Raw genomic sequence first — 72,089 nt, 5'->3', positions numbered from 1 at the left:
CATCGCTACATTCCCCGGTACCTAAAGCATCACAGGCACTGGCTAAGTATCTGTGGGACTTAGTTTAACTGAAGGAGGTCAAGCGAGATTTATTATTACCATTTGAGAAGTGACAGAAATAATATCAGAGAATTGAAGTGATTTATCCAAGGTACATAGCTAAGTACGGCCCCAAGCTGGGTTACTAGCAGCCTCTGCTCCGTCCTGTGTCACCTGCTGCTTTTAATACCTGGCGACACCGTGCTTCATAGAGGCATTGGATATCACAACAACCCCCAGTGTTTCTGTCACTGTGCCCCTGGGTTTGATCTCAGCACCCCGCCCCCAGCAGCATGGACAAGCGTAGGAGTCAACGATCCTACATGTTTCAGAAGCGGGTCCCAGCTGCATTCCCAGCAAGCAATGCCGCGCATGATGAAGAGCCCACGCCATGGCCTTTCTCTCCAGGGCAGGGTCTCTCCAGAAATGAGTGCTCTTGAAAGTTTAGAGAAAATGCGTTTCCATTCTCCTTTTCAAGCTAAAAAGCATTCTCCTCCTTCACAGGGAAGCCAGTGAACCAGTTATAATTACAGCCCGTACACTGAGGAGCGTGAAAGTGACATTTAGCAACACTTAAGCCTTGGATGTGTGGTGGCTGCAGTCAACATTATATAATTGCTGCAGCATCGATCCTGACAATTAGCACAGGGAAGCAGAGATGGCATGGAAGATCTCCAAGAAAATGCCACAAACTCAGAGGAAAACAGAGCTTAAAGTCTCTCTTGGAAACAGCTTCCCCTCCTCCAAATCTTAAGACGACTTCCTTTTTCCTGCCCCCAAAGCTTTGGCTAGAATTGCCCAGGGATACAGAAGGCCTAGAAGCAGAGCCTTGGGTGGAGAGGGAAATGTTGGAAGTTCTCTGATAGGCTGTCTACTCCCCAAGTTTTAGTCCAGGTGGTAGGTAAACGTAGGCCCTGGCAAAGCTAGTACAGCTGGACCAAAGGAGGCGAGACCAAGAGGGTATAGCTGGGAGGACTGGAGCCATTCTTGCTGCCAGCAATGCAGTCACTGGAAGCGGTCGTGATGATAGAGAGCCCAGCCACTTGTGTTTTGGAAAGAATTAGGGACAGAGAGAGAGAATGCAGTGGCTGAACTAGAATGAGCAGACATATGTGGAAAAGGGGGATTTTTGAGAAGCAAAATTGGCAGGACCTGATGAGTGACGGGCTGTAAGAGTGACAGGGTCATTCCCAAGCGTCTGGCTTTGTGTCTGGAAGGTGGAGGTATGGTTGGTAATAATTGTCATCTAGGTATAATTTATGCTTCTGGGTGTGTCTGTAAGAATGATCCCAGGGGACAGGAGAGATGGCTCAGAGGTTAAGAGCCCTGGCTGCTCTTCCAGGGGTCCTGAGTTCAATTCCCAGCACCCACATCATGGCTCACAACCATCTGTAATGGAATCTGATTCCCTCTTCTGGAGAGAATCTGAAGGAATTCTGCATGGAGGCAGAATGTTGGATATGTAATAAATAAATAAATCATATATATATATATACATATATATATATGTATATATATATATGAATGGTCCCAGGGAACAGGATTTATCCTTAGTACCTGAACTGGCTTTATGGAGGGATTTGAGGGAGAGGGCCTGGGTCCTGCCTCAAAGTGATGTGCTAGTCTTTATTGACTCCCCATGGGAAGCCTTACCCTCTCTGAGGAGTGAATAGAGATGGGGTGGGGAGAAGGTGGGGAGAGCTGGAAACTGGGAGGGAGTGGGGACTGGGATTGGTATGTAAAATGAGAAAAAAAATGTTTTTTTTAAAAAGAATAAATAAATAATTTTAAAAAAAGAAAGAATGAAAAAAAAGTATGGTTAACAGAGGTGAGAAGACTCCTCCCAAAGTGGACAGTAGCTTCCCATATTCTGACAACTGTTCTCGAACCTGAGTTCTGTGGTGAAACAACCTGAACCTGAAGAAAGGCTTGAATGAAGCCCCACCTGGACTTTTTATTCCTGTCTCCCCAAAGGAACAGAAATCTCCAGGCAGTAGGCAGAGCCTCTCCTGTTCCTCTGGGACCCCAGGCAAAGCTCCAGTACAGCTAGGGAATGATGTAATAGCCCACCAGAGTTGCTATAGCAACACTCCACAGCCTGGATGGCTAGATTACTTAAACAATGCTTACTTTCCCACAGTTCGGGAGTCTAGAAGTCGAAGGTCAACCTGGTAACAAATTTGGTCTGAGGTCTCTCCTTAACTTGTAGGTCATGGGTTCTTCCTGTGACACAGGGTGTGTGTGTGTGTGTGTGTGTGTGTGTGTGTGTGTGTGTGTGTTCTCACATCAGTGAAGACTGGCAGTGAGAGCAGCAATAATAAGATCGACTCAGGCGCGCTCACCTGCAGGAAGCAGAGGCAGGCATACAGCCCCGCTATTTCTTTGGACCTTTATACAACGTGGCTGCCAGTGGTAGGTGCCACCCACTCTGGGAGAAGGTCTTCTCTCAAGAGATCCTTCCTGAAAATTCTCTCATTTTTGTGCCTGTCAGCACATCTTGCTTGGCAGGTCTGTATTATAATATGGATGGGTCCAATGCTGGGTTAGACACTGATGTCTCTTCTCCAGCAGCATCCTACATAGCGCTATGAAAGCTAAACATCGGGGGAGTTTCCTGGTTGGATCAAGATTCATCTCTCTGTGTCCTATTTTTAAAGTCAACAAAAGAGTGGAGTAGACAATTTGCAAGGCAAGAAGAACAAAATAAACAAAAAAGATAGCCAACATCATAAGCCACCAAGGGGGTACAAATTCAGATCATAATAAGATATTACTTCCCAGCTAGCGCAATGGCTAAAACGGGGTTTAGTTCATTCCTCCAAGTGCAGGTGAGACTGGAGAGAGCCGCATGGCATACATGTGTCTGGTTCCAGCTCAAAATGACACAGTTTGGTGGTTTCTCACAAGGAAAAACATGACCCTGACCCTATCAAACAGCTCAGCCATCCCACCCCAGGCATTTATTCAAACAGGATAAATTTACACTTAAAGAAAACCTGTGTGAATCTGTGGCTAGGTCTTGGGCAGGCACTGAGTAAGAAATCTTAGCTGTAATGTCAAGACCACACTATGCCCATAAACTAGCACCACATCGCTCTGCCCCATTATTCAGCTCTTACATTCCTTCAATGCCCTCTTCCACAAAGTTCCCTGAGCCTTGGAGTAGGATGGACAGGGAACACTCAACAGTTACTTATTCTCAGCACCTAGACCAGTCATGAGACTCTGTCTTAACCACCAGTCTCTGGAAACAGCAGCTTCTTGGATCGGGATTTAGGGAAGCACTTGTCTGCGGGACTAAGCATAGACATTTAAGAGGGAGTTTGACAACATGTCATTTAGCAAAGCACACGTGTTGGCCTCACCTAGTGCCTGTGACCTCCCCAGACATGGGTCTTTGGCCAGGTTCCCATCTCCTTCCAGTCTCAGAACTCTTTTCTGAGACTACTAATGGATGTACATAATACATGCATGCAAACACACATGCACACACACACACACACACACACACACACAGAAGACAGATAAGAGGGGAGGGCAGAATGAAAGAGAAGGGAGGAGAGGGAAAGTCAGGAGATAGGAGGGGAGGGGAGAGGAAGGGAGAGGTGAGAAGAGCCAGGTGTGGGAGTGTACAGTTGTAGTCCCAGTGGTGGGGAGGAAGAGACAGGTGTGTCCCAGGGGCTCACTGACCAGCTAGCCTAATCTACTCAACAAGCTCCAGGCCAGGGAGAGAGATGTGACCAGCACTTGAAGAACAACACCCAAGGTTGGCCTCTGGCCTCCACGTTAGCACACACATACGTGCATATGCACCTGTATACATACACGCAATCGCACGTGCACACGTACAAAGAAAAAAGAAGAAAGGAAAACTCATTCTATACAACGATTTCTACCTCACTGGATTGTCACAAAAGTGAAATTGAAAAAGACTATGCACACAGAGGGAAAATTCCACATAATCCTTGGACTAGATCGGAGCAGCGAATGTGGCTCCTGGCAGTATAAAATGTTTCCAGTAGTAATTCTCGACAATAAGGACGTGGCTAATAAGTTAAGCTGTATATGCCATGATTTATTTATAGAATGCTGTATAATACAGCCATTAAAATAATGCTCTGAAGAATATTTAATGGCACAGAAAAATGATCACAATATAATTTTAAGAGAAAAAAATGAGGCTATAAAACTGGGGTCTTAATTCTGTTCTTTAAAGAAAAGAGTGGGGTGGGGTGTGTGTGTGTGTGTGTGTGTGTGTGTGTGTGTGTGTGTGCTGTGTATTCATCTAGAAAAAGGCACTAAGGGAAAATACAGTGAAGTGTTGACTGGCAGTTCTTTCTTTTATACTTCTCTTATTCTTCTGCACTTACAAATTTTCTCCAATACATCTGTATTCTTCTCATAACAATACATGTGCTTTTAAAAACTCAGATACCAATTTTCTTATTCAACAAAATTGGTTTACTTATTTATTTTTTTAGCATGCAGTGTGAGTCAAGCAATATTTCAGACACAGGTGTACTGTGCTGAGAAACTTAACAGGCAGTTTTCTCAAAATAGCCTCTAGCTGGCACTGAACTTCTCTTAATCATTTTTTGCACAACTTTCTTCTGTAACCTTAATTCATTCACTCCCCATGGGAAGGAACCATGTGGTCCTCTTCTATGGTGCCCTGTAACATTACACCCCTTACATTTGGCAGAAATTCAACTGTGGATTTTATCTTAACAATCTGATTCCCTTTGACCATGGTCAGTTTCCTACCAGTTAATACAGGAAGAGCAGATGAGAACAGCAGTTAGCTCCTGTATAGCCACCTTCCTCCATTGACATGGAAGTGAGGGAGTTAAGTATTCATTCAAAGTCACAACCTGTGCTGGTGTCCTAGTTTAGGGGTCAAATCCTTTCACACATGACACCCTACTCCAAAACTCCGGTGTGGAAGTCTCCTGTTGGTGGCACTACTGACAAAAGACCAGATCATAGGCACCCTCCCTTCATCAACAGATTCATTACTGGAGCCACGGAATGTGAGGGAACCACCGGAAGGTGCTAGAGATGTAGGAGAAGGCAGCTCCCTGGAACTGCATCTTGAAGAGGTATCTTGTCCCTGATCCCTCCCCACATCCCCTCTCAGCATCCCCCTTTTCTCTCCCCTGCACCCTTCCCTTTCCCTCTCTGCTTTCCTGTCTGCTTAGAGGTGAGCAGTTCTTTCTTTCCACCATGGTCCTTTCCCCAGCCACAGTGGAACCAGCTCAACCCAGGACCAACACAAACCTTCCTCTTGTAGTGTTGTGTCATTGCTAACTGTCACAGGAAGCTGCCTTCAGCAGCTGAGGTTTCCTGGAGGCACATCCTCTATGAAGAAGAGATTGTCTTTACCCAAACTCCACAAAATAGACAAGGAATCTGGGTTTTCCCAACTCGGGCAGCTTGAGGACACAACAGGTATTCTCCACTGTTTTCATAGCCTACATACCTGGGCAAAAGGCAAAGCCTGTAGACCTGTCTTAGAATAATATTTTAATGTATAAAACAAATACATAGGATCCCAAGGAAAACTACTTATACTGAAGTACATCTCTTGTAATATTATGTCTCAAACATATGTATTATACAGGAATAGATTTGCTTCTTTGAACCACATTTAAAAAAAAATAACACTACCCTTGAAAAACAAGCAATTAAGTTTTATTTTTAAAAGACATAAGGGCTGTTTTGCCCAGCTTGAACATGAACAAGAAACGGTGGGAGGTAATGCATTTGCTGTTTGGTACAAGCCAATTGATTTTGACTTTGTGTGAGTTCCCGAACCACGCTAAGGATTCAGTCCTTAAAGATACATTACTGCAAACGGAATTAAGGCTTTCATGATTTTTACAAATTAAATAGAGATTTCTTTTATGGAGCACAAAAATTCTCCCAAGATTTTTAGTTAAACTCTAGTCAAATCTGTTTATTATTACTGTATTGTGTGTTATTATTACTGTATGGGGTGGTGGGGGAGCATGCTCACATAAGGGTCAAAGGACTGCTTGGTAGAGTTGATTCTCCTTTTCCATCTTTGCATTGGTACCAGGGAATGAACTCAGGTTCTCAGGCTTGAGAGGCAAGCCTGAGTTGCCCGCCTCACCAGCCGTCAGGTTGATTTTCATGTGCCGCTCAAAGAGCTAATGTTTGGCAAGATAAGCACCTTTAAGAGATTGTATCAGTAAGAAAATGTGACTCTGTGGTTGAGGTTCAATGCTATTAGGAGACAAACATTTCTTGGAAGAGTTTTGGTTTGCAGGTGTTTGCAGGCCTTTGCTTTGAAACAATTGGACAGAACTTGTAACTCAGCTGTGATGACCAGAGCTCTTCCTCTAGCCTTCCCAAGCCTTCCAGGATGAGGGCCTCAGCCTCTTCATGCTAACAGCTTAGCCAGGAAGTCTAGAGATGCTTCCAGTATTCTCCATAACAACTACATCAGAGCCTGGGATTGAGATTCATCTCAATCAAACAATCAAAACTGTCTGCATGTCAGCCAACCAGTAGACACACTTCTGCCACTCAAACTGCCCTAGCCCTTGGTTTTCTTCCATCATTAAAAAAAAAAAAGTAAAACTTCCCCCTTTGAAGACAATGAGCTACCTCTCTGTGAAGAAATTGTAGCAATTGTAAAGGGGTTTCTATGCCCAGGTTCTGGTCCCAGGTTTCAAAATCTTCTGTGAGTCCAATTCCAGAGGATCCAAGGCCTTCTTCTGCCTCTATGGGCACAGTACACAAATATACACGCAGGGGAAACATACATGTGCAGAGAATAGAAAAACCTGGAAAGGTGTCCCCTGCACTTCATTTTCTGCTAGTTTGCCCTGACAAAACCCTCAAACACTATTACTCAAAACAAACTTTTAAGAAAATTAGGGACTATACGTAGGAAGTGGTCTCCTGTGCCCATGTGTTGTAGAGTACTTCCCACTTTCTCTTCTATCAGGTTCAGTGTGTTCAGATTGATATTGATGTCTTTAATCCATTTGGACTTGAGTTTTGTGCATGGTGATAGACATGGATCTATTTTCATTCTTCTACAGATTGACATCCAGTTTTGCCAGCACAATTTATTGAAGATGCTCTCTTTTTTCCATTGTATACTTTTAGCTCCTTTATCGAAAGTCAGGTGTTCATAGGTTTGTGGGTTAAAGTCAGGGTCTTCTATTCGATTCCATTGGTCGACTTCTCTGTTTTTATGCCAATACCAAGCTGTTTTCAATACTGTAGCTCTGTAATAGAGTTTGAAGTCAGGGATGGTAATGCCTCCAGACGATCCTTTATTGTATAAGATAGCCATAAATAAAGGACATTGAGCCTATAATTAGTGATCCTAGAGAAGCTAAATAAGAAGGTGAACCCAAAGAAAAACATATAGGCATCCTCCTGAATATTAACCTTCATCAGGCGATGAAAGGAGACAGAGACTTACATTGGAGCACCGGACAGAAATCTCAAGGTCCAAATCAGGAGCAGAAGGAGAGAGAGCACGAGCAAGGAACTCAGGACCGCGAGGGGTGCACCCACACACTGAGACAATGGGGATGTTCTATCGGGAACTCACCAAGGCCAGCTGGCCTGTGTCTGAAAAAGCCTGGGATAAAACCGGACTTGCTGAACATAGAGGACAATGAGGACTACTGAGAACTCAAGAACAATGGCAATGGGTTTTTGATCCTACTGCACGTACCAGCTTTGTGGGAGCCTAGACAGTTTGGATGTTCACTACCTGGATGGAGATGGGTGGTCCTTGGACTTCCCACAGGGCAGGGAACCCTGATTGCTCTTTGGGCTGACAAAAGAGGGGGACTTGATTGGGGGAGGGGGAGGGAAATAGGAGGCGGTGGCGGGAAGAGACAGAAATCTTAAATAAATAAATACATAAATAAATAAATAGAAAATTAGTGACTTTTTTTAAACAAAACTTCCCTTGGGATTTTGGGAAGCAAATAGCAACTGTTCATTCAAAACTATCCCCAATAATCCATCCTAGGGCATCCCAGGAGACTCCAACTTGGCCCCATCTCCTAAAAGTTCTACCACCGCCCAACAGGATGGAGATCAATAAACACAAGTCTTTGTGGTCACTTAAGCGAACCATAGCTTGCTTCAGGTACACCAGCCGTTCTTCATAAAGCACAACCTTTGACTGGGAAACTACTTCCAGTTTTTCCTCTTGTTTAGGCTGACAAGTCCACTCACTACTTCCAGTGTGTATAGACCAGGCTGGCCTCAAACTCACAGAGATCCACCTGCCTCTGCCTCCTGAGTGCTGGGATTAAAGGCGTGCGCCACCACTGCCCAGTGTGATCAAATTTCTTTAGTGGTATGAGCCCCTTTTTGTTTAGCATCTGATAGGAAATTTCAAGAATCTGCCCAAAACATTTGTCATGAAATTGCAACGACATGTTGGAATCACGTCTTTTTTTTTTCTTCATACACACATGCTTCTAACCTGTCCTCTTATATGGATGTATTTTTCTAAACAGGCAAAAGACCTATAGTCTCTGTGTCTTTTCTCTTTCAAAAGTCCATTCTCAAGATTTTTCCACGAAGGACGAAAAATCTTTTTGTTCCCATCACTTCATTAACGTAAACAAAACTAGACATATTTTCCAGAAGACCTTCCTTTTTTTTTTTTGCCCACACAAGATAAATTGGGTCTGTAAAAAAAATAAATAAATAATAACTAAGGCTAAGACAAAATATTTCATTCCACTGACATTCTTTGGAGCTTAATACTTTGTTTGTGGTTCATAAAGTAATTTGTTTGATAAATTTACATAGGAGGGAATAATTTATATGTTCAGCAAAGTGTGAAATATTCATTAAATTCTGTAACAAGTGAGTAAAGCGAGGCAGATTTTACAAGTCAGGAGGTCAGCACTGTTAGCATAGTTTAGCGTTGGTATCGATGGAACCCGGCTTTTGTGGCAGGTGACCAGCTGCCTTTCGAGAAATCACGATTGTCATTTGTGATATTGTCAGCATCTCTCCCAAAGGTGTTTTGTAAATGTGTAGCATCCTCACCACATCATAGCATAAGAACATCAATAGCGCGCTGTGTCTGGAAGACTAAACAACAGAACGCAGATGCTGTACAAAGAGCAAAAGGGAGAAACAAAGCCGAGAAAGGACTTCTACTTCAATCGGGGCTTATTACATTGTGTGTGTCCCCGATCACTGCGCCATCTGTCAGCAGTCGCCAAGTGTTACTTTAAATGTCATACTGACAGCCCAGCGGTCAGACAGTTGCTCCAGTCCACTCGAGGCTGCACTGCCCGCCAAGAGTGGAAAATTCACGTGAGGATGGATATGGTTTGCAGAACTTTAGAGAACTTTGAAAATTATTCTACCCGCCCCACGTGTTGAACTAAAAACAACTTCAGAGAAGGAGCGTTGGAAGATCTGGCTCACTGCTGTCTTAGTCAGGGTTTCTATTGCTGCTACGAAACACCATGACCGAAAGGCAAGGGGTGGGGGTTAGTTGGCTTACACTTCAGCATTGCTGTTCTTCACTGAAGGAAGTCAGGACAGAAACTTAAACAGAACAGGAACCTGGGAGAACCTGAAGGCAGGAACTGATGCAGAGACCATGGGAGGGGGGCTGCTTACTGGCTTGTTTCCAATGGATTGTTCAGTCCACCTTCTTATAGAACCCAAGACCAAGAACTCAGGAATGGCACCACCCACCATGGGCTGGGCCCTCCCCCGTTGATCACTAAAAGAGAAAATGCCTTAGAGCTGGATCTCAAGGAGACATTTTCTCAGCGGAGGCTCCTTCCTCTGATGACTCTAGCGTACGTCAAGCTGACACACAAAACCACCTAATGCGTCTGCCCCCTGGCTGCCCCACTGGTGCACAAAACTGCCAGGTAAGGGCCGGTCAGCCATGCCACGCAGTGGGAGAGTCTAAGAGGAAGAGTGATCTCCAGCTGCCTCCCAGCCAGACTCTTAGCTGTTGCAATTTCAAAATACCGGTGGGTGTAAATAACATTCCAGATATCTACACCGACTGTAATGTGATATGAAAATATTTGTGCTGTCTATTGGTAACGGGATCACAGGCCATGCTGATCTTCCTGGTTTGTTTCCACACTTGTAAATTGAAGGAAACACCGCTTTTCCCAGAGAGGCTGGTGAAAAGGAAGGTGGAGACGGCTAGAGAGGAAACTGCCCTCACAGAGGACCTGGCTTTGGTTCCCAGGCCCCACATCAAGCAGCTCATAAGCACCTATAACTCCTGCTCCAGGGGATCAGAGGTCCCTGGCCCCAGAAGCACCTGCATTCACAGGTGCATACCCAACCAGATACATGAAAACTCATAAGAAAAAATAGCATAACTTGCCGAGTGATGGGGGCACACATCTTCAATCAGAGCACTTGGGAGGCAAGAGGCAGGTGGATCTCTGTGAGTCCGAGACCAGCCTGGTTTACAGAGTGAGCTCCAGGACAGCCAGGGCTACACAGAGAAACCCTGGCTCAAAAATAAAATAAAATAATTCTTTATTTTAAAAAGTCTCTCTCTTTCTATCTCAAGATGCAAGCTCTCAGTTACTGCTGGAGCACTATGCCTCTCTCTCCGCACGCTGCCATTCTCCCCGCCTCGATGGCCGTGGACTGCCTTAGTCACTGTTCTACTGCTGTGAAGAGACACCATGGCCATGGCATTTCTTATAAAAGAAAGCGTTTAATTCCAGGCTTGCTTACAGTTTCAGAATTGAGTCCCCGCATCATGGTGGGGAAGGTGGTAGCATGGTAGCCCACATAGTGCTGGAGAAGAAGCTGGGAGCTTTCCGTCCTGATCTTCAGGAAGAGGGAAAGAAGAGGAATAGACCTGGATAGCACTTTTGAAACCTCAAAACCTACCCCCAGGGACACACTTCCTCCAGCAAGGCCACACCTCCTAATCCTTCTAAGCCTTACAAAGAGTTTCCACTCCTGGTGACTAAGCATTCAAGCATATGAGTCTATAGGGGACAAACTAATTCCAACCTCCCCACGGACTCATACTCTGAAACTGTAAGCCAAGTTAAGTGCTGCCTTTTATTAAGGAAGGGGGGGGAGACAAAACAAGCAAACTAAAAATTTCCCTCTGAAGTTTCGTGGACTCTCTGACTCCTAGTCCACTAGCCCATTCGAGGCGGGGTCCAGGGACCCCAGTTAAGAGCCACTGTGTTATGTGCTTCTTCATGGTTTATAGAATCAGTTTCACGTTTCAGGTAAAAGAAAGAGGGAAATGGTAAGTTTTTATAATGTTAAACTTGGATTTTTTTTCTTTGATTTTAAAATGTTCTTTTGAAAAAATGATGGTAGATAAATTTTTAAATGACTTTTCTGGATAAACATGAGAAGTCAACAATCCAGACAGTTCCTCAATACACGTTTTTCCCCTTTGGGTGCTGTGAGTGGAACTCAGGTCTCACACATGCTGAGAAAACATTCTACCCCTGAGCCATGCTCAGAACTCATCTAGAAAACCGGTATTACCCCTGGACAACATGATGAACCCACCAAACCCCGTTGTCTACTCCCTAATGAGTGCATGTCCCCACTCTTCTGAGAAAGTGGCTCCTCCCTAGAACAGAGTGAAGTCCTGGGAGAGCTAAGCCATTTGGGGCAACCATTTTCTTGCCAGAGATGGGTGTGTAAGGTGAGAATTCAATCTATCCAGCTGAACCTGCAAAGGAAGGGCTTTTGTCTAGTGTCTGGAAATGCTGAGATCATCGGCTATCACCGGGGAAGCTGACACCCAGATAAGGGTGGCACAGTAAAGACCGAGGGACCGAGTGATCCTACCAGGAGCCATGCCACCACTGGACTTCTTGCCCTGTAAGATGATGGCCAATTGTATGTGACTATTGACTTTTTTGATTGGCACATAATTACATGTATTTAAGGTGTACAATGTCATGTGTCAATTCATGTACACTCTGTGAAATTTCCAAATTAGAGTAATGAGCGTAACCATTACTCTAAATATTTACTGTTTCTTTCTGGGGAAATATTAGAATTTTCAGGCTCATTCCAAGTATTCATTGTTATTGTTAACTGTGTTCACCCTACTGTGCCGTAGAATAAAACCTTACTCTTCCTGCTGTCTAATTAAAGTTAGGCCCATGTCCTCTACCCTCAACAGTTTGTGACAATTTTCATTTTACTCTCAACTTCTATGAGACAAATCTTTATGGATTCCTCATATGCTGTGAGACAATATGATATTTGTTTCCTGGTGCCTGCCTTGTTTTTCTGTACTTTAATATTCTTGAGGTCTGCCTATGTCACAAATGATAGGAGTTCAAACTTCACATGTGCACCACATTTTCTTCATCCACTTGGCAGATAATAGACACTTAGGTTTTCATTCCCTATCTTGGCTATTGTGGGTTCACTGCAGTGAACATAGGAGTGAAGGCATCTTCAATGTATTGATCTCTTTTCCTTTGGGTATATGCCCAATAGCAGGACTCCTGAATGAGATGGTGTGGTGGTTTGAAAGGAATGGTCCCCCCATATGTTTGAAAGCTTGGTCCCCAATTAGTAAAACTGTTGGAGAGGATTATAAAGTGTTTGAGGGAGTGTGTCACTGAGAGTGGGCTTCAAGGTTTCAAAGGACCCCATTTCCTCCAGTGTCCTCTCAATTCCTCAAACTGGTGAATAAAGATGTGAGTTCCCAGCTGTTCTGCCTCCATGCCTTTACTCCGCCATCGTGGACTCTAATCCTCTGAAACCGTAAGCCCAAGTAAATGTTTCTTTTAGTAAGTTGCCTTGGCCAGGGTGTTTGCCAAAGCAATAGGAAAGTAACGAAGACCGATGGTAATTCTGGTGTCAGTTGTTTGAAGAACCTCTGTACTTTGAGGGAGTTCTTTAAGGTACAGGTGATGACATCATACCTGACACAGATGGGCACCTTGGGAAACATTAAGAAGGGGCCCCTGCCTTTTCAAATGCTTTCTACATCTAGTTCTTAATGTGTTAGACTATCTCAGTCCATACAGATCACCTCTTCTATAACTCCAACTCAACCCACACACCTCACCATGTCCTGCTTATTTACCCTCTGGCTAGGTCACTAATCCTCCCTGCTGTTCTCTCTGTACTGATGGCTCCATCCCAATTAACTGCCAGATCTTGTCTGGTCTAAGCCATCAGTTCCCCTTCTACTAGAGACATTTCCAGACAGAAGACAAAGGAAATTTGTTCTGCTGATGGTCAGTTCATGTTATTTTCCTCTTTAAATCTTTGCCATGGTTTTCCATTGTTTGTAGAATATGGAGAAAACCACTTAAATATCTACAAAAACATATAGAAATCTGGCCCAATATATAGCCCTCAGCTCCCACCATGCTACCTCCCACTTCCTCCCCATCCCCATGTCCAGTTAAAGCATCCAGATCTCAGATCTCAGCTTAGGCTTCACTTCCCCAGGGAAACGTCTCATGGCCACACCCTTCACCTGGCTCCTAGTGTATATTCTCACACCAACTCCACAAAGCCTTCCCAATGATTCAGGACAGTCTTTTGGCTCACTAATGGATGCACAGACTTTAATACAGTGTGTATATATATTGAATATATATATATATATATATATATATATATATTCAAAACATATTTGTAGAAGGAACAGATAAATGCTCCTAGATAAAATCACCCCTTAAAGGAGCTTGTCCCCATAGATCTAACTTGATCAGTAGCACCCAAAATCCCTGTTCATCAGTTCCATAGGTTCTGTTCACAAACACAGAAGCTTAGACTTGACACTCTCTAGTGGAATGCTGGAGGAGGAGGAGCTACTTGCCTCCTACTGTGGGTCCAATGATGACCCAAAGCAAATCCCACCTTCTCTCTAAATGACTGAAGGAGGAAATACTGCACAGTACACATTATATCCTGAGTGGGTGTGTCCCTCAAAGTTCCTACATTGGAATCCTTACCCCTTATGTCCTATAGAGGTACTAGGAGGTAAAGCCTTTGAAAAGTAATTAGATATAGATGTAATGAGAGTAATTGGGGGTAAATAGATAAAGTCACCATAATGAGACCACTGTCCTTCTAAAGGAAAAAAATCTAGGGTCCCCCTCTCTGTTTACCACTTGATCTTGGATCTCGCGGCCCCCACAACTGTGAGAAAATGAATGTTTGTTGCTGGAACTATCAGGCTATGGTGTATAGCAGCCCCTGCCAGTCACTTTTCTGTTTCTGTGATAAACAGTGACTAAAGGCAACTCAAGGAAGGGTTCATTTTGTTTTATAACTCAGAGGACTAGGTGTCCACAGTATAAGAAAGGCATGGAGGCAGAAGCAGGAAGCCAAAAGATCACCTCTCAGCTGCACACAGGTAGCAGAGAGACCAACTAGAAGTGGCTATAAACAAGGCTATAAACCCTCAAAGCCCACCCCCAGTGACATACTTCCTCCTGCACAGCTCCTGTCCTAAAAGTTCCATAACATCCTCCAAATAGTGTTACCAACTGGGAACCAAGCATTTAAATACATGAATCTATGAGGGACATTTCTCAGTCAAGAATCCACACATCTTAAAGGAAGACAGTGCATAGAGTGTGACCTGCGGAATCCGAAAGTCATTTGCTGTTGCTCTCGCCAGCTCTGTATCACTCCAGTGCTGCCATTTGCCGGCTAGGTAGGTATATGACAGCTCTCAGCCCCAGTGTCTCATCTATTAAATGGGATAACAGGAGCGTGAACCACACAGAGTCGCTATGAAGATGAAATGTAATGCCATTTCTAAAATCCTTAACAGCAAGCCTAACTCACAGTGTAAAAACCTCCAGCCCTGAGGTTTATTGTTTATTCCCAATCAGATTCCTGTGGCAGAAGTGAAACCAGTCTTCAAGATCAGAGAGTGAACAATCTGATTTCAGAGATGATGAACCAAGTCTAAGGAGTCTCTGGTGGCAGAACAAGCAGAAAGAGGCCAGGCAGCACCCGCAGGGTGCTGTTTTTCCACCTCATCCTACATTCACGCTACTTCTCTGGGGCCCAGCAGCTCTGGGCCCTGCTAGTCTCAAAAGATGTAGCACCAGACATTGTCCCCTTTGGGCTAATGGTGAGATGAGCTGCTTATAAATGCTCCTTCCTCCAGGCTCCACAAGGACATACATTGCCCCAGAAACAGAGGCAGAGTCCAAAGGAGAGACTCAACCAATCAGTAGCACCCATTTCTCTCAACACCCCAAAATGCACATCAGGTTGTGGGGTACATATGTGTTTGCACTACTACAGACCAACGGCTTCGTACATGCAAGGCAAGCCTTCTGCCACTGAGCCACATCCCAGCCTTCATGGGATTTCTTTCAACATTGTGGCAGCTTTCTCTCTGTCCCGAGACTCCAGACTGGTGAATTTCAAGGCACTGTCATGAGTCTGATCATCAAAAACCATCTTGCAAGGATACAATAATAGCTTCCAATGTGCACTTATTTGAACAACAGGAACAGTAACGTCTTCTTGATGCCTGCCTGGTATTTAGCTGAGAGCCGCTGCTTAACCACAACCAAGAGGAAGAGAAAGAGAAAGTGTAAGTTGTGAGCATACCAATCGCCAACTCAAATCAATCACTTCTAAAGGGCACGCTTCCCCTCGAGAACAGGTTTAAGGAAATAAGCACGCAGACTTAATGGAAATTTTCAGAGTATATTGATTGAAATCTGTTGCATTTTCTTCCTATTTGAGAACACATCATTTTTGCATTAGGCAATTGGTTTATGACTTAGGTAAATAGAAAATACAAAAAACTTTTCAGAGATGGGGACTTTAGCGAGGATGTCTCGTTCCATCCCTCTGTGGGGTTCATACCTCCCTCCCTGTGGTCTTTCTGATGAGTCTCCTCCAGACTCCTTCAGAAGAAAGCCCCCTCTCGGCCCCACTGCTGATAGCAGTAATCATGACAGCAAGCAGCTGCTCCCACAATGCATCACTCTCCTTTGTCCTCTTCCTCTGCAGAAAGTACCCCTTCCATCAGCCTGGAGCACCCCTCCTCTTCCCTGGCCTCCCTTTCCACCCCTCTTCACCACCATCAGCCTCAGAGACAGTCTCCGATATCATCGCCCACGGGTAGTCATGTCTGTGTCCCAGGGAGGTAGTCGGAGCTTTTCCCAGTGGGTTTCACTGGTGCCTTGTTTCCACTCCTGTCCTAACTATCCCTTCAAAAACATTTTTTCATGGTTTTTTTTTAATGTTCTGGTAATGCTAGGTCCCCACCCTATTGTGATAATGACCACTCTATGCATACTGCTCCATTTTAAAACAGGTTTTTCATATTTGAACATTTCTAAAATCAGGTTGTTTTGGAAATAATGTGTACATTGAGTGTGGTAGTGTTTGTGATTTTTTTTTCCTTCTAAAAAGCTATTATTATGTTAAGAGCACACCTTAAAAATCTAACAGCTATGTTTCACGTGTCTTGACTGCAGGTTCCCAGGGAGCGGGAACTGTATTTTAGTCGTCTGTGCATCTCCACCCTCAGAAGGGCACCTGCCAGGCAGCTGGTGCCCAGTGGCTGATGGGAGGAGGTGAATCACGGGAGCATCTTCGTCTTCTCTCTACCGCTGCAGCAGGTAATTACACAGAGCAATACATTACCTCGGAGCTCTGAAGCTGGGACAGCTAAGGTCGAGGCGCTGCCAGCTGCAGTGTCTGGTCAAGCTTTTGTCCTCTTCCATGATGGTGCCATGTTGGCTGTGTCCATGGCAGAAAGCAGAAGGGCATGAGAGAACACTTTCTCCAAAGTCCATTTAGAGGGACATTAATCCATTCTTGATGGCAAAGCCTTCACGACCCAGACATCTCCAGTTAGGTTCTGTTCCCAACGAGGTTGGTTTGAGGATTTTTTTTCAGTGCATGAATCTAGGGGATACATTGAGACCACAGCAAGAGAGGAAGATGAGGAGGAAGGGAGGGGACCCTAAACTTCTCATCCCCTGGAAAGTACAGGACTTCTCCAAGAGGATCTGCCTCCTCACTGCTCCCTGCATTTTCTGGAGGGAAGGGGTGTCAAGACAACACAGCAGTGCATACATCATAGGACACACTAAATTCTTCTTTTCATCTTCAGGAGACTCCCACAGGCTCTGCATTCCACAGCAAACACAATCTCAGCCACCCTATCCTCTCTGGGTGGCTTCAAGAAAAGACTCAACACTGTTCCCATCATTGGGCCTTTTTTTTTTTTTTTTGAGACTGAACAGAGAACTTCAAGCTTTCTGCTCAAGCCCTCTACCACTGAGCTATATCACCCGGAGCCTTTAATTCACTTCTTTTGTCTAAGATCTTTGAGGCCTGGCAGCTGACTGCCTTTGAGGCTCATTTTCAAATGTAGCAGCCATGCCTAGTAAACGTGTATTATCCCCTCTCCTCTCAGCTCCTTGTACAATCCTCCCAGTTTCAGGAGACAGTGGCTTTATCCCCAAAAAGATCAAGCCAGAGAGGCAGTCCTGATTCCTCTGCCTTCTTAGCCCCACACCTGGGCTTCAGTGCCCATGTTTTGCACACTGATGCTTCGTCCAATTAATTTAGTCCTCTGGCCATGGCTCCTTTCCCAACAGCCTAACCTTCGTACACAGGTTCCCTGGCCTCTGCATTCTTCCCTCCACCAACTGTTGGCACTTCTGCACCTCAGACCTCTTCTTAAACCTTATTTCTTTCAGGAAGGCTTTTAGGTCAGGGCCTCTCGCCATCAGCTTCCCCAGCAGGATTCTGCCTCTGTCATGTCCCAAAATGCTGAATGCTGTTTGATTGGCCACTCTTGTTTCCCAACTTCATCTAGATGGTATGGAGGTAGAGAAAGAGTCTGCTTCACTCATAATAGCGCCAACATGCAGGAGATACTCAATATGTAGTTCTCAAATTATTGAGTTCAATAAAGGAACTGTGAACTTGATTGAGCAAGGTTTAATTCACTGGCAAATTGTTTGGCTCAATGCCATGAGACATCAGATGTAGGGGGGAAACCAGTTCTGACAACGCAGCAATGGGACTTGGGTCATTCCCTGAGGCTCGGGTTCTTCAGCTGAAAAAGTGAGGATAAAGACACATCATATGGGATTGTCACAAGCTCAAGGGAGTGTGTACGTAGTGTTGTGTTTTCCAACTACTGTGATTTCTGTCCGGGTGTATCCATGGCCATCTACCCTCCGAGTGACCCCATCATGGCTACAACAGCTGTACCAAAGGCCATGCAAGCTCAGCCTGGAGCCATGACAGTCACCAGTGGGGCTCAATACCAAGTTCAGCATGTCTGTTCCATGTCCACGTCTTCTGCTGTCTCTCACCACAAGGCCACTTCCAGAAGCCCTCATCACTGCCCTTCCAGTACACTGTGTTGCTGGGGGATTTAATGAGCCTGAAGGCCCTGGAAATACACTGACTTCAAAGACAAAATGAATAGCATTGTGCATTTTAGTGCAACAGCAATTAGGAGCAGCAGCCACCATGTACACAGGAGGGCAGGAGAGATGAGGAGAAAAGGGGTAAAGTGACCTCATAAAGATACTTAATTTCATTACCACCAGACACAGTTTCCCATTATTGCTCTTGGTGTTTAATGGTTTTATGATTCCATCTATTGATGCTTAGCTAGTTCATTAACTGTGCTGCTAAAAATACAATTATCTCCAACAAACCTTTCATCACTAATAAAAAGAGGTGGGGGAAACTCCACCATTACCAGAAAGCAATGGGGTGGACACATTGGTATAGCAACACCTTGGCCCCGAATTAAGAACCTGAGACTAGGCTGTCAGTTCAAAAATTCAACTAAGCAACTTCTTTGCTTTTTCTTTAACCAACTCCAGTTAGCTTGGTGAACTGATTTTGCATAGCCAACTGGCACTGACGTTGACTGAGCCAGCTGAGTAAATCTATCATCGAGTTAGTGGTGTGGCTGAGGTGTGAGAATCTACTTAATGGCCTATTCATTCACCAAGTGTTTACAAAAACTTTCCTGGATATCTTGCTGTAGTCAGACAGATACCATACATATAAAAGAGGCAGGGGAACAAGGGTCTCATCTTCAAGACCCTACAGATGAGCACAGACTTCTCTTAGGTATTTATAAGATATAGAGATGTAAATGCTAAGACTTGGGAAGGGAGCCCCAGTTATTGAGCTGAGGGTCAAGATTCCTTGAGGGTCAAGACCTCCATTCTTTATTTGGGACAGGGGAGGAGAAAGTGGATACTGAGCAGAGCAGGAAATGCACATGACTCTGTCCCACTTTAGCTGAAATCAACACAGTGACCTTCCATAGGGTGGATGAATGAAAATGGCCTGGCCCCCATAGGCTCATAGGGAGTGGCACCATTAGGAGGTGTGGCCTTTTTGGAGGAAGTGTGGTCTTGTTGGAGGAAGTGTGTCACTAAGGGTATGCTTTGAATTTTCAAATGATCAAGCCAGGCCCAGTGTCTCTCTCTTTTCCTGCTACCTGTTTATTGGATGTAGAACTCTCAGCTCCTTCTCCAGTACCATGTCTACCTGCATGTCACCATGTTTCCTACCATGATAAAAGTGAACTAAACCTCTGGACTGTAAGTCAGCCCCAATTAAATGCTTTCCTTTATATAGAAACATGGCCCAAGGGACCCAGACAGTCTAGGAAAAGGACAGCACTCCAACAGAGATGAGAGAAGGAAGGAAGGAAGCTCCGACGAATACAGACTGGTCCATCAGTAGCCAACAGCCAGAGGCAGACTGACATCCATTGGTGGTGGAGTGGCACTAACTCTCTCTCCTCCCTTCCTCCCTTCTTCCCTCCCTCTCATCACTCCTTCCTGTGTGTGGATGAATGTGATTGGCCAGTTTCTTTTTCCTGCCACCATGCCATGCCTTTCAGTCAGGAATCATAAGCTAAAACAAACCCTTTCTTCCTCAAGTTGCCTTTGGTCAGAGCATTTTACCCCAGCAACTCATAGGAGCAGTGACTCAGACTCACCTGAGGAGGCTCTGAGGACCTCTGACCCAGGGATGTGTCTCAGTCAGTGTTCTATTGCTGTGAAGAGACACCATGACCACAGCAACACTTACAAAGGAAAACATTTCATTGGGGCTGGCTTACAGTCTCAGAGGTTTCATCCATTATCATCTTGGCAGAAAGCATAGCAGCAAGCAAACAGATATGGTACTGGAAAAGGAGCTGAGAGTTCTACGTGATCCGCAGGCAACAGAGACAACCTTGCACCATGCTGAGCATAGCATGAGCCCAGGAGATCTCAAAGCCCACCCAGCACAGTGACACACTTCCTCCAACAAGGCAACACCCAATACAACAAAGCCACGCTTCCTAACCGCCACGGCCTGTGGGGGTCATTTCCTTTCTAACCACCGCAGGATGCTTCCCAGGCTTGAGGTTAATACCTGGCTCTCTGCTGAGCCTCTACTTGCTGCCAGGAAGGAGAATTAGGTAGGCAAGCTCCCAGGATTCCAGAACCCCTAGTCCAGAGGCTGTGCTTCCCATGTCAATGAACACGCTCCCCACCCCCGTAAATGACTTCTGAATTCTGTAATTACTCAGGAAATGTCACATTTGCCATTGTGCTGTTAGTATAGCAAACAACTCCACACCAATGTAAATATTTTCCATGGCATCATTCCAGCTCTCTGACGTGTGTGCTTCCAGATGATCACACAGGAGAAGAGAGCACAGCATCTTCTGTTACGAGAGGCATTTACAGGCGGCTACCAGGAAGCCAATGTCACTCATCTGGGAGATCTGGACTGGCCCCTACATCAGGCCCATGTCTATGCTTCTTATTAGAGACTGCTCAGTATCTGCCTGGGTTGGGAAATGAAGACCCGGCGTTTGAGCAGTTTTCCCAGCAGCCATTAATGCAGGTGTCGCTAGGACAGAAACAGTAGGGAAGCCAATTGCCTTTAAGCAAGTCACTGGGCTGCACCGGCCTCTGTTGCCTGGTCTGTCAAATGAGAATATCGATTTCATCAACTAATCAAAATGAGGTTACTGTCACCGTGTGGCTGTCCTGTGAGCCAAGCAACTCTCAACTATGGGAGTTCTTCTGTGTCCTCTTGAAAAGACCATCCCAGCTGGGCTAATTGACAGTTTATGCTCCCTTCCAACAGACAAATGAATAAAGAAAATATGTTGCACATATATGCAGGTGTTTCTTTCACACAGTAATAAAATAGAGCAAAGTTATGTCATATGAAGGAAAATACATGGAACTGGACATCATCGTGTGAAACCAAATAAACCAAAGCCAAAAGGACAAATGTCGCATGCTTTTCTCTCATATGTGACATTTAGATCCAAACATACTTGTATGTGTGTTTGGTATGGAGACTGAATATAAATTACATATCTTATTATTAATAATACGGCATATATATCATACGAAAGTAGAGAAACTACTATAGCGAGGAGGAATGGAAACTGTGGGAAGCAGGAAGGAGGGACAGAGGAAAGCAATGGAGGGACCAAACACGAGCAAAGTACAATGATATTTATGTATTAAATGCCATAAAGAATTTCAACTTTGTATTTGATAACTAAAAAAAGATTTATAAAGGAAGAGGTCCAAAGTTTGCTGGGATGTTTTGCTAATGAGAATGTAAGAAGCAGCCCCATCATCCAAATTCTAGTGGGAAGGAAGGTAGTATAAACTCTCCGAAGCAATTTGGAAACTTCCAGAAAGCTTTCAAATGCAGGGTTGGGGATGGAGCATGTGGGCATGTCTTTAAGGCATTTTCTTAATTGCTAATTGTGAGTGGTGCCAGTCATGTAGGCCTGAGCTATATAGAGAAAGTTCCTGAGTAGGTGGGGGGAAGAAAGCCAGTAAGGCCATTCCTCCATGGTCTCTGCTTCAGTTCCTGCCTCCAGGTACCTGCCGTGAGTTCCTACCTTGGCGTTCCTCAATGATGGAGTACACTCTGTCAGCCAAAAAGCCCTTTTCTTCCCCAGATTGCTTTTGTTCAGTATTTTGTTATAGCAGCAGACTTACACTTAGCAATTTCACATCTCATTGTGGAACTTTGAGAAAATTTCATCAAGAAAAATAATATTATAGAGGTTTGGGGGGGTTATAATGGTTTTGCTCTGTTTTTGAGGGAGAGAGGGTACTGACTAGTTTTATGACAACTTGACACAAGGTAGAGTCATCTGAAAGGACTGAGAAAATGTCCCCATAAGGTCAGGCTGTAGGCAAGACTGTAGAGCATTTTCTCAATTGGTTAATTAGTTTCTTAATGACGTGGGAGAGTCTAGCCTGTGGTGGGCAGTGCCTTCCTAGGGCTGGTTGTAAGAAAGCAGGCTGAGCAAGATACAGGGAGCAAGCCAGTAAGCAGCATCCCTCCACAGCCTCTGCATCAGCTCCTGCCTCCAAGTTCTTGCCCTGTTTGAGTTCCTGTCCTGACTTCCTTCCATGATGGACTATGATGTGGAAGTGTAAGCAAAATAAACCCTTTCTCCCCAACTTGCTTTTGCTTGTAGCGTTTCATTGCAGCAACAGTAACCAGAACAAGGGGTTTGTCTGTTTGTTTGGTATCAGCACAATCTAACAGCAAGCCAAAAGTCTGCAATGCAGAACTATTTAACTCAGTAGCTCCTACCCCCACCCCGTACAACACAAAGCAAAATAGATGACATGTGAGCCCATACATAACACAGTTGTCATTATGCATTGCTAAGTGATGCTCGCTCGGAAAATGCACACGGCAGTGGTGCTATGCTATAAAATAGAAAACACATATGCACATGGATTCAATGTGCCAGGACCCTGGAAGAACACACTAGAGGCCATTGTGAAGCCACATGCAGGTGGCCTGCCTGCCTGACACAGCTGTGGGCAGGAGACTTCGCTATTCTGTCTCTTCTTGTACCTTTTGAATCTTGCACTAAATATGTATTTTACTTACTATTCAAGTAAAAAATAAATGAAAAGCTTAGCCCAGCCCTGCACCTGGACCTTTCGTAATGATATGTATCTTTTCTACCTATGGCATCATGATTTATGAACAGTTTAGAGTATTTTTTTACATTTCACTGTTTGTGAGTACAGAATTCATATAAAATATAGCTAACACGCTTGAATACTTATCTTGTACCAACCCCCATCCTTAATACCTCACGTGCATTTATTTCGCTTATTTCTCTGTGACCTCTGATGGTCGCCACACTCACAGCCTGATTTCATGGGTGGAGGGAGAAACACTAAGGGGACGTACTAGCGCTCTCCTAAGGGTCGCTCCTACAGTCACCAGCAGCCGGCTGAAGACCTTATCTGATTCAAGACTATTGACTCCAGTTCCAACTGCCTTCAAGTTGGCCTGAAGCGCCTTGCACCGTTGCTCACTCTTCAAACCCCCTCAGCACCCCACACACAGTACCTGGAAAGGTAGGAAGAACTCAATGATGCTTTTCAAATGGACGAATAAAGTGAGTGAAAGCGCCCCATCCCACACCAGCCTGAACACTGTACTTCTAGGTCCTGTGCGTTCCCAGACACAGGGAGGAGGAGAAAGAACAGGCTGGCTTATAAATAGTCATCGTTTTCCATTACTGCCTGGAGAAAAATATGAAGAAGGAATTGTGCCCGCCTAACGAAGACGAAGGGGCTGGCAGTTTCACACAAGAAAGGACATTTTTAAGCAAAGGTGTTAGAGCTTAAACAAATCCCAGGGGCCTAATCTGTCACTTCCACGTGAAACAGAGTTTGCCTCTCAGTGCTAAGAAATGTCAAAGAACCAAATGCATGGTCGCTGCCATGCAGAACCCACGGGCTCCCTCCAAAAGCAGGAGCCTCTGAGAGGTCACCCTACAGCCAGAGAGCTGGACAGCAACAGATCCCATGTGGGACCCCTCCCCTTTCCAGCAAAGAAACAAAAGTTTCTGTTATCCATGATACATCTCCCCTACCACCACCAAATAGCCAATGTGTTCACATATATGTCTCTTTTCTAGACTTACAGCAAATGCCCCTTGGGCTTCCTTTGGCAACTTGAACCAAGGCCATGATTCTCATCTTACATGATTTATGTGGGGCTTAAATAATAAATTGCAAGGATGTTGTAGAATTTATAGTACTCCAAGTAGGTCATTAAATAAATCAGTGTATAATTTATATAAATGAACCTAAATCGTGTAGTAGAAGGATTTCATTAGAAAATTTATCCTGTGGGTAGCTAAACAAAAGGACAGGTGGGAACACGCCTGTTCTGGAACAATCCCTTCCCCCAGGACCAAAGAGAAGGCGCTCAGGCGCTCTGTGCTGAAGGCCAGTTCGTCCAGCTTCCCCCTAACCTTGCAGTCTTCAGGAAGATTCACTTCCACCTCTGAGTTCCAGGATCTTGTAGAACAAGCCAACACAGACACAGAGACTGACTCAGCTCCAAGTCAAGCTAACCTCCCACCATGAGCATGGCAGATTCCTGGATGACAGAGGATGCCCTGTGCCTTCTGAACGAGGAACTCCTGGAGTACTTCTGCAGACTGTGAGCTGCAAATGAGGTGCTAAAAAATCCAGTCCATGATTCTTTAACTGTCAGGTATATTCACCTTGCCATGGGCAGATGTCACCAGCTACTGCTGCCCCTGGTCTCTAACACAGAGCACATTCTGCCTCCTCCTCCTCCTCCTCTTCCTCCTCCTCCTCCTCTGAGGTATAAAGGACAGACTGATCCAATGGGCAACTCCATTTAAAACAGATCAGCCCCTCAAGTTCCTCTGCAGCATCACTTAGTGACAAGAATTCCTAGAGCTTTTTGTTGATGTTTTGTTGTTTGGTTTGGTTTGGTTTGATTTGGTTTGGTTTTTTTCAAGACAGGGTTTCTCTGTGTAACAGTCCTGCTGTTATGGAACTCACTTTGTAGACTAGACTGGTCTCGAACTCACAGAGATCTGCCTGCCTCTCCCTCCTGAGTGCTGGGATTAAAGGCACACACCACCACCACCTGGCGAATTCCCAGTATCTTCACCCCATTGGGAAAGGAACATAGCTAAGATAAGCCTCCACTAACCAAGGCATGGATCCTGGAGGCTGACCCCCGCATAGATATCATAGGAACAATAATTTCAAATGAGAGGAGAGCATCCTGTGCTCTTTTTTATTTTTTAAGGAAACTTTGGTTTTTGAGATAGGGTCTCACTGTGTAACCCTGGCTGACCTGGAGCCCACTTTGTATACCATTGTAGTATGATGAAGAACAGGCTGCGTCCCACCACCTGGCTAGCTTAACCCCTGAAATAACTACACAGAAATTGTATTAATTAAATTACTGCCTAGCCCATTATATCTAGCCTTGTATTGACTAACTCTCACATCTTGATTCAACCCATTTCTAATAATCTGTATGTCACCCCGAGGTTGTGGCTTACCGGGAAAGATTCAGCATGTCTGACCTGGCAGCTTCATGGCAGCTCTCTCTGCCTGCCTTCTTTCTGCCAGCATCCAGTTCTCTTTTCCCAGCCTATCTAAGTTCTCCCTATCATAAGGCCAAGGCAGTTTCTTTATTCAACCAATGAAAGCAACACAAATACAGAAGGACCTCCTACACCATACCATGCTGGTTTCAAACTCCCAGAGTTCCACCAGCCTCTGCTTCCTGTATGTTGGGACTATAGTGGTGCACCACCAGACCAATTTAGTCCTCTATTCTTTTAACTGCTGTTTCAGAAAGATTAATAAGATGGAACTAAACAATATAAAAGATGAACACAATATTCCCACAAAACTTCCCTCACGGAAAAGAGAAAGAGACAGAGAAACAGAGAGACAGTCTTGTGAATCAACCAATCCCATTAGCCCCTGTCTTAGTTAGGGTTTCTATTGCTGCAATGAAACACCATGACCAAAGAGAAAGTTGGGAGGAAAGGGTTTATTTGGCTTACACTTCCACATCGTAGTTCATCATCAAAGGAAGTCAGGACAGGAACTCGAACAGGGCAGGAACCTGGAGGCAGGAGCTGATGCAGAGGTCACAGAAAAATGCTGCTTACTGACCTGCTTCCTATGGCTTGTTCAGCCTGCTTTCTTATAGAACCCAGCACCACCAGCCCAGGGACAGCACCATCCACAAGTGGCTGGGCCCTCCCCATCAATTACTAATTAATAAAATGTTCTACAGGCAGGCCTACAGTGTGCTCTTATGGCAGCATTTCTTAACTGAGGCTCCCTCTTCTCAGTTGACTTTAGCCAATGTCGAGTTGACAGAAAATGACCTTGAACTCCTGACCTTCCCTCTTCTGCCTCGCAAGAGCTGGAATCACAGGTGTGCTGCACCATGTCCAGTTTATGGCTTGGGTTTTTTTCTATTGTTGTTTTGCAGCTGGAGATCACACACAGGAACACAAGCAAGCATGCTAGGAAAGTGCTCCTAGCACTGAGTGGCCGCCTCAGCCTCCAACCAGGAACCTTGCCTGCTGCCTCCCTGAAGCACTGCTATTCTCCCCTGCACCATTTCTTCCCTGACCAACCACTATTCTCCCCTACACGATTTCCTCCCTGATCCACCACTATTCTCCCCTGCACCATTTCTTCCCCGATCCACCGCTGTTCTCCCCTCTACCTTTTCCTCTCTAATCCACCGCTATTCTCCTTTCTACCTTTCCTCCCTGATCTTTGCTCTGGGAAGTCACACACCTCCTCCAGCTGTTCTTGGGCCTGTTCTTTTTGGCATCTAAACTACATCTGGCCCTCCTGAAACCCTGACCAGCTCGCCTGATCTCTCTTTTCCAGGGAACATACAGGAACGCTTTATCAAGTGGCCTTTAAGCAGCCTCGTTGCTCCCTATGCATGCCTGCCACTCTTCCCTAAAACGATGCTGAAACAGACATCATCATTGGTATTGCCACAGTCAGCCTGCTCCAAGCCATGGCAGTGAGACAACCATCTGCCATGCATGTCCTGCTTCTATATCTTTTCAAATGTGTCCCTGCTACAACAGCCATCCCCCTCCTCTCCAGCGCTCCAGGACCCTGCTTCCCCCTGCACCCTGCCCAAATCCAGTTTCGCTGGAAAGCTTCCCTGATGGCATCATCCAAATCTAAGCAGCATGCCCACTTCAGCCCCAGCTAAGTGCCCTGTTCCGACAGCAAATGACTTCAAGAGGACTCGCTCGATCACACCAGCCCTGGGACAGCTTTCGGGCATGTCCAATGGTCTTCAGTCACAGAGATGTGGTTACTCCCTCTCTATTGCATCAGTGACAGTAACTTTCCACACAGTACATGATCAATAAATTTAACTGTCTGACTGACTGATTCAGAAGAGGTCCTAAGACAGCATTCAAACTCCCTCCCCACAGGCTTCTAGCAACCCTCCCTCTGAATAGTAGGTATCAGGAGCTCCAGACCTTCCACCTACTCCCAACCTCAAATTACAGTACATTGTTGCACGACTGACTCAACCCTTTGGCACAAACTGAGCGGGGATCAGGTGAGAGGCAGAGCTAAGGGCTGCAAGGCAGGATGGCAAAAGGTAGGGCTTGTCACAGAATGCATTCTGGGCAGGCTCTCAACTGAATTCTCAAAGCAGCATGGGAACAGACTCAGATCAGCTCAGGCAGCAGCAAGCCTTAAGCCCCAGTCCCTCTTGCTACAAAACCCTCCCTGCTGTCAGCATCAAGGACATTTCTTATTTCCTACCTTGATCCCCCTCCCCATTGCTTTTAATCATTGCTATCATTTGGATCTTGTGTCCTCCAAAGGCCCACGTGTTAAAATCTAGTCCAAAGTGGTGCAATTAGGAGGTCCAGGACCTTTAAGAGGAAGTCAGCTTGCTGGAGATATGATATATATAAGAATAGATATAGAGATAGATAGATAGATAGATAGATAGATAGATAGATAGATAGATAGATAGATAGATAGATAGATAGATAAGATAGACAGATAACAAAAAGTACTTTCTTTTTAACCAAAAATAAAAACTAACTTTGACAAAGGCTCACATTTTGTACCAAGAACTATAGAACTCTTACCTCATTTCACACACACAGTTCATTAGGTAAATTATCACTGTTATTCCTGTTTTAAAGAAGGGAAAACTGGGGGACTATAGAGAAGGATATAATATTACCTAAGTAAACAGGGAGTGTTTTGTAAGCAACTTCCAAAACTCTAGAACTAACAGAGACATCTCACTTCCTGGACAGTCACCCAAAGTTCTTCTGTCATGTTGGGGCATCCATCTTCAGCCTACAGGCCCATAGTATCCAGCAGACTTTTCCATAAAGCAGGAAATTTGAAAAATTGCTACGCCTATATTGGCAATTTGTCAGTCACTTTCTTCTGTTTCCTGCAGAATGTCTGGCAGACTCTTTCATGAAGCAGGAACCCTGAAGGACTATCTCATTTTCTTTTAGCAAGTTCAGCAGTTTTTCTGTGAGGCCTACATGTCCAGTTCATACAGCATACTGTCAAGCAGCCCAGGCAAGAACTGTTTCTTGCCCAAATGGCTAGCAAACTCTATAAGGAACTTCTTTGATGCCCATCATCCTCTTGAAGGTGGATTGGTGCTGTCAAGAGCAGATGTGTCTCATTGTCATGAAAAGTCCTAAGTTAACAAAACTTTTTAAATACCATATTCTGTAGATCTTTAAAAGTTTGAAGAATACCTATCCATCTGAAATATATCTCTGTACATCTAGAAAATCTAACTAACATGATTACAAGTTTAAAAATTATAAATGACTGTAATTTTTAATTATATATTACATTTTTAAATGAGCTGGAAAAACATAATATCTTAAACAAGAGTAGAAATATACATATAACAAAATTTATCTTAAATTTGTATCAATAAACCAAAGTTCATACCAATGTAAAGTATTCATTTCTATATCATATCCTCCCCCCTTTTTTTAGAAAAAGATTGACTGTGCACTTATAATTAACCCCCTTTAAATGAAAACAAACATTTATAAACAATCATTTTAGGAATTTTGGCATAATTTTCTCCAAACTGCTTCATGCTATTTGATGAACGAAACATTTTTAGGTTTTATGAAACCTTTCAGGGGGTTTTGTTCCATCAAAACACATTAGCCTGAAATGAATCCACAGGTTCCAATCCTCTGTAGAAACAAAAGTAGAACCTCTTTTCCAAAGTAACATGTCCATAGACTCAAATTTTGAAGTCAAGATACTTTTAAAATATATGTGTTGGCTTAGCTTAGCAGCCCCCAGAATCAAATGCCTCTCTGCAGTCAAAAAATTCAAAGAAAGCACAATAATATACAAAATCCGGACTGTGTATTTTCCATCTTTATGTGGCTTCTTTTTTACTCTATTACTTTTTAATATTTATTTTATTATCATTATATTTTTCCAACACTGTGACCCATTCAGAGGTCTTTTTTATCTGAATCTGTCTTATTGAGTATCTGTAATTATTTTCTGACTAGGAATGCCTTTTTAAAAATAATACTAAGTGGGCATGGCTAGGACAAATTCCACAGTCCCGCCTGTTGGCCCTGCCTGTCCAGCATGGTGGAGGCATGTTCACAGCCTCTGAGAGCCATGCTCACAGTCCCAGCTCCACAGACACAGTGGGTCTATGTTGCCATTAAGAAATTTGTAACATTCTGCTCACAAACCCTAAGTGCTCCATAGACAAACCTCCCAAAAGAGCCAGAGCAGTTGATGATGCCAGTACAAACCAGGAAGCCATCTCTTAAAGAAGCCATGCAGTTTTTTCTGTTAATGCCGTGTCAGGAGCTCTCTCTTTGCAAGAAGAGCCCACCCAAGAAAATGCTGCTACCAAGAAATCATGCTTAACTCTGTTCTTTTGTGTCTAGAATTCCTTCTCAAGCTTTCTCAGGTTTTATGTGGATGTAGTTCACCCACGTTGGCACCATTTTATAGACAGAGACTGCTCTTTCATTCCTGGCCATGCAGACTCAAACAATCACACAAAAACTATATTAATTGCAATACTGTTTGGCCAATGGCTCAAGCATATTCCTAGCTAGTTCTTATGTCTTAAATTAATCCTTTTCTATTAATCTGTGTGTCACCACGAGGCTGTGGCCTACTGGTAAGGTTCTAGCATCCTTCTCCTTTGGCAGCTACATGGCATCTCTCTGACTCTGCCCCTGCCCCCCGTATCTCTATTTGGATTTCCCACTTAGCTATACTCTGCTAAGCCACTGGCTGAAACAGCTTTATTCATCAACCAATAAAAGCAACACATATACAGAAGGACATTCCACATCAGGGGCTGGAGAGATGGCTCAGTGGTTAAGAGCACTGACTGCTCTTCCAGAGGACCCAGGTTCAATTCCCAGAACCCATTCGGCAGCTCACACCTGTCTTTAACTCCAGTTCCAGGGGCTCTGATACCAATGTACATAAAATAAATTTAAAAAGAAGAAGAAAGGGAAGCTGAGGCTGAGAGAGATTAAATATCTTGAGTTAGTAAGTATTCTTAAAGTCACACAAATGGAACGAGTATAGTTGAGATTGAAATCTATATATACAGTTCACACTGAAGATGAGTATTTTTCATACATTTTGCTGTATCTTGAGACAATGAGTTCTTTCCCAAACAGTAGAATGAGCCCCTTCTGGAGAGTAAGAAGTCAAGGAGATCAGCCATGAAGGATGGCACACTAAAAAAGAAACAAACATTGAGGGAGATCACTAATGACCACAGGGCTGAAGAGGTGGCTCAGCAGGTAAGGTCACTCACTGCTCTTGCAAAGGATCCAAGTTCAGTTCCCAGCACCCACATCAGACGCCCTATATCCACCTGTAACTCCAGCACCAGGGGGTCTCCAAGCCTCTTGCTTCCTTGGGCACATGATCTCAGGTCTACAGATACACACGGGGAAACACATAAGTGCACATAATTTTTAAATAATAAACTATGTGTTAAAAGACCCTAGCAACATTTACTAAACTCTGACCCACTCCAAGTGTTGTGTCCACAGGTAAATTAGAGGAGTGGGTTGGTGGAGAGCAGTGGATTACATGACAAAGCTGCAGCAATTAGCTGTGAAAGTAACCATATGGTGCTTCCAGAAAGGAGAAAAGGATCCAACAGATCAACTTTACGTCCACCACCACCACCATCAGCTTAGCAAGTAGCATTCACTCTGTGCCTGTTGTATGTGACATACGGGATGTGGATTATCTTATTTGTTGTGAGATGTGATGTATGTGTGCATTTGCCCATGGGGTGGGGCATGCATGCAAAAGCCAGAGGAGAGCAATGATCAATGGTACAGTAGTAAGTACCGCTACATTCTAAACGGTGGCTTGTGTGTCTTCTGTCTCCCTTTACCTCATTCTATTGAGATAGAATCTCTTACAAAACCTGAAGCTTGCCTCTTTGTCTAGGATGACTGGCCAGTGAACTCCCAGAATCCACCTGTCTCCTCCCCACAGCTTGCATTCCAGGCACACATGGCCACACCTGGGTTTTACATGGATGCTAGAAATTCAGATTCAGATCCTCATGCTGGCACAGCCCTCTCTCCAGCCATGGTTTATCTAATTCAATCCTCACAACAACCATAAGGGGTATTACCAACCCCCCTCCTACAGGAGATGAAGGCACAAAAGGCTGCAACAACTTTCACTGAGCTTCACAGTGAACCAGCAGAAGGACAGAAGCGAAACCCACAGTTGCTACCTCTAAAACCTAGGTCTACAAACACAATCACACAAAGGATTCCCTTAGTCAGCACCCTGAGTGGCTCTGAGGTCCCATCATGGGCTCAGAATAGTTGGGTGTGGGAGAGGATAGAAGAACACCTCCCATGGAGGACAGAGAAGACCTGAATAAAGAAGGGTAGTCAAGCATCAGCCCTAGACAGTCTAGGGGGAGCGGAGTAGGAGAAAAAAGCATCCTGGCATCAGCTTGTAACCCAGAGGCCACTGAAGGGCCAGCAGCACCTGGAGATAGAACCCTGAGTCCATTTGACTCATATTTGCCGCATCCTTGGTTCGTCTGATGCTCCTCTCAAATAGCCACTGTCATGTGTGAGCAGAACTCCCTCAGATGTTGGGGGTCTCAAGATCAAAACTATCCACAAGGACAGGGAGAAAGCTTGAGCAGTGCAGTGCAGCAAGCGGAAGCATGGAGACCTGAATATGATCCCCAACACCCATGAAAAAGAAAAGACCGGGGATGGGGGAACTACATGCACTTACAACTTCATCATTGGGTAGGGCGGGAGAGGAGCTGAGGCAGGAGGATTCCTGGAGCTATCTGGCCAGCCAGCCTAGCCTAATCAGCAAGCCCCAGTGAGAGAACATGTCTAAAAACAAGGAAGATGGCTCCTGACAAATGAGACCTGAGATTGACTTTGGCTTCCACATGTGTACAAACACACACATGCACACACACATACACACACACACACACACACACACACATACACACATCCCTCAGTTTTGAATTCCATCTTCATGCTATACAAAACTTTTTTTGTTTTTGTCTGAGGAGGTTATTTGGCAAGGTGTTTGAAATCCTATCAAAACAAAAAAGGTCTAGAATTTACACCCCTTTCCACGCCTTTGAAAGAACCATCATTTCAGTAGAAAAGGCGTAAGAGCTGATTGCAATGCTGGGTACATGCAGGGCTTGATGGCTGCACAAACAGTCTGTTTGCATTAGGACACGGGCCTGTTCACCAGGGTAAGTGCTGATGACTACATAGGAATTATAGTGAAATCTCAGCCTGGAAGATTGAAGTTGTAATTGATCTCCATTTCCATATTCTGTTGGAAAATGCTGTAATATAATTATCATGGAAAATTCCACACATACATATGAAGCATTTGCAACATCAAATAAGTGTGCTGGCATCTTAAAAATATACGTGTTTGTGGTACAATTATCCCCCTCTGTCCACAGGGGACATATTCCAAGACTCCCAGGGGATGTCTGAAATAGCAAATGGTGTCAAACCCTGTGTGCATATGTATTATCCACTTATAATTAAACAATCAACAACAAATGACAAACTAAAACAATATTGTTTTATAGTATAATATTGAAATGGCCATCACTAGGTAAAATAACTCGAACACAGCCCTGTGATACCATGACATGCTTCTAACTGACTAGGTAGCATATATACCATGGATACACTGGACAAAGGATAAGTCTCATATCAGGTAAGATGGAATGAGACAACATGAAATTTCATCAGACCACTCAAAATGTCACATGATTTAAAATGTATTGTTTCTTTCTATTGTTTCCCTTTTAATGTTTCAGACTGCTATTAAGCAGGAAAATCTGACATCACAGTTTATGTTGTGGCAAATGGCATATTGCAAAGAGCCCCCCTTCTCCATGTGGCATACATGAGAGCTCTGAAGCCTCCCTTTTTGTCCATGGCAAGGCCAGATGAAGACTTCCCAGGGTCTCATTCTCTGCTTCATACATGAGCCACCAAACTGTTTCACCCCAGACTGTTCAATTACAATAGGAGCAAAATACTTGTTAGGTAAACCTGAGTTATATCTAGGGATGTGGCTCCGTCGATAGCGTGCTTGCCTAGCATGCACAAAACCCTGGGTTCAACCCCCAGCACCTCAGAAACTAGCCCTGATGATAGGCACCTCTGATCTCACCATTCAGAAGGGAGAGACAAGGGGATCCAAAATGCAGGGTCATTCCTGGCTATCTAATGAATTCAGGGCCAGCTTCAACTACACAAGACCCTCTTAGAAAAAAAAAACTTGAATTAAGAAGCTTTTTCCCCTTTTTCCAGACCCTTGAACTTAAGCAATACACAACCTAAGCCAAAAAACAGCCCTTCAAAGACAGTATGTCCTCTAGGCAGATCATGTCTAAGCCACTGTCCTGATCCTCTCTCTCAGAGCACAGCCAGCTCCATCTAGTCTTGTTCACTCCTCTGTAAAAGAAATGCCATTTTTGCCTAACTTCTGAGACACTTGTGTGTCCAAGTACCCTTCCTGTATCAACAGGACCTTTCTGTCCTCAAGCCAAATCCTTATATTAATTCTTCAAATAAAGCCCAAGTCTGCATTTTATTTAACAACCACAAGCACCAGTGACCTGTGCTGGCCATGGGATGACTCTGAAGAATCTGAGACTCATGACTGTCTTCCGAAACTCCCTAGGTCTTAGAAAGCACCCAAAGGCACACACTGGAGAATGGGTACCACACCTGGGCTGACACATAATCATCCATCAGGATGTCCCCTCTGCTCCAGGGTCATACCTCTGCAGGTTGCTCTGTGGCCTCGTGGACAAGGCTAACCAAGCCTCCCTTTTCCTGTGCTTTCATTTTCAAATCGTGCCTGTGATTTGAATTCCCAAGTGTCTGATTGGCCATCACAGGGCACGTTCTTGGGTCCAGAACAGGAAGATATCCCTCTGTGGGCATCCTAGGGATGAAGCAATGTTCCCCATGCCACCAATAATATTCACACAGCGAAGAGAGCTTATGTCAGGGAGTGGAGGAGGTCTGCCATAGCCTCCTGCTTGATCTTAGATTTTTTTGCTTGTTTTGCGGTATTGTTGTTAAATGACTTGCACTTAATCCATGACATTGATATAAAATTCACAAGTGATGATGTATGTCTCAGGGCTTCCCAAAGCAATATACGGATTGACAGATGGTGTTGCTCCGAGCCGTCACGCCTCTCCCTCTGCCCCTTGCTCACACCTATGCCTTTGATGAATCTGCCAAGGGGCTGAGACACAAAGAACTGTTTTGCTAGCCAATGAGGTCTTCAGCTGCAGAAAATCTTCCCATAAGCCTGAGCCACTTATCACAGAAGATCCGGGCCCCATGAGACAAGAGGAGGAGAAGGCGTCAGCATTAACCCAGCTACCTGCTTCTGCTGGGACTTCTGCCAAAGACCGGTGGTGATGGGCAATAAATTATTGTGCAACATGCCAACATAGCAGCTTGTGGCCAGCCATTAGAGTAAGCCACCAAGCACGGGGATTTCAAGGACCTCTCAGCACACACCAAAACGAGCGTTGTTGCAAAGCCAGGTGTTTGGGTCTAATTGCACAAAGCAGTTTGAAATGTTAATCTGATCTTGAAAACTTCTCTTCTCTCACAGGGGGTGTAGAAGAGAGACTCCAGGCCAAGGCTTTAATGGGGAAGAATATATAGTTTGTTCCCTCTTTTACTTATTCCTTTGAGGTTGTTTGACAGCTTTTGAGCCATAGAGTCGCAGATCATGGTGGCAAGAATTGACCTTCAGGGCATCAACTCTATGTCCTGTCAGAGTCCAGCAGCTGTCAAGCTGTGCCAACCTGGCCCCAGGCAGGGTGAGTGCCTGCTTCTAGAAACCTGTCCAGCAATGCCTCTTGCATGACACAGCAGCTAGGCATGCCTCCAGTTTACCCAGCGACTCCCCTTAGTGCAGGATGAGTCAAATGCTCCTGCTCTAAGAAGCAGTAAGCTCTGAGCATTAAGTGAGCCTCCGAGTCAGACACAACTGGTTCCATTCTCCGTATATCCCTGCTAACTGCATGACCTGGGACATGAGCTGTAGTCTAGGTATTGAATGCCTCCCCCAAAGTTCACAGTTAAAGGTTCAATTCCCAGAGTGGTGCTATCAAAGGGTACTGTAGGTATCCAGGAGAAACCACATAGCAAGACTTCAGGTCTTTGAATATATACACTAGAAGGGAATTGTGGGACTCCAGCCTCTTCCTGTATGTCTCTTGCTTCCTGACTACAGAGCTGTTTACTCTTCCATCTGCTCCAGCCATGATGTCAAGCCTCCCCACAGGTACATTCCCTGAGGTGGATCCATCTCAAATGAGTACCTCCAAAACTGTGAGCCGAAATAAGTCTTTTTTTTTCTTCATGAATTCATTATCTCGGGTATTTTCTTATAGCAATGGGAAGCTGGCTAGCATGGCAAGGGTCTTAGGCTATCTGAGTTTCTTGGGGCTTCTGTTTCCTCCTGTAAGGGAATCAGGATAATGGCATGTAACTTATAATCTAAGGTAAATGTCAAATAGACAAAGTACTTAGCAAGATCCATGGTTCATGCGTACACAGCATGAAAGAGCCAAGTAATCTTTACAATATGGTTCTTCTTCCACTTCTTGACCATTGTTTCTAACTTATTTGAAATTTCTTGCTAAATATATACTTGTTATTACAGTATGGGGTTATCATAACTCTGACTGTAAGGGAGGGTGAAATAAATCGTGGGTGCCCTTTCAAACCACTTTAGCTTTATAGAATATTGTTGGCCAACTCCCAGGACAAAGAGAATGGGGCAGAACCCAACAAGTCTCCCAGGGCCATAGGTGGACTGCAGTGATGGCTGCTCCCTTTACTTTGTCACATGGGCACAGTAAAGTGTAACAGGGGCTCCTGCTTCTGCTTGCCACTGCCTCTTTACCAGGTGTTCTCTGTGGCCTAGAAGGTGCTTTTCCAGGAAGGATGATAAAGTAAGAGATGTACTATAGTGGTATATTATTTGTGTTTTAATAAATAAAGTTTGTCTGAAAATCAGAACACAAAGCAGCCATACTAGTCAGTCATACAGGCCAGGCAATGGTGTCACACACCTTTAATCACAGGAAACAGAGGCAGACAGATCTCTGTGAGTTCAAGACTACCCTGGGCTACACAAGACTAATCCAGAAACAGATCCAGATAGTGGTGGCTCACGTATTTAATCCCAGTGTCTACAAGTCACATACTTTTAATCTCAGTCCTGGGGAAGTAGAGACAAGAGTGATATGGCTGGAATAAAAAGGGAGGCAGAGGCAGGCGGATCTCTGTGAGTTCAAGGATAGCCTGGTCTACAGAGTGAGTTCCAGGACAGCTAAAGATACACAGAGAAACCTTATCTCAAAAGCCAAACACTAAAAATAAAAATAAAGGAAATAGAGTTTAAAATAAAGCCACGTAAAGATGGAAAACACACAGAGAGTCTGGATATTATATGTTACTGTGTTATCTTTGAATTGTTTGGCTGCTGATGAAGGAACAACAGCTGCTAAAAGACACTTGATTATAAATGCTGCTGGATTAATCCAACACATGTATTTTGAAAATGCCTTAACTTCAAAATTTAAGTCAAAAGGCATATTACTTTGGAGAAGAGGTTTTGCTTTTGTTTCCACATGAAATGAGTGGCCGTGGATTCATTCTGGGCTAAGAAAAATTAAGGTTGATCAAGGAAGAGCCCCCCCCTGAGAAATCTCCAATAGGAGCAGATGGCCCAGATGTCTGAGTTCTACATCCAGAACAGCTTCAAGACTGCTGGCTGAGATGATCAAGCCTCACAGAAATCTCCTTAATCATAATTTTAATTTTTCTTTAGGTCTCTGTAAGATTATCAGCATCCCCAGAATGCAGCTTAGCGCAGTCCTTTTGGGTGCACTCTAGCAGTGCATGTTAATACAACAAGGACCCTGAGAAGCCCTGCAGCAGATAGACCTGCTTCGACACACAATCGTCCCCCATCTACCTTGCCCACTCCCTGTCTCCCATCCCTGGTTCCACTGAATTCTAAGAAAGGCTGAAGAACAAGAGCTATGGATTCAGTTGGCTCAAGCCACAGTTAAGAGTCTCTGCTGGTTCCTTAGCTAAAGAATAGTTTTCTAGACATGAGCAAGACCCAAGTGGCCAACCAAGGATCTGACTGTGAACAGCCAATCCTCTTCCAAATGTCCTTAACATTCTGTGAGTAGCATATATGTGGCAGAATCTCCCAGAGCCCAGGATGCAATGAACTTACCTATGCAGCCTGTGAGCCCTGCTGAAACCCTTTGGACCCCTGACGTTGAGGCAGACTCAGCACTGAATGAGACATCCTGTCCTCCCATCTGACTTGTGCTGGGGAATCCCAGAACACCCGTTCTCAAATAGCCAACTAACCCTGTAGAGACATCTAAAATACAGCCCGTCACACAGGATGGCTTTAGCGGCAGCTTCCAGTATCACTACTGGCTACTGGCTAATCAACCCAACTTTCACCTGCAGCCCACCTAACCACACCCCACTCATGCATCGAACTTCCTCATGGATTCAGGCACTAACATTTTTTTGTCAAGCTGTTCTTGAGCTACCCAGGATTTGACAGAAAAGAGTTTAGGACACAAAACTAGCAAATCAAAGGGCGTGCTTGGCTTTGCCTTCTGTCTCTGTGACATCTTCATTCGACAGCTGCAGGCTCTCCAGCGGGAGGCCTGGAGCCCACAGTCCTGCCAAATGGCAACTTCTGCTGTTCCCTCCTCACCTGTGGTGGCCTGTAGGCTGTCACCTGAAGCCTTGCTGGCCTTTGTTCCCTTCGAAGGCTCCCCAGGCAACCAGGCACATGTTCTGCTGACAGAGGTGTCACGCGAGGAGCCCAGAAAGTGATATAAAATGGAAAGTGGGTAATACGGGGGGTCTGCTGAGGTGACGTGGACACAAGCCCTCCCCCTAGAAAGAGTTTAACTGCTCCTACCTGAAGGCACAGAGCATGGGCTAAGGCCTCCCCTTGCCACTGCAGCTGTACAATCCAGTAGCTTTCCCTGCCCCTCCCTTCCTCCCCCTGCAGCCCTTCCCAGTCAGCCATGGCTCTCTGTATTTCCTGTGAGGTTTAGTCCCATGGATCCCTTAGATATGAGGAATTCTTTAAAAACAACCCTGAAAGGGGGCCTGGGGATGTGGCACAGTTTTAAGAATGCTTGCCTAGCATGTGGAACACCCTGGGGTCCATCCCTCTATCCCCATTTCACATAAGCCATGCCTGCAATCCTACCATTCCAGAAGTGGAGACAGGAGGAGCAGAAGCTCAAGGTCATCCTTGACTATGTAGAGAAGTCAAAGTCAGTCTTTTCTACAGGAGACTCTGATTAAAATAATAATAATAATGAAACAGCCCAGAAAATATAAGAAAATGTTGAAAGAGATTCTGCAAGCTGGGGTTGTACAGACTTGTTACATTGTTTACCTTTCTGCTTCTGAAGAAACAAATGTATTCCTATAGAATTCCATATTGAAATTTTAATTTAAAATTGAAATCAGAATGCATACACATGTGGGTGTGAATATACATAAGCCTACAATATATGTATGTGCTGGTTTCCTACCTGACACCATTCTAAAATAGCTATTAGCAGCTGGATATGGTGATACACACATGAGGATTGTGAAGTGTGTGTGTGTGTGTGTGTGTGTGTGTGTGTGTGTGTGTGTGTAATGCAGCTATAATATAAACAAGTTTAAGCATCACTTTGAAGAGCCAGCTTTTCTAATGAAAGGATAAAGGATTGAGGCTGGAGTGCAGCTCAATGCTAGAATGCTTGCCTGACATTCCCAAGGCCCTGTGTCTAATTCCCAATGGGAAAGGAAGGAAAGAGAGAGAATGGGAGGGATCGAGAGAGAATGTGGCAGGAGAGAAAAAAGAAGGGAGGGAGGGAAAGAAGGAGGGAGGGAGGGAGGGAGGGAGGGAGGGAGGGAGGGAGGGAGGGAGGAGAGAGGAGTTAGCTAAATCCTCAGTGAGCAAGAGAAGGTTCCCCAGGTAAGGAAGAAGAGTGAGCAGTCCCTGCTGCCGGAGTTCACAGGAGCAAGCCCGCTTTACAAAGTGTTGAACTTGATTCTATTTAAGGCAAATCAGTCAGGCATGGTGGTGTGAGTTTGAGGTCAAGCCAGGCTACACCTTGTTGGAAGCTGGGAGTGGATAAACAGAAAGGAAGCAACAGCATTAGAATGGGGAGTTGGGTAGAGGAGCTGAACCTTACTGGCTCTCGGCAGAGCTGGTTTCTGAAGCACTGGGTTTTAGCCATTCGTCAGCCTCTGCAAGCCAAGGGTCAGATGTGAGGTGGGAAGTTGGAGAGCATGGGGGGCCAGCCCATCTGTTGTTTCTACAGACCCAGCTTTAGATTTAATCACTAATCCTTTCCCTGATCAGAAGGACACCCTGGGTCCTGGTCCCAGCCTCAGCAGAAACCCTTCCTCACCCACTGTGTGTAGAAGTTCAAATGGCCAAAAGACACTTAAGGTCATGCTCAATCTCCTTAGCAATCAGGGAAATGCAAATCAAAACAACTTTGAGATATCATCTTACACCTGTCAGAATGGCTAAAATCAAAAACACCAATGATAGCCTTTGCTGGAAAGGTTGTGGAGGAAGGGGTACCCTCGTCCATTGCTGGTGGGAATGCAAACTTGTGCAACCACTTTGGAAATCAGTGTGGCGGTTTCTCAGGAAATTCAGGATCAACCTACCCCTGGACCCAGCAATACCACTCTTGGGAATATACCCAAGAGATACCCTATCATATGACAAAAGCATTTGTTCAACTATGTTCATAGCAGCATTATTTGTTATAGCCAGAACCTGGAAACAACCTAGATGTCCTTCAATAGAAGAATGGATGAAGAAAGTGTGGAATATATACACATTAGAGTACTACTCAGCAGTAAAAAACAATGACTTCTCGAATTTTGCATGCAAATGGATGGAAATAGAAAACACTATCCTGAGTGAGGTAACCCAGACCCAAAAAGAGGAACATGGGATGTACTCACTCATAATTGGTTTCTAGCCACAAATAATGGTCATTGAGTCTATAATCTGGGATTCTAAAGAAGCTAAATAAGAAGGTGAACCCAAAGAAAAACATATAGTTGTTATCCTGGGTATGGGAAGTAGACAAGATTGCCGGGCAAAAAATTGGGAACTTGGGGGTGGGGTGGGACGGGAGTAAGGGGAGATGGGGAGAGAAAAGTAAGAAGGGGAGAATGGGGGGAACTTGGGGAAACAGGATGATTGGGAGAAAGGAAGGTTGGATAGAGGAGCAGGGAATCACATAACTTAATTAAGGGAGCCATCTTAGGGTTGGCAAGAGACTTGAACCTAGAGGGGCTCCCAGGTGCCCAGGGCGATGTCCCCAGTTAGCTCCTTGGGCATCTGAGGATAGGGGGAACCTGAAATGACCCTATCCTATAGCCATACTGATGAATATCTTGCATATCACCATAGAACTTTCATCTGGCGATGGATGGAGATAGAGACAGAGACCCACACTGGAGCATCGGACTGAGCTCCCAAGGTCCCAATGAAGAGCAGAAGGAGGGAGAACATGAGCAAGAAAGTCAGGACCACGAGGGGTGCACCCACCCACTGAGACAGTGGGGCTGATCTATTGGGAGCTCACCAAGGCCAGCTGGACTGTGACTGAAAAAGCATGGGATAAAACCGGACTCTTTGAACATGGCGGACAATGAGGGCTGATGAGAAGCCAAAGACAATGGCACTGGGTTTTGATCCTACTTCATGTTCTGGCTTTGTGGGAGCCTAGCCAGTATGGATGTTCACCTTCCTAGATATAGACAGAGGGGGGAGGACCTTGGACTTTCCACAGGGCAGGGAACCCTGACTGCTCTTTGGACTGGAGAGGGAGGGGGAGAGGAGTGGGGGGAGAAGGAGAAGAGTGGGAGGAGGGGGAGGGAAATGGGAGGCTGGGAGGAGGCGGGAATTTCTTTCTTTTTTTCTTTCAATAAAAAAAAAGAAAAAGAATCATTTCAAAAAGATTCAGCGAAAACAATGAATATCCTCTTTCATGACTCGGGTGTCCTTGTTTTTTTAAAGTTTCTACTCTGTCATTTTTTTCTTGTTCGAGATGGATAAGTGTATAAATGTGTAATTAATAGGGTATTCACCCCCAACTGAAACATCATGGCTTCAGGGTGGCCATTCTAACGGTATAGGAGTTCATTGAGATGTATAGCATTTGGGACTGGGCAAGTGTTTGTCTGAGTGGCTCTGTTAGTCTAGCTGTATGATGTTTCTATAAGTGGGTTTATTGCAATAAAGTTGTTTTTATAGTTAACAATCAGTGTTTTAAAAGATGGGCTTGATGGGATAAAACCGGACGCTCTGAACATAGCGGACAATGAGGACTGCTGAGAAGTCAAGGACAATGGCACTGGGTTTTAATCCTACTGCACGTACTGACTTTGTGGGAGCCTAGGATGTTTGGATGTTCACCTTACTAGACCTGGATGGAGGTGGGTGGTCCTTGGACTCCCCACAGGGCAGGCAACCCGGTCTGCTCTTCGGACTGATGAGAGAGGGGGAGTTGATTGGGAGAGGGGGAGGGATATAGGAGGTGGTGGCAGGGAAGAGACAGAAATCTTTAATAAATAAATAAATAAATAATAAAAAATATAAATGAATAAAAAATAAATAAATAAAATAAAAATAAAAGATGGGCTTGTTCCACAGGAATATCAATTCCTAAAATGTTCAGTAATCAAAGTCCACTTAAAGAATTAGCGCAGTGCACATAACAGAATATAAGTGGAGTGTCAAACGGATGAATGAGATCAGTGAAGCCAAGACAAAAATAATCTCCAAGATGTACTATTTAGCTTTTGACAGAAGTCCAGTTGCCCTATGGGGACAAGGTCATCCCCTGCCTAGCAAGGAAGAGCTACCGATTAATCACCAGAACTAACGCTAGCAAAGCCTGTCCCTCGGCTGACAGCCAGGTCCAAATGGTTAAGCACAGTGGGACAGACTTTGGGAATAGTTTTGTTCCAGAAAAATCAAAGCTATTTCCTTCTGAACAGAAACCTGATCGCAGTTGAAAAGAAAAAAGGCAGGCATAATTTTTTGTGTGTATTTATGCTTCTTGGGGTTAGAAAGCCGTTGACTTGATATCAAAGCTAGACGTTTCTAAGCAAATGACATCTTTGGGAGGTGGGGACTACTCTGCATGTTCATGTCTGTGCATGTGTGTGAAGGCAAACGACAACCCCGTTCCGTGTCCTTGAGTGCCATCACCTTGGTTTTATAATATTTGCTTTTATTTTATTTTCTATTTATTACTTGTATAGATGTGTGTGTGTGTCTCTCTCATGTGTGTGCGTGTGTGTGTGTGTGTGTGTGTGTGCAATGTGTGCACAGATACCCTCAGAGACCAGAAGAGGCAACAGATCCTCCTCACCTGTAATTACAGGCAGTCCTGAGTGCTGGGAACTGAACTCAAGTCCTTTGGAAGAGCCACAGAGCTTTTCACTACCGCCCACTTCTTGGTGTTTGAGACAGGGTCTCTCAGTAACATCTGGGCCTCGTTGATTAGACTAGGCTAGCTGGCCAGCAAGCCCCAGGGGTTCACCTGCCTCCACCTACTTGGTGCTGGGATTTCAGGTGGGTACCACCATGTCCATCTTTTTATTTGGGTACCAAGAATTGAACTCAGGTCATCATTTATATGCAGAAAACACATGGCTAAGTGAGGTATCTTCCCAACCTCCAGTTATCTTTATTTTCTTTTCTTTACATCTCTTTCATTTTAAAAAAATAATTGCAAAGCCCCATTCCTAGAAAGGAAAAAGACAGAGAGCTGCTGTGTTAGCTGGGTCTAAATTTCAAACAGAAGTTTTGTACCTCCGGGGGCGGGGGGGGGGGGGGAGAATGAGGATGAGACTCTCGGCAGAAAGGGTGGCTTCTAGAGCAGACCTCTCCCTCTAGCTTGAATCCAGATCTTCTTCTTGCGACTCTTCCATGCTAAAAGTTCCAGGGCCACCTCAGCAGGCTGTGGCATAGACTTCCACACCCTCACTTTGGACTATGTATATTCTCTAATCCTTGACCAGGGAAACAGGTGTGTGGACTAGAGATGGTATTTCTCAATACGCCTGCTGATAGGTATGGAAAATAGGCGAAGTCAGAAAAGAAACTAAGGGCTAGTGAGATGACTCAGTGGGTGGAGGCACTTGCTGATTTCATGAGCTCAATCTTGGGATGGAAACAATGACTGGAGGTTGAGCAGCCCCTTGGGACCTACTACAAGACAGCACTATAGAATCCCTGCGTCAATCGAAAGATGAGCTGTGTGCGCAAACACAAAACTACAGCTATTTTAAGGGTTGACTGTTCTTCCCATCTTTTAAATGCAAGATCTCATTCTTGAAAAGACAAAACTGTGTTTTTAGAGAACACATTACTAGTTGCGACGGATCTCAGGTGAGGGAAGGTAGGGCTACAAATGGGGCAGCAGAGAAGAATTTGTAGGGATAAAATCGACAGACCTGTAACCTCCTTATGTCGGTGTAATTCCATGAATGTATGATAAGACTCATACATCAAATGCCCAAGTCCACAAAGTGGTAACTTGAGTTCAATTTCAAAAGACATCTTCTAAGTCATCAAAAAATAAGCAGGCCCATAGGGCAGTTCATCACAAACTAACAAGGGATGTGTAGCCACTCCTTCGAGGTTCTGCCGGCATCTAGGAATCAGGAATGATGACACCTACACCCCAAGACCTACTGTAGCATTCAGAGATGGCTACGAAATGAGCTCTTGGGTGGGGAGGGATGGGGGCAAGCAACTGGTAGCAGTTGGATAACAGCAGATCACAAGGGCCATTGCATCCTGTACTGCGGCATTTTCTATACATGGAGGCTCAAGGGGGGGGCTTTCAAATTGAACAAAATTGATCAGCAAAAGGAAAAGAATATGCTGTTTATTCACTCTAACTAGTCGAACATAATAATTCTCCCATCACCACCACCCCCCAAAAAATAGTGTAAGCAGTATGGTTTATTTTCTATGCCTATCTGCCCAAAGGCTCTCAGTGATTTCCCAAAGCCTAGAAGCAAGCATGGAGTTGGGGGGAAAGTGAGGACAAAGCAAGAGACAGGTGTGAGATTAAAACCAACACAGGGCAATGAGAACACTGACTCAATGTTGGGGATTAATGAGTAAGACCAAAATCGGGGTTTTTCTTATTCGTTTATGTTTAGGGATTGAGATTGGTGCTCACTGTCTCAAATTCAACCCAAATCACTCCTAATGACTCCAGAGAACCCTCCCCCCTCTCACTTGCTCCAGGAGTTTATAACTTAGACCACTTCTCAGCCCACCAAGGACTTCAACCACAGCCCTGAGAGATCCATACATGGCCAACTTGAAGCACCCTCCTTGCCTTGCTTATCTATCACTGGGCCTTTCCCCCTCAATTCTAGGAGCTAAGAACTCAACTACTCTAACAGGAGAGAGCCACCCTCAACCATCAGAATCAAGAAATAGGAGGTGCCATCTGGAGAGATGGCTCATCAGCTAAGAGCATTGGCTGCTCTTCCAGAGGCCCTGGGTTTAATTTCCAGCGACCACATAGTAGCTAACAATTGTGGGTGCTATGGGTACTGCAGGCACATAGGGCACATGCAAACAGATGAGTGACCTATCTACAGACATAAAATAGAAACAAAACTAAATAGGGAGAGAAAGGAGCAAACACACTAGCTCCCCAGTGGGGTACTGGAAACTCCCAGCAGGTTCTCAGCAGGCCTGAGCCCTGTGCCCACTTTAGCTACCAGCCACATGCTGCCTGGCTTCCCCCAGCTCCTTTCCACAGATTAAACCCACTGCTCCCAAGCCGTTGTTTTAGGCTCAGCCTCCAGGAAAGCATCAGCTAAGACACATAGCTGGATTCCTTCTTACTCTTCCATCTCACTCACCCCCTGCATCCCAAGAACCAGCTCCAGGAACATAATTGGACATTTCCATCAAATGCCACTGGCTGGAAAAAGCAAAACCTCTTAATGTCAGTCACTAGACTAAGGCACTTTGGCTGTTTCTAATTAGGGGGGTTACAGCTAATTTCTCTTTGCGGCTTCAGGAAGCTGCTGGTTTCCACTTTGTCAACGCACAGTTCTCCAGCTGGTCCTGACCACCTCCTTCCTCTACTGCCCTGTGTGTAGCAAGTTCCAGGGGGCTGGCGCTCTAAGCCTTGCAGCGGTCATCAGAGGGCCAGTAATGCTTTCACTAATGAAGGCGGTGAAAGGGCTGCCGGGAGCAGCCTTCACCCACATCCGACTCCAGCCTGGCACCAGGTGGCACCTCCTTCTCCCCTCCCTCGCCAGTCAGTTCCAGCACACCGCCTCCCCACCACAACCGCTCAGGTTAAGAAACATCAAGACGGAAAGTTGCCACTTGATTAAGATAAAAATATAATAATCAAAATATGTGCCATGTTCCTCCTCTGAACAGATGGCCGGGGAGCTTGCCTCATAACACTGAGCATCAAAAATGAATCAGAGGCTCATCTTCCCGCATAATCAAGCACTTGCTCACTGTTTGTGCAGAAGCCAGGCGGGAGTTGGGGATGCTATCGGCGAAGGTTGAGAAATGATGAGGAAACAACCGGTATCACAAGCCACTCAGTCTGTGGGGTGACACTGGTCCATGTCAGGCACACACACCCCCGGCAATGTGTGCAGGAGGCAACAGGAGCATATAAAATAAATGACGGATGTTTCAAGAGAGCCCGCAGCAACCCTTCATCACACTGCACCCATTAACGCTCTTTCCAAAGAAAGAGTATTTCCACTACTTTGTGCTTTTTATCTCAGGGAGACATCCCAGTCTAGACACTTGTCACCTCACCCCAGCGACAACACCCAAACACGTTGTACCAGGATTTATGTGTTTGCTTGTTTTCGCTCCCTCGAGCTCTTTGAAAGCAGAGATCATTTCTTATGTAACATGATAAGCCAGGGCTCAGCAAAGACCTAAATCAATGTTTGGTGAATAAATGAATAAAAATAATCAGAATTATTCAGGGTCTTTTAGTCCGTCTGGCTGCCTCCGCTGCATTCATTCTATTCCACTGGGCCACCAACTTAAATCTTTTCAAAGCCTTCAATAAGACAGTCCTATCTATGTTGTGAAATTATCTCTAAAATATATGGGAAAGTTAAAAAAGATACAGAATAATGTGTGCTAAAGACATAGATAATTGATTTAGAATGAGGGGAAAGAGATAGCATACACACACACACACAACACACACACACACACTCCTGAGCTTTCCAAGGAGTACAAAAGAAAGTCACTCACGTGACACCCTCTCCTTCTTGTGTGTGTGTGTTCCTCATTATTCCCAAGATATCTAAGAGGCTGACAAAAATAATGCTGAGAAAGGTCCCAGGGAAAGTAAAGAACCTTGTTTTTTATTTACATATCCCTCTGGACCTCTAATTTTAACCTTGCATATGAATTTCTCCTTCTCAATTTAAAAGCCAGTTAATAATAATCATTTTAGGAATCACTGGTTAAATTACTCCCCTGCTCAAAGATATTCAATGATTGCCCATTTCCTTCAAGTCAGTTAAGCTCTTAAACCCCAACTTGATTTATTAACCTTTGCTTGATGAAAACTCTCCACAGACCCTCTCATTAGTTAAGCAAGTCACTATGCCATGGGAACATGTGTATCATCAGAGCTGTTCACACATATCTCAGTTCACCTTCCAGGCATGGGGCTGGATTGTATTTCTTGGTTTCTATAGAGCTAAGAGTGCCACACCCCTCCTGGGCATGGAGAGATGGTGGGAGCTTACGGATCCTACAGTAGATACCTAGAATGTGTCCTTAACCTGTGCCTCCTGCAATCTGTCTGCTTGTGCGGTTTCCTCTCCATGAGTGTAGGCTGAACCTGGTGGCTAAGTGAATAAGGAACAGACGATAGCCAAAACAATGCTCGCTCTTACTTCCTCTCTTCTTTCCCCTCCCCTAATCTATACTTAACCTCATGAAGGTCACCAAAGCAAGAAACTACAGACGATCTCCAGTCCTCCGTGCAGCAAATCCTTCCAAAGACCACGTGGATGAACTTGGATCAATGGCATAGGCAGAGTATTTAGGCAACCATTGGTAATTCTTTGCTACTGTGTGTCCCTCAGGTCTCATTTGTTAAACTTTAATCCACACTGTTATGGATATGGACATTGAGTCTGAGAATGGTGTTCAGAGGCGTGGCCTTTAGGGCGTGATTAGATAAGATGATGTTATCCTGGGTTGACACCTCCGTAGTTAGGTTACAGTGGCTTCCAAGAAGAGAGAGGGTCTTTCTCTCTCTTTCCTGCTGCTGTGATGAGACACCTTGAACAAAAGCCACGGAAGGAAGGAGGAGTTTAGGCTGATAGCTCCAGAGTCCATAGCAGTATGCCGGCATGGCCACAGGTGGACCGCAGCAGGAAGCAGATTGCCACATCTTCAACCACCGACACAAATCAGAGAGAGCCCTAGACGAGGGCCAAGGCTATAGACCCTTGAAGCCCACCCCAGTGATGCGCTTCCTCCATTCAGGGCACACCTGCCAAATAGTCTATGTATGTGATCCTCAAAACAGCATCACCAACTGAGGACCAAGTGTTCAAGCTTATGAGCTTCTGGCGAATATTACTTATTTAAACTACAAGAGAGAGGGGCAAGAAATAACAACACACACACATGCACACACAATCACAATTCCTGCCTCCTGCTTTGCAATGCATTGTCAGACCTTGGGACTCAGCCAACAAGAATCTCCCCAGATGCTGCCCCCACAGTGTTGGACTTCCCAATGCATGAACCAAAGTAAGCCTCCCTCTTTATAGTTAAAAATAATAAGAAAATAAGATAAAAGTCAGATATTGTTAGAACTTTTCAAAAGAGGCTTTTAAATAAAGATTTGGCGAACTGATATTGTTGTTAAGGTTTTCTATTTTTATTTATTGCATACACAGACTGTGGAAGTGTGTGTGTGTGTGTGTGTGTGTGTGTGTGTGTGTGTGTGTGTGCACCCAGGTACATGCAGAGAACGGATGAGGGTACCAGATGCCCTGGAACTGAAGTTACAGGCAGTTGTAACCACAAGTTCCCATTGTGGGTAATGGGAACAGAACTCCAGTCCCCCGCAAGATTAGCAGATGATCTTAACCTCTGAGATGTCTCTCCAGCCCCCACAAGAAGCCTTTTCTCTCCCCTAAAGAGAATTTCCATGACTGCCCCTTACACCGATGTCTTCTTTCATGCGGCATCCCTACAGTTTGGACTCTAGGCCTGCAAGAACGAGGGATCTTCAGGGACAAAGATCAGGTGGGAAATCAAGGGTCAGGCCTCCCCAGCTGCTCCTAACTCCACACACAGAGCCTTCTTCCCCTGCCCACAGCTCCAAGGAGGACATAGCAAAGCTACTCAAGCATGGCCTTCTCAGCTGAGATCCATCCTGAGCCATCCTCACACAGGAAAAGCCAGAATTCTCAGGAACAGTACCAGATGAGAAGGTGGGGTCCTGCTTCAATAGTTGCTCATACTTTCAAGGCAGCAGCGGGGAGCATTAAGCCAAACTTGGTTCCTTCTGTGCTGAGGGTCTGTACAGCCTCAACAACCCATGAAATGGTCCTTGTCTTCAGACCCCTCCAGCAAAGACCAAAAAAGCTGTAAGAACTGATGGGTCATGTGCCAAGACATCTCCCACGTGCCTTCTCCAAATGAGCAGTACCCCCAAACCCACGCTCCTAGGAATCACCTCAGTATCTTGATTAAAACCCTTGATAAACTTGTGGGCTCAACAAAAGAAGAAATTGATGTTTTAATACAACTCATTATGGCACCTTTATTAACTGCAGAAACAGAGAGAGGATATAAAACAGAAAGATTAGTTTAAAATCAACACTGAGCTGGTAAGGGCAGCGTGATTCTGTGAACATTAATTGCCAGGTAGTCTCATTACTGATTAAATAAGAAATCTCAAATACCATTAAACAATTGTGATTAAATGTACGTCATCGTAATTGAATGTGTGCTTTATTGCCTTCCTCTGAATCGGCAGGTCACCTTCCTGTTTCGCACTTTGGAAAGGGCACATCTATGGTAACAGCGTACTGCCATTATTTCTGAGAGCCTGAAGCCCTCTGAGTTGTATCCTAAAATATAGCTGTATGTGCAGGTGTTGAACGAGGGTGCCACACAATAGGGAGCCTGAGATGATGAGAATAAATCCCATCTGATGTCACGGCTGGGTACATTTTCCTCTCCTCTCATTACTCAGCTCTGGCTTTCTGAATCCAGGGTGGCTGACAGTCTCTCTGCCTTTGGGGTCATTTGAGAACTAGGGGAAGTCACTCTCTTCATGGTTCACAGAGGGAGCTCCGTACCCTTGAAACTGACTCTAATCAGGCAGAGACTGGGGGGCAACAGAAAGCCGGAGGTCTACTCTTGCCTCTTCTGTTAAGAATTCTGGGCAACTGTCTTCTAAAGTTCATTCTTTTGGGTTTTTCAAACATAAGGATACAACATTAGTACTTTACCCTTTGGGACTGGGTTTCAGGATTCACGTGTCCTTGGATTTGATCTCTCCTCCTCCGTCCTTCACTTGTCTGGGACTAACTATCAAGGTGAAACGAGAGGGGTGTCTTGTCCTATGTGCCTCTGGGCTATATTGTCCCACGTGACAAATCCTGCCTTAAGGCACACTATGGAGCACCAATCCCAGCCCCAACCTGAAGTAAATTACACAGTAAATTGTTCTTGCTAGGAGAGAGACAGAGAGACAGAGACAGTGGGAGAAATAATTCTAAACTTCAGTCTGGTGACATCACTACTATGCTTCAGGGAACAGCTCAAATTTTCCCTCTTCTCCACCCTTCCCAGCCTTTCCCTCTCCCACACACTCTCCCTCCAGGTGGCAATCCACACTACACCTCCCCGACGCCCAGTAGACACCACTGTGCTTTCCTTACTTAGTCTTTTCCCCCTGGGATGCTCTTGTCATAGCTGGGAAATCACTGCACTTGGCACTTCTTCAGAGTGGCAAGTAAGGATTTGTTTCCTATGGGCGGGGCTGCCCTGCCACCAGGGGTCAATCAACAGGATCTCCTGTGCTAGATACTGGAGTGGTGCCCTCTAGCAGTCTGCTGGTGAGTGCTGATTAGGTAGGCAGATGATCACGTGGTGTCAGGAATGATCCGTGCAGGCATCAGGTCCCTACACTACAGAGTAACATGAGACTGGAGCTACTCCCAAAGCTATGCCCTGTCTGAGAGGAGGGAGGGAGCTGTGGAGGTGTCACAGTGAGAGATGTTGAATACAACACCTAACCTGGCTTAGAAGAGGCATCAAGTGACTGATAGAAGGATGGATGGATGGATGGATAATGAATGGATGGATGATGAATGGATGGATGATGGACAGACAGATGGATGGATGATGGATGGATGGATGATTAATGGAGGATGGATGGATGAATGATGGACGGACGGATGGACGGACGGATGGATGATGCAGGATGGATGGATGGATGATAGGGGTGGATGGAGGATGGATTGAGGATGGATGGATGGATGGATGGATGGATGGATGGATGGAGGATGGATGGATGGATGAAGAATAGTGTTAACTTTAGCTCTGCATGCAATATTATGCAAGCCTGGGAAGAGAGAGATGGTCCAAGTGTTGTGGGTGATGTCGACTTTAATTAAGACTGTTTGATAAAGAGCAAACAAGTTTGTGATAGATTGGGAGAAGTAAGCAGAATCTGCAGGGAGCTGGGCCCTCCTTAGGGTAATTGGGGTTCCCAAAATAATAGAATTGAGGAGACAATCTGGAAAGGGAGAGAGAAGAAAGCAGCTGCATCAGCTTTCTTCCCCCCACCCCGACTCTGCAGCTCTGGCTCTCTCCTGCCTGGTTACCTCTGCCTCCCTTTCAATTCTCAGAAAGAACAAGACGCAGCAAGGCTGGAGAAAGAAAGTGCCCCGGATCACTCGTTTTGTGTAGGTAGACACAGACAGAAAGGCTTCCGCTAAAATAGCTGCTGCTGCTTTCCTGGCCGGCATTCTGGGGCAGAAAAAGCTTCGGCACTTCTGTGAGCTGGAAATAAATGATGGAGGAAGGACGGCGGCTCGATTGACAGGCTGCTGCTAGATGCTCAGACAGGAAGGCTTTCTTCCCGAGCTCATCCATCCTTCCTCAGTATGAGACAAAAATCAATAGCAACTCGCTTCAAACTTACAACTGTCCCAATTTGGAAGTTCAACTTTTAAGCATGCCTTAAATATTCTGTCCCAGGGCCCCAAATCTGATCACAGAATGTTCTAGTCTGTAAATGCAACCAGAGAGGGTCTGCTGAATCTGGATGCTTTTTCACAGTAGAATTTGAAAACAGGGAGAGGCTGAGACAAGAGAAATGCCTTGTGTGCAAGGCTAGCCTGGGCTGCATAAGAAGTTCCAGGACAACCTGGGCTACACAGTGAGACCTTGTGTTCTCCCCCTCTCCCCCCCCAAAAAAAAGAAGGAAGGAAGGAAAGAAAGAAGACATTGAGGTGAGAGGTCCCAGTGCACTCTGGTTCCAAAGCCTCATGTCATCTCTGCCCTGCACCATGGGCTAGGAGGTGTGACAAATTGTCTTATCTTTGTCTAACCTTTGTTGGACCCATGCTTGCTTCAAGGTTTAACTTTAATATATGGCTTCAGTTTAATAGCAAAGTGGTTCTCTTAAAATGTCAGGCCATAAAATGCTGAGTCACTCACGAAGAAAGGCTGAGTGAAAATTAGAGTCACTGGGGTGCAAAGAGTAACACCACATATCCTGGCTCTAAATAGAAGGAGACAGAGCTTAAGTTCAGACCAAATTTAAGAGGCGGTGTTGAGCCGCAAGGGGACCATTGGCTCTGGAAGATGAGAATGAATCAGATAGAATGATCCAGCATCCACTGAGATACTGTCACCCTAACTGTAAACACAGCCGTGTATATGTGACAGTCAGCAGTGTGTACTTAACAACTGACTAAGCCGCACTCAACAGAACCAAAGCTAGGAAGAGAACCAAGCAAACAGCGTTTGGGATGCACAAGACTGCACTGTTGCCAATAAATAAGCCCTAGAAAGTTCGTTTGTTTTTGGTTGGTAATTGTGTTGTCTTTAAAAGTGAATCCAACTGCACAGTCGTAATTGATCCAGGCAGAATCATTAACAAGTCCTAAACTCATCATGCAAAACACATAGAGAAAGGGGATGTTTACATAGTATCCACTCACGAAATACACAAGAAAAGTTAACATAAAATTTTACCTAGCGAGAAGGACCTTGATTTAGCAGTTACAGAGGGAGGGGGATCCTTGTTCCGAAACCCTCCTTTCTAGTCTGAGCATAGTAAAACCCTGGGTTCGGTTTCCAGCATTGCATAAACAGAGTGTGGTGGTGGTATATGCCTGGAATCTCAACATTCAGGAGGCAGAGTCAGGAGGATTAAGAGTTCAAAGCCAGTCAGGACTATCTAAGACCCAGATTTTAAAAGGAAAGAAAGTAGATCCAGCTATATAATAAAGTACATATCACAGGATTTGTTTTCCCCTACTTGTGTAAAATATGCAGATATCCCAAGTAAACAGATGAACTTTGGAGCTGGTGGAAGATGAAACCAAGTGTTTTCCCACCGAGCAAAATCAAGCCAACACCTGCATGGCAAAGCTCCCTCCCTCCCTCCCTCCCTCCCGTCATCTGTGAACTACATTCGTCTTGTGCCTGTGCCAAGTGCTAAGATGGGGCAGGGCAAGCTAAGGTCACTGTCCTGGCTCTCAGCAGGCATGACGTGGTGCACTGGAGGGACATCGTGGCCATCACACTGCACTTAGCTGGTCAACGAGGACATCAAGCCAAGCGACCAGTCACACCCGGTGGCAGTCCGCGTGAAGTCTCTGTTCAGACTCCATCTCCCTGTAGGGCCTCTTCAGCCCACTGGGCAAGGTCTGGATGGGTGGCAGTGCTCTATAAAGGACCAAACAAACGCCCCAGCTGTCACCACAGTCATACTGCTCAGGGCTGTGAGGTGCCAGCCTCCTGGAGTCTCCTGATCCGCCTCCTCTTACTCATCAGCATGCGCCCCCCGTGGTCAGGCTGCTGTGGGAGCTGTGATTGCCATTTCTCATCAACAGCCTGGTTCCACCTTGCATGCAAAGGCAGAGGCTTGAGATGCACGGGAGCCTGACAGAAGAGGCAGCTGGGGAGTAGGCCACCCACCCCCAGGGCTCCTTCCCATGGGAACTGGCTGAGAGCCCACCAGGTGCCAGTCCCACCCAGGTCCCTGCCAGAGGGAGATGTCATTCCTTCCCCACCCACTTCATCACACCTGCCGCCGTCTGCCTACCCTCATACCCACAAACATGACTCTCTGTTCCTAAGACTGGGCAGAAGGCCACTGTTTCTGTGGACGCTTGGGTCGCAGGCCAGCAGACAGGGTATTACTGTGTGGCTGCTGAAGTCACTTTCCTCTCAGCCCGCTGCTGCTCCTACCCACCCCACCCCCCCACCCCCCCACCCCACCCCACCCCACCCCACCCCCCCCGCTTGTCCTCTGGAGACAAAGAGGAAGCAGGAAGCTGCTGCCCAGCCCACTGGGTGCTGCTCTCTCTCCTCACAGACAGCCAAGCTGATGGCTGCTTCCTGTGCTCTGCGGTCTACCAGACACTCACAACTCTGTCCAACAGATCTCCAAAAAAATCTCAACGTCAGACAAGTCAGAAGCAAGCAAGTTCTGGCCCTGAAGCTTACTAGATGTGCACCTGAAAATGAGTTTTTGTACTCTCTAACTCCGGTTGTCTCACTTATACAATAGAGAAAATGATGGGAACCTTGCAAAGCTGTTCCGAGGCTGAGTGCTAAGTCATCTAGTGTAGATGATTTGCCGGATATGCAGGGAGAGCTTATTTCCACACTGTGATGGTGCACGCCTTTCATCCCAGCACTGGGAAGGCAAAGGAAGGCCAATCTCTGTAAGTTAGAAGCCAGCCTGGTTGATGTGAGTGAGGGGGACCCGGATCTTAGGGCCCCAGAGCAGGAGAGCTGGCCCCACTCCCTGCTGTAGGCTGCGCTGGGTGAGCTAGCCTAGGCAGTGCTGGGGAGCTCATCTGGGCAATGGCCATGAGGGAAAGCTGGCAAGCTGATCAACACAGCTACCACCCAGGCCCAGGACCAGAGCTATGAGTTGTCCCCACCCCCACCCCCCACCCCCGCGTCCAAACAGCAGGATGTCCATGACACAAGACAACGGGCTACCCAAGAGGAGCCCCATTGAGAACCCATTATCAGTGGTGTAGCAGAAAGCAGAGGCCTCAAGCCAGACTAGTGATTTGAGACAAACACTTGCAAGTAGAGGTGAATGAACTAAAGGGTAAACTGTGTGACACAATGAGCCACACTACAGCGTCTTCAACAAAATTCTGATTTTGTTGTTGTTAGTTTTGTATCATTTCTTTGGTTTTTTTGTTTCTCTTTTAAATTTGGTCTTGATTGGGCGGGGCTGCAAGGGCAGAGGGCAAATTCAAGAAGACATGGATATAACTGGGGTCAGAATGGATGATGTGAGATCCACAAAGAATCCATGAAAGAAAAGAAACTGATCTGATGTACAGTGTACATAGCTAGCCAAGGCTAACTAGGGCTCCACAGTGAAACCCTGTCTCAAAAGGAGAGAGAACTTTTCTTCAATTTCCTCAGTAATACAGTTACTGGTTGTTGAGCACAGCAGTCTCTGGTGTGGGCACTTAGTCTCTGCCACCTCCCTGCATCGCGCCATCAACCCATGAGATGGCAACTTTCATACCCTTGTATGCAAGGGCAGTAAGGCTCAGAGAGGTCAGAAAGCTTGCTCAAGGTCAAAAGTCCAGGAGGTTACAAGGTCAGAGCTCACATATCCTGATTGCAAACAACAAGCTTTCTAATCTTCACAGCCCTGCCTCCCTCACGCCTTCTAGGATCCCAGGAGGAGGCCGGCATTGGCCGATGAGGCACCTGGAGATGCCAGATCCTGGAAGCAGAAGTGGCCAGGTCCAGGACCCATGGGAGCAAACCAAGTGACAGGAGAGAGAAGCTCTCCAGCTTGCAGGGGGCACTGGAGCCTCCTGCAAGCTGGAAGGGGCGGCGCAGGCTTTATTAACATGCCTTCTCGCAAAATGTATGCCATTCTGGAAACTGAGTCAGGTGACATTAAATGACTGCAGGTGGTCGGTGTGAGGGAGGTGCAGTGCTCAGATTATCTCCCTGGCCTGGTGGTCCCCAGAGTCACAGCATCCCCTGAGAGCAGGTCCCAAAGGCCATCTCTCCACCCTCAGAGCGGAACCTGGTGTCTACCATGATCCGCGGGGGTTCTTGTCACGGGAGAGAAGGGATGGATGAGCAGGAGCTGATCCCCAGCCTCTGGGGAGGGGACAGCAGGCAGCCATAGTGCTCAGCCTGCTTGGAATCGTCCGGGAAGCTTTGAAAACCCTGGCAGCCAAGCCATAACCCAGCTTCCTGAGATCAGCCTCAGTGGGAATGCCACGTAGGGTCAGTATTTCAAACTTCAATATAGCAGGCACCACTGTGTAACTGGTACGAGAAAGAAACCCGGCGACGAGCAGACTCAGGTTCAAATTCTGACCCTGTTTACCGACCATTTCTCTAAGGGCAGGTGACCTCGTGTCTCGGGGCTCCAGGGTCCTCGTATGAATAAAAGTGGCAATAACTGTTTCTAGCCCACATAAACCGTAAGCACCTCATAAACTGTGAAGTGCTGTGATGGGGGGACCTACTCTTCAGGCTTCCTGTGTCACATTTCCTCCATGGCTGCAAAGCCAAAGAAAGACGGGCCTCCTAACTTTCAGTTCCGTCATTTAGCTTCATCTTGTTTCAACCCACATGTCCCTTGAAGGCACAGATGAAAAGAATCATTTCCTGGATGTGCCTCACTTCCTGCTTAGTGAGTCTCCTACCTGCGGCAGCAATCTCATTTCCCTCCTAACTCCCCATGGAGGGGTGGGGGAGAAGGAGAGGGAGAGGGAGAGGGAGAGGGAGAGGGAGAGGGAGAGGGAGAGAGAGAGAGAGAGAGAGAGAGAGAGAGAGAGAGAGAGAGAGAGAGCGAGCAATCAGGTCAGACCTCACAGGCTTGCAGTCTGTGGACCAGTAGCTTTTAACTACCAATTCATGTCCAGGATCCCCGTCGGCATGCTCACCATGTGGACCAGGGCCAAGAGCTCTTATTCAATTTCAACAGAGCCTCTCCCTTTGCTCAAACCAGATGAGGAACTGAGAACTGAGGTGGGAGCATGTGCTGGAAAGATCCATGGAGACAGTGCGCATGGAACTCTTGACTACAGCGCGGCATCTTATTTACCTGTGCTAACACCAGCTGGTCTCCCTGTTCTTCCGACCTCACCTTCTAATGCCACGTCCTGCAGGACCCTGGTGACCACTGAAATCCTGTTAGAAAGTTACAAATATTCCACTCAAAGCCACGTAATATGGAATGTCTTCAACTCGTACTACATCACATGGTAAATGGTAAACAAAGAAAACATTATCACCCGTTAGTCTGTAAGTTCAAAATTGAGGTTTGTGTCCATTTTGAAAATTACCTTTGAGACTGCAGATGTGATTTGACTGCTAAGAGCACTGGATGTTCTTCCAGAGGATCCAGGTTCGATTCCCAGCACCTATGTGTTGACTGACAAGCGTCTGTAACTCCACTTCCAGAGGACCTAACACCCTATTCTGGACTCCACAGACACTAAATGCACAAGGGACAAGCAAGACATTTGTTTTTCCAAGATAGGGTTTTCTCTGTGTAACAGCCCTAGCTGTCCTGGAACTAGCTCTTGCAGACCAGGCTGGCCTCAAACTCACAGAGATCCGCCTGCCTTTGCCTATGCCTCCCAAGTGCTAGGATTAAAGGCATGTTTCAGCACCCCATATGCATTTTTTAAAAAAATTAAAATTACCCAAAGTTTTGGAGCTTTACCTGAAAGGCAATGTCAAGAATAAAATCCAAGACAAATAAAAATTTAGAATATTGTGTCATATAATATTATGATATATAATAATATAATAAAGTTAAATATATTTAACAAAACAAGGCGGTTAGCAATATACATGAATTTAGGAATTGCTAAATTAAGCTAATTAGCATATGAATTACCTCCCATTGTTTGAATCTCTTGAACTTATTCCTCCTGATAATTGCGTTCTTTGACCAACTTTTTCCCCTTCCCCAAAACCCTTTTAATACCATCGTATCTTTTTTAATTCAGTCATTTTAGATCCCACATAGAAGCAAGATCTCAAAGCATCATTCAGTGCCTGGATTGTTTCACTTAACATAGTATCTTCCATTTCATTCATGTTAGTGCAAGACACAGAATCTCCTTTTATGAGGATGAATAGTATTTCACACCACACACCATTTTCCACCCACTGACAGAAGTTTCTTTGTTTTGACCATTATAAAAAGTTGCACGGTCCCCCCTCCCCAGCATGGTGGCGCCCAGCAAAGTGCCCTGGGCAGTCCTCCGTGAAGGCAATGGTGGGGTCTTTGGATCCTGGTTGGACCAAGAGTTGGAGGCTTTGGGAGTGGATCAGGCCGGCACTTATATCCTCAGTGTCCTACAGGACGAAAAGGAAGAGAATCTGGATGCCATGCAAGGTATTCTCTCTACTTTCCTGGAAGAAGATTCCCTCCTTGATATCTGTATGGAAATTGTAAAGCGATGGTTAGAAATGCAAAAGGTCACCACCAAAGTAAAAAGAAGGAGGTGAGGTTCAGGCCATTGCCACTTTGATTGAGAAGCAGGCACAAGTCATGGTGAAGCTCAGGATGGTTTCAGGAGAGGAGGGGCAGAGGAAAGCCGCCCTGCTGGCCCAGCAGGCCATGTAACAGGTGAAGAGGACAAAGTGAATGAGAAAGATGATCTGGGTACTTTGACAGCAAACATCGGTTCTGACAAATCTCTGTTCAGAAACACCAATGTGGAAGACGTTCCCAGCGCTCGGAAACTGGAGCGAGACTCGCTTCAGGACGAGTCCCAAAGGAAGAAGGAACAGGACAAGCTGCAGAGGGAGGACAAACTATCAAGCAGGAGCACAAGGAGACAGGAAAGAAAAGGACACAGGGAGGGGAACACAAGCGATAACCACAGCCCACACTCTTCCTTCCACCTGTGAAGTAATTGTGAGTCTGTTTATTTAAGAGAACTGAAATTAATGCATTTCCCAAAATTCCCTAAGGCTTTTCCCCTTTGTTTACATGTTCAAAAGGAAAATCACAGTCACCTGTCACTACAAATTGCACCATGTTTTGGTGGTGTGGGCAATCAATTATAGTCAGAATCTTTACCAAAGATCTGGAATTAGGATAACCTTTCTATTTTAGTACTGAAATCCTGTGCTTTTCTGGCTTGTTTTTAAAAAGGTCTTCCCTCACTTTGCATCATTAGCCTGATTCAAACCGCTAACATCCTGAAGGAAAGGTGACCATTCCTTCTGAAACCAGAAGAAGAGGAGAAGGAGGAGGGAGGGAGTTGAGGGAGCGGGGGGGGGGGGGGGGGGGGGGGTGATGTGGGAGTGTCATATATCAATCTGTTGATTTCATTGGTTAAGCAAAAAAGAAACTGCTTGGCCCTCATAGGTTAAAACATAGGTGGGAGGAGTAAACAGAACAGAAGGCTGGGAGAAAGAAGCTGAGTCAGAGAGTCGCCATGATTCTCCCACTCCAGGCAGACGCAGGTTAAGATCATTCCTGGTAAGCCAGCTCATGGGCTACACAGATTATAAGAAATGGGCTAGTCCAGGTGCGAGAGTTAACCGAGAAAAGGCTAGATATAATGGGCCAAGCGGTGTTTAAAAGAATATAGTTTCCGTGTAATTATTTCGGGCATAAGCTAGAGCTAGCCATGTGGGTGGCCGGGTGCTGGGGATGCAGCCCCGACGTTCCTACACCAAAAGAGGAGGAAGAAGAAAAAGGAGAAGGAGGAGGAGGAGGAGGAGGAGGAGGAGGAGAAGAAGAAGAAGAAGAAGAAGTAAAAATTATTCCTGAGGCAATATTTACCTAAAAATGTTTTTTTGTTTTTGTTTTTTGGAAACAGGGTTTCATTCTGTAGTGTAGGCTGTCCTTGAATTCTGTGCACTGTCCTTGCCTCGGTTTCTCAGTTTGAAGATTATGAGCATAAACGGCTGCGCCTGGCTTATCGTGACAGTATTTTATGGCTGAAGCAGCTAATGAAGAACCCTACCTAGATCCAGACTTTATATGACAACAAATTAGGAACGTGGAAGATGGTATTTGGGGTGTGACAGAGCTAAGAACTTTTTTAAAAATGTGTCAATTTGGGCTCAAGCATAGTTGTGTTGAGTGCCTACTTAGTCTACAAAGCCCTGGGATCGATCCCCAGTACTGAAGAAAAACTTAACCCATGAGGAAATCAAGTATACTTTAAAATAGAGAGCTAAAAATTTCCATGTAGTTTCTGACTTGAGGAAGGATGTGCCAGTTGGACTCTCTTCATTTTAATCTTGATTAATCCTGAAGGCATCTCCAACCTTTTGATGTTGTGACATAACTTTTTTTGAAAACTTGGCAGTGTTACTTCTGTCACAGCGTTGTCACACAGTTGTAAACAAAGTCCGTCGTTACTTGACTTTGAGCAGCAGCTATCAAAAGCCTCGAGAGAACGATTTCTCTGACTGATAGAGTAGATATTTTATACCAGGGGTTAGAAGACTACCACTCACAGGCCAAGTTTGGTCCAGTCTTTTTCTGTGTGAGGCAAACTAAAATGGTTTTTTACATTTTTAAAGGGTTATAAAAGAAAGACATTCATGACTGAGAGCATTTGTGGCCTATAAAATCTAGTAGTTAGCAGTACTTGGAGAAAGTCTTCTGACTTGTTTTTGTAACATTAGCTACCTTTGTGCAGAAGAAAAAAACATGGTTAAGGAAAGAAGACAATGCTGCCTCTTTATCCTACAACCATGACACTGCAAAAATAACCACCTTTTTCTTTTTTAAAATAAACTTATTTAAGTCAGTAAAAAAAAAAGCTGCACAATGACCATGGGCGTACAGACGTCTCTTGAAATCCCGGTTTACAGCTTTAGATATGAATGAAACTGCTAAATAGTAAGATAGTTCCATGTGTAATTTTTGAAGAGCATCACATGATTTTCCGGAACGGCTGTAGTAATTTACATTCCCACCAGCATTGTACATGAATTCTAATTTATTCCCATCTTTGTCAACACTTTTGTCTTTTTGGTAATAGCTATTCTAACAGTGTGGGTGGTAGCTTCTGTGACGACTAATCTTCAGTTTAACAGGCTTGGGGAGAAGGAGCCTCAACTGAAATATTGCCTCCATCGGACTGGCCTGAGGACGGACCTGCGTCTTGAGTGTTAACTGTTACAGAAGGGCCCATCCCATGGCTGTCCTTAGGCAGGTGGGCTTGGGCTGTACCCAAAGGTAGTGGATGTGAGCCAGACAGCAAACCTAGTTCCTCCATGACCTCTGCCCTGGGTTTCTGCTGCATTCCTGCCCTGACACCCTTGATGACGGCCTATAGCCTGTAAGACAAAACGCACCCTTTCCTCCTCAAGTGGCTTTGATTTTGGCCATGATGTTTGCTAAGGCAGCAGGACAAGTTAAATGAGAATGCTTATCGCAATTATAATTCGCATTTCTGATGATTAGCTTTTTCATATACCTACTGGATGTCTGTAAGTAAAAACAGAATTTATTAAACAATCAAAAACTGTACGTGAGAAGCAATCAATGAGGAACGTGGGTATGATACACTATCCAAGATATATTACGGGTGACAAACATTGTCAGAATGGTCTTAGTTCATGAACTCTCTGGGGTCTGTCATCCACAAATCTGTGGAGACATGCAGTCGGTGGCATCTGACAGCCACAGTGCGCCAGGGAGCTGTCATGGTAAGGTTGTCACAGCCCAGGCTCCAGCAGGCTTGGTTTCGGCTGCGCCTGTTGTGAGCTCTTTAATTGAGTTATGTACGTTGTTGTGATTACATGTGAGTTTAATTGCCACTTAAAATGTCTTTTAAAAGATTCCACCATGGTTTGGCATTGAAACAAGAAGTCTCTGTGCTCAGAGAAAGGTGTAGAATTAGAGCAGCAGGATGTAATTCGATATTCCTGAAGCAAAAACCCGTTAGTGGAGTCATGGTTGAAATCCGCTCTTAGCGTCTTTTTTTTTCTTAAGAAGAAAACGTGTTTTATAAGACTTAAGAAAGAAGCTATTATGTTTTATAACTGAGATATATGCATGCATATATATATATCACTCATGTTATATATCATATATATATATATATATATATATATATATATATCCATTACATGTCAAACAAAGCAAATGAAGACAAAAGACACACTGCCAAGTCCTCAAGAACAGACAAAACAAACCAAAATGAGAGGCTGGTATGATCAATTTAGCAATTTCACAGGGCTATAATTATAGCATTATGTCATAGATTGCACTATGATTTTATGTACAAGTAACAAATGAAAGTACTGTCAAAGCATACACGAGGCAGGTATGGTGGATCACACCTATAGTCCCAGCTACTCAGGAGGCCAAGAACAAAAGGGTCATGTGGTCATAGGACTCTGAGGACTGGGCAAAGACCAATTCAAAATAGACAGCATCTTAAAATAATTCAAGTAACATTGCAAGACAGTGGTTTCAAAAGTATACCAATATTAGAAGCATTAATTGCATTAGAAACAATAATTATCAAAGACAATAGCAATAGAAACCCAAGGAAAAGGCATAAGAACTATGTCTCTGAAGAATTCAGAATGTAAACGAGGAGCAACAACTGAAGATATAATAAAAGAAAACATTCCAAAAATAAAGATTAAGGGAAGCTGTGAAGAAAGAAATGTTTGGGCTAGAGAGATGACTTAGAGGTTAAGAGCACTGTTCTTCCAGAGGTCCTGAGTTCAGTTCCCAGCAACCACACAGTGGCTCACAACCATCTGCAATGAGATCTGGTGCCCTCTGCTGGTCTGCGGGCATACATGTGGGCGGAGCACTGTACACATAATAAATAAATCTTTGAAAGATGAAAGAAAGAAAGAAAGAAAGAAAGAAAGAAAGAAAGAAAGAAAGAAAGAAAGAAAGAAAGGAAGAGATGTTAACCAGGCACCAGTAACAAAGCAAGAGGTAGGCATCACCTTTAGTCCTAGATACTTAGGAGGCTAAGAAAAATAGATTACTTGAGCCAAGGCCTTTGAGGCTAGCCTGGGAAACACAAGTAGACCTCCACTTAAAAAAAAAAAGGTGAGGTATGAAGGAAGAGATACCAAGAAGTCAAGAGAGTGTCAGATCAAGAAATATTCCAGCAAGTTTCCTAATTCTAAATAGCAGCAGTAATAAACAGTTCAGAGAGGGGGGGAGAAGAATGCAATGAGAAAAAGGCGTACTCATACTGGCCCTGCTCCTCATTTTTGTAACAATAAAGCTACTGAGTCCTTACACAAAAAGATACAGACTCAAGAATTTACTCTCTAGCAGGCTCTAGCCTTTCAAAGGGGACCACATTCAGAATGCCTGTCACTCACGTTTCTTTAAATCACTTCATTAATTTACACTTCAACTTCCCAAGTGATAGCTGACATAGGAAATTTAAGAAATGAAAAGGAGCATGTGGTAGGAGAATCAGCAATGGGCGTGGGATCCAGTTCAACAGAGGGATCACAGAGATCAGTGACAGCAATGGGCGTGGGATCCAATTCAACAGAGGGATCACAGAGATCAGTGACAGCAATGGGCGTGGGATCCAGTTCAACAGAGAGATCACAGAGATCAGTGACAGCAATGGGCGTGGGATCCAGCTCAACAGAGGGATCACAGAGATCAGTGACAGCAATGGGCGTGGGATCTAGTTCAACAGAGGGATCACAGAGATCAGTGACAGCAATGGGCGTGGGATCCAGTTCAACAGAGGGATCACAGAGATCAGTGACAGCAATGGGCGTGGGATCCAGTTCAACAGAGGGATCACAGAGATCAGTGACAGCAATGGGCGTGGGATCCAGCTCAACAGAGGGATCACAGAGATCAGTCACATGTTTGTTAAAGTATGGTTACAAGACCTCCATTATCTCAACAACATGCTAGAATGGAAAGTTGTACAACACCTAAAAAAGTTATTAAATAGTAACTCAGACCCAAAACTCAATAACCTTCACACAGACAGGAGAGACAGAGTAAAGTAAAAATACACGAGTTTCTTCGTTCTACACAGCTCAGAGTCTAAAGTAAAGACTATCAAACCCCTTTGCTCTTTAAGAAGAGAAATATTATTTGGTAACTGAATACATCTAATTTTTATTTATTTACTGGTAATTTCAGGTATGAATAGAATGTGTTTAGATCATATCCACCCCCGCTCTTCCCAGACACACCCACCCAATACACACACATACACACACACACATACACACACACATACACACACATACACACACACATACACACCCACCCCAATACACACACACACACACATACACACACACCCCAATACACACATACACACACACACATACACATCCACCCCAATACACACACACACATACACACACACACACATACACACACACACACATACACACCCACCCCAATACACACATACACACACACACATACACACCCACCCCAATACACACACACATACACACACACACATACACACACACACACATACACACCCACCCCAATACACACATACACACACACATACACACCCACCCCAATACACACACACACATACACACACACACACACACATACACACACACACACACACACACACACACACACCTCCCAAATTCACATCCTCTTCTTTTTCCTAAATGACCCACTGGGGAGAATAAGTGCCTCCTATATGTGCATAGGTGCAAGGTGCCATCTTTGGAGCATGCGCCATGTACCACGGCCACACCTCCAGCATGCATTACATAGGGGAGTAGGCGCTGGCCATTAAAAGATAAATAACACTTGGCCCCTGCCTCACGGTATTTCCACCCACCAACAGACAGCGTCATTTTTATTTATTACAAAAAAAAGCAATGAATGTTAAATATCTTGAAGAAATCTGAAAAGAAACAATGTTTGAATGGTGTGGAGGCCTTGCTGCCCTGTAGTTCTTCCCATTCCTGCTTGGTAAAGATTCCTGAAGCTTGATCTCAAGGGACAGCAGGATGGTCCCCCAACACCTGTGGGCAGATCTACCAGATGCCAGATTCCTGATGACCCATATCGATCTTGTCCAATGTCAGCCCTACCGCTGTTGGCTTAGAACACAGGGATGGCTCCCCGTTTTAACTGTGGTCACACATGGAGATCACGTAGGCCTGAGATCGGGACAGGTGGCACACAGTACAAGGACCATTCTAATGCGGAAAATTTGTTTCCAGTTTTACAAATGAGTCCGAGAAAAATTATTTTTCACCATCACAAATAGCAGTTTCTGGCTTACCACACCAGTCCCCTAACCCAAGAAAAGAGCGTAGAGAATAATTCTGTAATTTATCCAAGTATGAGAACAGAGGCTTCCTTTTTCACAAAATAATGAGAATAAAGCAATGCAGTCTACTAATCATATTGTCCTCAGAGTTCATCAGTTCTCCCTAAAACCATCGCGGGTTGGATAGGGGTTCCTCCAGGGCCAAACAGGTTTTTAATAAAAAAAATTCTGTCCTTCCCAGGCAATGTGCTGGTCTCAGGTTTGCCTGGCAGGGACCAATTAAAGGACGTTCCATCCTCTTAGTGTCTCCAGTACCTAAGCTAACCTTTCTCTTGCTAAGAAGGGTGGTTTGATTAAGTCCTAAGTCACCCTGAGAAATCTACTCTTTGCTGGGGTCTTAAAGAAAGAGCAATACTCTGATTTAAAAAAAAAAAAATCTCCAGGGGTTTCCGGTATCCACAAAGGGAATAATCTCTCTCTGCCCGACACACACACCCCAAACAATTCTTCACAGCACGTCATACTGAGGCGGAGGCGGCGATGTACCAGAGACCTTGGCTAACCGGGGGGCTACCTAGCTCCATGACTTGCTCCCCAGAAATCGTAAAGGACTAAACCAAGTTGTGTCGCTCCCCACCCATGGATCTAACTTCAGCTCCCACGCCAGCCCTTCCAGTGGCATCGAGCTGCCGCCTTTTATTGCACCAGAGATCATCCTAAACCCCAGGACTCCCTCTCCGGGTCGGCCCGGCCACCCCAGTGGCCACGAAAGGAGCCGCGCCCATCCCATCTCTGGTGTTGTCATGTTCGCCCTGGAGCTGCGCCCTGGCTACTTGTGGGTCGCTGCTGCCACCTGTCGGCCGCCTGCCTAGAGCCGCCAGGCCGCGAAGTTCTCAAGGAAAGCCTGGCTCTGCAAGGTGGGGACTCTCCTGATTGAAGCGTCCTACCTACAAAAGGAGACATTTTCCTGTCCTATCCGGGTCGTACTGGCCCTGCAAATTAGACTTGGAGATGTGTGGGCCTATGCCTACCTTCCCTTGGGCTCCTGCCAAGACACGTACCCCTCGCCCTTCCTAAACCAAAATTTGATCCGGAAAGACCACACACCTACCTCCCAGATACCCCATAACCACCAGGTCCCACAAATGTAGGTGAGTTAGTCCCAAACTGAGCCATCCTGGAGACACAAAGGTAAAGCTCTTTTAAATCAGATGTAAATGTTAGAATTCCTAGAGCATAAACCAAGAATCTATTAATTAATTAACCAATTAATACTGTCTTAATCCCACTATGTGGGAAACAGAGGCAGCAGGATCTCTGTGAGTTCGAGGCCAGCTTGGTCTACAAAGTGAGTTCCAGGACAGCCAGGACTGTTACATAGAGTAAACCCTGTCTCAATAAAAAAAAAAAAAAAATACTGTCACAAGTTCCCCCAAGTGTCCCCAATAGTAAGGCAGCTTGGGGACCCACAGAATCAATAGATCCAGATGACCTTTTTAACTTAGCTGCACACCACATCACCACACACACACACACACACACACACACGAGTCTATGAAAATATAAACAACAGTCTCTAGGCTTGGAGTAGGAAAGATGTTCACCGACTTGCCCAGCAGTCTCCAAGGTCTCAGCTGCCTCCTACCTAGTTAAGTCAGTCCTTAGAAGCCTGTGTCCTAACCACTGAGTAGCCACTAGCAAAAAAAAAAAAAGAGAGAAAGAAACTGAAAGGCTTCATGAAGATGTTATCAAAAGGCACACAGAATCTAAGGCCAAGAGCACAAGGCATCCTAAGCTGGCTGGTCGTTTGCATGAAGCCAGACAGACATCAAGCATCATCTTAGACCTGTAAGGTTTCTGTAGGGCCTGTGGGTTTACCCCAGTACCACAACACTAGGAACAACTTGGAGCTAGCCTCGCTCATGACTTCACCTCTCGCCACGCTCTCCAGCTCTGCTGCAGCGACCTTCCATCCTCCCCTGAACCGGTCAGGCATCTTCCCGTGCTATATACCATCTCTCCAGGTTTTAGCAGGCCTAAGCACTCAACCTTGGGTTATCAATTCAAACACCATCTCCCTATCCACCCTGGAGCCCTCAGGGCCCAACCCAAACACTCTCTAAAGATCAGCCTGTCCTTGTAGCTCCCTCAAGGTCTGCAATCTCTCTCTCTCTCTCTCTCTCTCTCTCTCTCTCTCTCTCTCTCTGATAAAATGTGGGCTTTATGAGAGCCAAGACTACTCCATGGAGCCCAGGCCAGTTCTCCACAATAAGAAGATGGTTCTCCATGAGTGAATACAGCCACTCCACCCAGCTCAGATAGATAAAAGATGTGAAGACTGCGAGTCTGGTTCTCTGCAGTCTTCACAAAAGCCTTTTAAAAGTCAATATTGACCCTGCTTAATAGACAAACTGCTCGCCACTCAAAAACGCTAAGCTTTCAAAGCTGGGCAGCTGAAGTGGGGAGGGCTAAGAACAAATCAGGTCTACTGAATTCCAAAGGCTGCTTTTGTGAAACCATACTAAACCTCCGTTATTTATTTATTTATATTTATTATTTATATTTACATATATGTTTATTATATATTTATATTATTGTATATTTTACATAATTATATATAATATAATTAATAATTATATGTAATAATATATATATAATATTTTGGATTGGAGTTAGAGAGATAACACCATCTGAAAGCACTTTCTCTTGCCAGCATGAGAACCTGAGGTCAGTCTCCAATCTCCTCACATTAAAAAGCCAGATTTGGAGGTACCTGCTAAATAATCCCAGTGATGGGGAAGTAGAGATAAGTGGATCCCTGAGTCTCACTGGCCAGCTATCCCAGCCTACTCTGAGAGTCCCATGCTAGTGAGAGGCCAAAAAACACCAAGAAGGATAATACATAAGGAATGGCACCTGAGTTGTCCTTTGACCTGCACATGAATATGTACCCACGCACAGAGATATGTACACACACAAAAGAAAATATTTTAAATCATGGGTAGTGTTTCCCACATACTTTCTGTAATAAGCCAGAGGTAAGACTGGCAATTGTCTTCTAACACCCCAGCCTCCCCTCCAGTGGAGAGCAACGGGGATATACCCCTGTAAAGGCCCCCCTGGAAGTACCTAGTACCAAGGAGGCCTCTGGCAGCCATGTCTTCTAGCCTGGACCATGTTCCCCTTTAAACTTAATAACAAATGTGCCTGGCATGGCTGCCCGAACTGATGCGTTCCTGTTGATTGACAGGCAGGAGGCTGGCAAGCACAGCTATAGTCGGGGACTTGGCAGGCACCAACCGTGTGCCCTCTGCTGTACTAGGTGCTAAGAAGTCACGTTCAAACAGTCCCTCTGTAGGATAGGGGTTATTAGGGACCCTCAACTGCACCCGAAGGGAGGAATTTGGGGTTGTCTCAGCCCTCTGGGAAGAGCTGCAAACGAGACACCAGGGTTTCCGTGGCTGAACACAGTTTGTGACATTCACACAAAATAAAGGTTAAAAACTGGGGGACCAGAAATGTGACTTAGTTGACAGCATGGTAACTTGTCTAGCATGCATGAGGCTCTAGGTGTGATTCCTAGGTGTAGTCGTGCAGCCTGGGATTTCAGCACTTAGAAGACAGGTGTGGGGATCAGGTTCAAGGCCAGCCTGGGCTACCTAGTGAATTCAAGGCCATCCTGGGCTGCAGAGTAAATTCAAGGCAAGTCTGGGTTTCTTGAGGCCATTTGAAAGATGAAAGAAGAGAGAGAGAGAGAGAGAGAGAGAGAGAGAGAGAGAGAGAGAGAGAGAGAGAGAGGAGAAAGACTTTGTCATTTCTTCTTCCATGTGGCTTGATTTTGACTGCATCCCTGTTTGACTGGGTAGCTCATGTGGGAAGATATTCTCCTTTTTTTCCCCATCACCACACTCACCTTTGCCTGGCTCACCTAGCTTCTGCTTATTCTGTGATGGATGACCATCTGTGTTGGTCTCCCCTTCAGAAAGTCTGTACTGACTCCAGTCAGGCTAGGTCCCGTTCCTCTGAGTTTCAACTACCCTATGTATAACGGGGCCCTGGAATCTGCCTAGCTGCATTATCATGACTGTGTGGGTTTGTCTCTGTGCTGAGATGGTAAGCTGTTCACATGACCTAACCGGTCAGTGGCTGACAGACGTGGTCAACAGTGTTCTGGCCTCTGTGCTGGTGACATGCCCATAAGATCCCAAACCTTAGGGATCATCTCACACAAGCCATGAGGAACCTGAATCCAGAGGCTCCTAATGTGGGAAGGAAAAAATACAGAAACCAAAGCAACAAAGACCTAGGAAAAGCTACTCCCATCCCCACCCCTGCCCCTGGCCCCAGTACACCTCATTTTGAAGCTCTCAGCCTGTACCAACGACTGTCAACAAACTGTTCGTGACTCAGCTTCACTATCTTCTAGCCCAGGTTGGAGGACAAGCCTCACCTCCACTCTGCCTCAGATCATGACGACTGCCTCCTCCACATGCTGCAGCGCCCCAGCCTTCTATATGACACAAACAGCTTGTCAGCTCTTCATACGGAGCTGAGGAGCAAGAAAAAGCAAGCACTCAGGGACAGAGCAGATTGCCCTTCTTTGCCTGCTGCAGGGACCTGGCACTAGGAGGCATTGGTAGCAGGCCTTAATCACCAGCCTCTGCCCTGGTGTCTCGTTGCATCAGAAGCAGAAAGCATACCAGTGTAGGGGCTGAAGAGAAGGAGCCAATCATGAGAGAGAAAGCTGCAGCTGCTGGGGTTGGCAGGAAGACTCCACCCCTGCCTGCAGAGGACTGACTGCTTCCTTACAGGCAACCTCGCCGGGCGGTGGTGGCGGTGGTGGCGGTGGTGGCGGTGGTGGCATGCACCTTTAATCCCAACACTCGGAAGGCAGAGGCAGGCGGATCTCTGTGAGTTTGAGGCCAGCCTGGTCTACAAGAGCTAGTTCCAGGACAGGCACCAAAGCTACAGAGAAACCTGTCTCAAAAAACAAACAAAAACAAACAAACAAAAAAACCAGACAACCTCAAGGCTAGTTAGAGCAGGAACAACTGTTTCAGGAGCTCCCAATGACCAAGAATCCATAAGCACAGAGAACACTGCAGGTCATGGGGAGAAAAGGGAGGTCGGGACAGAGGAAGACAAAGGTAAGCACTTTATCTTGGAAGAGATGGAAGTTAAGAACATGATGAAGCCGGGAGATGGTGGCGCATGCCTTTAATCCCAGCACTCAAGAGGCCAGAGGCAAGTGGATTCTCTGTGAGTTCGAGCCCAGCCTGGTCTACAAGAGCTAGTTCCAGGACAGGCTCCAAAGCTACAGAGAAACCCTGTCAAAAGAAAAAAAAAACCTGATGAATCTGGCAGGAGGGAATAGATAAGTTTTTAATCATCAATCAGAGTTGCAAGGGTGTGAGAGGCCCATGAGAGAAAGAGGATAATGAAAGGTAACCAGAATGTTCTAGACCCTAGACCTCATCACTGGAGACTGCAAACCCAGGCCCTTTGCTTTCACGTCCCAAACTGTGATTCCCCTGAGACTGAAGGCCACAATCCCAACCACTCAATTGTCAGCATTCCAAGTTCTTTGTCATCTTATTTAAATAAAAGTGAATGCGTGAAAGCCCAGGCCTGCCAAGGTTCCCCTTGCCATGTAGACACCAGTGAAATCTTTCCACAAAACTGCCAACCCTTAGCTTCAACATACACCCTCATGATCCAGCACTGTCTCTCAAGTCTCCTTCAGCTACTTGGCCATGGCAAAATATCTACCCACCTCCTAGCCTTTGCCCAAGCTGTTCCTCCTGTCCAGACGCAAGACTCGTCCTTCTTTTAAAGCCTACTTATGCCCCCACAACTTCCCTAGGACACTGCTGCTTCTGGGGAAGGAACTTGCTTTGAGTCAGTTGGTCAAGACATGCCTCTTTACCAGGAGAAGACTGGAAAGGGGTTTGGGAACTGGCTCAGTGGGTGAGTAAGTCAGGCAGTGGGTGCTGAGGCTGAAATGTCCTGAGGAAGAGGGAGTGGGAAAGGTGGAGAGACCACGGTGAGCTGAGCTCCACCAGAGCGCGGAAGAATCGGAAGCCCCCAGATGAGCTGGCAAGGGCAGGAGGCAGGGCAAGAAGAGACTCAGTGACCTGCAGAGAGAAGACAGATCCCTTGCCTGGGGCAGGAACAGAGCAAAGGCTTGGGACTCCTGCTGTAAGGACCTCAGGTCTGGGACACTGGCTCTGTGGACATTCCTGTCCATTTGTCCTGTCTGCCCCCTCTATGACTTCACTTCAGCGGCTGTGAAGGGGACTGTGGCAGAGAACACAACTGGGTTTTGTCCTTGTCTTAAAATCTACCCGAAGTTAAAGACTTTTGGATGAATGGCGTTAGCAGAGATTTCAAGACAGCCAAGATTGGACTGTGCCATGTGGTTCTGAGTAATCACTCATATATGATAGATAGATAGATAGATAGATAGATAGATAGATAGATAGATAGATAGATAGATAGGAAGATAGATAGATAGATAGATAGATAGATAGATAGATAGATAGATAGATAGATAGATAGATAGATAGATGGATAATAAATCTATAGTGAAAAGAATCAAGTTGGACAAAGAGACCCACAACATGTACAGTCTGAGGAGAAGGGGGGCACTAGGAAATGGAATAGAGCTAAGCCCCGTGCCTCGGGAAATACAAAGTTTAAAGAGAAGCCAGGAGCTGTTTATTGAAAGCAAAAAGAACTCAACAGGTGCAGAACAGAGATGGGCAGAGAGAACTGGGAAAGAAAGTACTAGAAATGGAAGCCACCCAAATGTTTCTGGGAACTGCGCTAATAGACACACATGTAACAGTTTTGGTATAGGAGAACTATGGTATGTGTGTGGGTGTGAGTGTCAGGGGTGGGGTGTGTGTGTGTACACGCACACACGTGTTTCCCCAGTCAACATGTAAAATGCCAGATGGTGGGCTCTGCACTTACAGTTCTCCCAATCACAGCACAGAATGTTCCCTAGAGCTGTCGGAAAGCCTGC

At 45.3% G+C, this 72,089-nt stretch overlaps 1 pseudogene; it reads left to right on the top strand.

The window, feature by feature from the left end:
• Positions 1-58,052: 58,052 nt before the first annotated feature.
• LOC142847058 (coiled-coil domain-containing protein 43 pseudogene) lies at positions 58,053-58,708 on the top strand (annotated as a pseudogene).
• The last annotated feature ends 13,381 nt before the right edge of the window (positions 58,709-72,089 follow it).

The sequence above is a fragment of the Microtus pennsylvanicus genome, chromosome 3 (assembly GCF_037038515.1).
Source record: "Microtus pennsylvanicus isolate mMicPen1 chromosome 3, mMicPen1.hap1, whole genome shotgun sequence".
Lineage (NCBI taxonomy): Eukaryota > Metazoa > Chordata > Mammalia > Rodentia > Cricetidae > Microtus > Microtus pennsylvanicus.
This window is presented reverse-complemented; position numbering and strand designations above follow the sequence as displayed.